The sequence below is a fragment of the Perognathus longimembris genome, chromosome 3 (genome assembly GCF_023159225.1).
Source record: "Perognathus longimembris pacificus isolate PPM17 chromosome 3, ASM2315922v1, whole genome shotgun sequence".
In the NCBI taxonomy this organism is placed as follows: Eukaryota; Metazoa; Chordata; class Mammalia; order Rodentia; family Heteromyidae; genus Perognathus; species Perognathus longimembris.
Genome location: NC_063163.1, coordinates 24,378,516 through 24,439,463, shown reverse-complemented (window position 1 = coordinate 24,439,463; position 60,948 = coordinate 24,378,516). Strand labels below are relative to the sequence as shown.

Genomic DNA, 60,948 nt, shown 5'->3' with positions numbered 1-60,948 from the left:
GGCTCAGAGGAGACCTTTAGAAAAGAAACTTGTTTAATGTTCTTGAACCACAGACCTAGTTTTTTAAATCATATTTGGCCAAAGCTGTCAAAAGATTTTCTTTTCTTTCTACTCTTTGGCCATCAAAGATGTTGATTTAGAGATATGATGAAATTTAAACATGTGTTGTTTCCATTTTAAATTTATGTATTTTCAGGAAAACGTAAAGTTGAATGTGATGCTCAGGTTTTCATCACTTACCATGTATTCATGAATTTATTTTGAAATTAAATACACATCAACCATATTTTTCAAGTTCTTCTGGCTCTCTCAGCCTTGTTTATAGCAGATTTTAAAAGTATGCTTTTATGTCTATGTCCTTTAAATCAATGTTAAGTATTTTATCATTGGATAGAGCTTTATTGAGCATTTACCTTGCTTGGAGGTGTAATTTGGGCATGCTATTAAACTTTGCATTTGAAAAGAAAGCTCTAGAATTGTTGGCAATTAGTTCCATGCCTTATAGTTAGAGAAGAGCTGACTTGAAACTCATATTCATCTCAAACCAAAGTCTGTACTCATTCACTGAATTAATGTTTTGGGGCTTGGGGGTTTGATTTGGTTTTGGGTTTTGCCTTTGATCATCTTTAAAATGTATTGACATTTTCAAAACAAACAACTTTGAGAAATGGACAGGGTTACATTAAAAATGCAAGATGGCTTTTCTATTACAACATTTTTGTTTTGTTTTGTTTTGTTTTTGTTACCAGTCCTGGGGCTTGAACTCAGAGCCTGAGCACTGTCCCTGGCTTCTTTTTGCTCAAGGCTAGCACTCTGCCACTTGAGCCACAGCACCACTTCTGGCTTTTTCTATATATGTGGTGCTAAGGATTCGAACCCAGGGCTTCATGTATATGAGACAAGCACTCTACCATTAGGCCATATTCCCAGCCCTTATTACAACAACATTTTTGATCCTGAAAAACCATATTTGGAATTTTTCTCTTTTAGGAAGTTGTTCTGACCTGGCTTATGGAATTGTGGCTCCTTTAATATAATTACCTATTAAAAACAATTAAAACACTACCACAACAAAATCAAGGAAGTTGTGCTTCTGCATCAGGAGTGTGGGGTTTGGAGTGGAAAACTAAGGTGTACCTACTAACTCTGGGCTCTGTGGGCAGCCATTCTGATGCTGGAAACAGCAAATTAGTCCTCAGCCATACCTGTTTACAGAGTCAACTCGCAAGTTTGCTCTGTTTGAAGATACTTCAAAAATAACAATTGTAAAAGAGATTACTGCTTTGATCTGAGGATCCAAATCTCCTTTGTTTGGCCATGAATAATTGGTCTTTGTAATGTTAATGCTTCTTTTAAGGAATATCAGATCTGTAAATGCACCTTAATTATAGGCAAGTTGCTTTGGAGGGAATTTGTAACAGCATTTTATGATTTTATGGAAAGTCCTTTTTTTTTTTTTTCATTTTCCTCTAAGTATAGTAGAAAGATTATTTTAGACCAAGTTGTAAAAAAAAAAAAAAAAAAGAAGCAGCTATAATTCTTGGTGTTTTCAATAATGTTCAAAAAGGTCAAATAAGTTATCTTATTGAAGACTAAGATTTCATTCTTTGTAATGTTTTATTTTTCCTATAGTCCACAGAACAGAAGGAATAGGCTTTGGGGAAATGACTTCCTAACCTGTTCACTGTAATGATGCTGGCAGCCCAGAAGCCTCCTTTCCTTGAACTTGACATTTAGAAGCTCTGTATTGGAATGCACTACTTAAAACAATAATGAATTTCCAAATCTTGTTTTTCAAGTTGCACCCAGCTAAAGAATCCCAGCGAGGGAAGGGGTGACATTGTCCAAAAAGAAATGTACTCCTTACCTGACTTATGTAACTGTAACCCCTCTGTGCATTATAATAACCATAAAGAAAAAAAAGTATCCCAATCAGACTATATAAGTATAGTGTGGAAAAAGAGGAATTCTGTCCTGTGTAATATTGTGCTCTTAGCGGAGGCTTTTACTGCTGCTGTAAAAGGAGATATATGTTAGGAGAGAATGTCAGATGTTGCAGAAGATGTGAGGAAATGAGATTGCTAAACTGCAGATAGGGTAATTTGGTTAGATATGAGGAGGAATTTCTCAACCACTGAGTGAAATCTCCTCAAAATGACCTTGAAAGTTGCATATTTGATGAAAGGGTTTGTGGCAAGGCCTAGATGCAAAGCCATGCCTTGGCTATGATGGAGAGGTTTAAACTCCTCTCTGGTGCTCTCAAGTCCCTGATGGGATTCTCTCCTCCCCCACTCAGAATTCCAATGGTCATCTTTCAGTCTTTCTCCCTGCTATTGGCAGCTCCTTTCCACACCTGAGAGGATTGGTTGTTGCTGTTGAATATTGTATTAACATTTAAAGTCAATATTCAAAAGTCTGATAGCACTTGCTATGCCAGCTGATGAGGGAGGTATCTCCAAAGCTGGACCATAGGCTGGGAATGTGGCCTAGAGTTAGAGTGCTTGTCTAATATGCATGAAGCCCTGGGTTGGATTCCTCAGTACCACATAAACAAAAAAAAAGCCAGAAGGTGCTGTGGCTCAAGTAGTGCTAGCCTTGAGCAAAAGAAGCTCTGAGTTCAAGCCCCAGACTGGCAAAAAAAAAGAAAAGAAAAGAAAAGAAAAAGCTGGACCATAGCTAGGTGTAGATGGCTCCCACCTATAACCTAGCTACTCAGGAGACTGAGGCCTGAGAATAATTGTTGGAAGCCAGCTGGGGCAGAAAAGTCCATGAGACTCTTATCTCCAAAAAACCACTTAGAAAAAAGCCAGAAGTGGCACTGTGGCTCAAGTGGTAGAGTGCTAGCCTTGAGGATAAAGAGGCTCAGGGACAGCTCCCAAGCCCTGAGTTCAAACCCCAGGAACTACCAGGAAAACAAAATAACCAAAGCTGAACCCAATTCATTGAGCACATTCACAGTTATTTCATGTTTTTCTTTGTTGTTTGGTTTATTGTTGTTCATTTTCTTTCCCAGTGATGGCAACAATTAGCTTTGGAGCATAGCATTCATCCTAAGCAGGAGCAGCAGGGATGTTTACCGGAAGCTAGAGTGAGTGCACTTCCCATTGTTCTCTGTACAGCTTCATTTAGCTGCCCTGCTGGGGTCATCCCACACAGCACCGCGTCAGACACCTCTGCCAGCTCAAGGAAGAAACAGGTAACACACCATTTCATACTTACTAAGATGGCACATTTTATTAACCTGTGTTTAAAAGAGAAAGCCCTCTGATGAGAGGAAGAGTGTTTTAAAGTAAGTTAATCTGTTCAACTCATCACAGAGAAAATAATAGAACTCCGTTGGACTGCTCGTGACAATTAATGAAATAGGAAGGTGGCTGTTGTAGAGGGCTCTTTTGCAGTAATGGAGAAAAGCAAATTATGAAATGGACAAGTTACTTACATTTGAAAATAAACTGCATCTCACACTGGGCAATTAGGTTACAGGCAATTTTGCATTACAACGTGAACATGCCATTAGTTTTAATTTTCCACAACAAAGATTTTAGGGTAATTTGCTTTCATTAAAATGGAATAGTTTCTGTTCTGCAACATTGTTATTCAACACCTCTCCTCACTGTTGAGGAGGCTGTGCCAGTACTGGGCTGAAACTCAGGGCCTGGGCTCAGTCTCATAGCTTTATCACTCAAGGCTGATGATGCGCTACCACTTGTGCCACAGCTCCACTTGTGGCTTTTTGCTGGTTAATTGGATAGAAAACTCCCAAGGACCTTCCTGCCTGGGCTGACTTGGAACCATGATTTTTTTTTTATCTCATTCTTGTGTATAGCTATAATAGATGTTAGCCACCAGCACCCCAGAAGATTGGTTTTGTTTTGTTTTTTTTTGGGGGGGAGAAGGTCATTTATTTTCCTTAACTTATGAGAGAAGTAGTCTTGACTTCTCCTAAGGACCTAAATATCATAGCAATAGTTTAGTGCACACAGCATGAACTAACACAGTGGATTACCATAAGGCAAACATATACTGGCCATAGCACAATACTGAGCACGCTGATAGACAACCTGCTTTGGACATGTCTTAGTGTTTTACAGTGCTATGTACTCAGTGTATTTCTCTACTGTAAAATATAATTCTCAACAGAAGAAGAACAATAATCCGTTACACATTAACCATCAAAGGTCATTTCTTGTACCAAATGCAAGTTGTATTGATCCAACAGTATTCGCCAGGAGAAATGTGTCTCATTACTGAATGAAGCTCCTGAAGGAAACTGCTGTCTAGAACAGTATCTGTGGTGAGGTATGCAAATCTGCCATGTGTTTAGGATGATTCAAATGTTTATCTTCATTTTCCATGCAATTTACTGCCTTTTCAGCCAATCAATCCCCAAAACCACATTCCTTTGTTAACACACACTAGAACAATGATTAATCAATCACCCAATGTTAGCTACAAGATAAGACAAATATTAAAAGAAAATGAATGACGTATTCACATGTGTTACAAAATTGTCTATAAACTAGTTTCCCAGCATGAGCTATGCCTTATTTTCAAACTTCAGTAACTTTTCTATGTAACCTTATCTTCTGGGTACTTCCTGTAAACTACATATATTATGCAATCGAGCTCATAAATATAGGTAGAAGTTAACTTGAAGGGCTCAAAGTGGAATTAACCACACACATGTAGTTAAAGCTTTATCACCATTTCTGTCATAAACCTCTCCCTTGATTTTAAGAGATTGACCAAGTCATCATAAAAATGTATTATTGCCTGTATCTTTGCGAAACATGAGTTCCTAAGAAATTACTTGTCTTCTGAAACATTTGAGACTTTGGCTTCAAGTCCCATAAGAAGGCTACATGCATGCTCCTTCATGTCAGATGGCCAGTGTGTTTGTATACTGAGTGCACAGAGTCCAGGTGGGTAGTAATTAATCCCTCCTATTGTCCTGAATTCTGAAAAACGTACACAGTCTCACTCCAATGTTGACATATTACTGGAGACCTACCCTCAAAACTTTTAAGTACTTCACCAAATAAACAAGAAAATACATAAAATAGGATACCTGTGAGAGAATAATATTTATCCTTAATCAAATAGTTACAAGACACAGAATAGAGATTTTTCTATAATATAATAAACTGAAAGTAATTAGAAAAATTGAAAGTTACTATATCGCCAAATTTGTCTTTTGAAACACTATATAGTGATTTTCTACGGATCTATTTTAAGGAGTATTTATCCATATTATTATTATTATTAATTATTTTTTTTTGCCAGTCCTGGGCCTGGCACTCAGGGCCTGAGCACTGTCCCTGGCTTCTTTTTGCTCAAGGCTAGCACTCTACCATGTGAGCCACAGAGCCACTTCTGGCCTTTTCTGTTTATGTGGTGCTGAGGAATTGAACTCAGGGCTTCATGCATGCTAGGCAAGCACTCACATTTCCAGCTCCCACAGTATTTTTTTAAAAAGTTAAGCCAGGTGCTGGTGGCTCACACCTGCAATCTTAGCTACTCAGGACACTGAGATCTGAGGACAGTGGTTCATAGCAGAAAAGTCCACAAGATATCGCCAGTTTACCAGCAAGGAGCCTGAAGTAGAGGTGTGACTCAAGTAGTAAAGTGGTAGAGCACTAGCCTTGAGCCAATAAGGTAAGCAAGAATATGATGCCCTGAATTCAAGCCCTAATACTGTCACACACACACACACACACACACACACACACACATACATACACACACACACAGAGAAAGAGGGAAGAGCGAGACATGGAGAGAGAGAGAGAAAGACAGAAAGAGCATGAGAGAAAGATGAGAAGGAGGGAGGGAGGAAGAGAAGGAGGGAAGGAGGGAGGGAGGGAGGAGGGAGGGGGGAAGGGGGAAGGGAGGGAGGGAGGGAGGAAGGAAGGAAGGAAGGAAGGAAGGAAGGAAGGAAGGAAGGAAGGAAGGAAGGAAGGAAGGAAGGAAGGGAACTTTACCTCTACCACTGTGAATTTGTATTTTTTGAATGGGAAGACTCACAGTCTCTCTTTCATGAACAATCAACCTTCCTAAAATGACATTATCTTACTTTTTGTGTTCTTTTTATGAAAACTTGTCATGTTGTGGAAGATTTCTCCACTTGAGTGAAAAAGTGTGAGGTCTGATACTTCCTGACCTTTCTCAGAAACCTCTCCCTCCTTTAAGTCCTGAGAAGTGGTGCTCTGCCTTCTGAGTTCTCCTAGTGTTTTATGCCTAATGAGCCCATACTTTTTCTTTTCTATCCTCCACTGTGCTCAGGAACACAGTTCAATTCAACTAGTAGGCATGATGCAAATGTTCATTGAATAGAGGATTTCTGTATCTTCTGAACTTGAAAGAGTGCTACCAGATTAATACTTTGATACTTTCAAACACATTTTCAGATTCCTAGTTTAGCTCTCTAGTAAAGAGAGCAAGCAAGCGAGAGAAGAGAGAGAGAGAGAGAGACCTAAGTTGGAAAAACACACCAAGGTTAGCACAGAGGCTCAGAGCTGGATTTTCATTCCTGTCAATGATGAAGCCATGAAATACATTTGGGGAGGGGTTTTCCTCTTTGCTGAAACTGGGTTTCCATCGCTGTGTTTTCAAAGGGCTGTGCTACACTTTGGATCTTGAATGTCTCCCAGAGGCCCTTGTTCCTAGCTCAGCACAGTACAAGAAGGTGGTAGAACCTTGAGCAGGTAGAGAGAGCAGTGGAAGGGGAAGTAAATTCATTGGGGTTATCCTTGATGGGGACTCTGAGGATTCGTCCCCTCTTCTTTCTGTTTTTGCTTCCATATTGCCAGGGGCTGAACAGTCATCCTCAGCCGGGTGTTCCGTTGCCATCTGCTGTGCTACTCTCAGAGAAACAAGGCCAGCAGCCACGGACTGAAACCTGCAAAACTCTGAGCCAAAGTAAATCTTCCCACGATTGTTGGTACCTGTGTTTGTGTGTCTAGATAGGGTCTTACTATGTAACCTAGGCTGGCCTTAAACCCTCCATCCTCTTGCTTCAGCCTCCCTAATTCTGCATTACAGGCAAGTACCTCCTCATCCACATAAACTTTCTTCCTTTCAAGTTGATTCTCTTAGATATTTTGTCCTAGTTATTAAACACTGCAATTGCGCTTAGCACATAGATAGCATTCGATCATTTGCAAGGTACTGAGGTGCTAGACACGTTAAAAGAAATATTGATAAATATGTGCTTCATGTGTCAGTTGAAGTCCTGATGGAGAGGGTGGGTTCTCAGAAAGAAGTTCTCTATTCTTTTTTTAAAATAGGAAATGTTTTGTTTTGTTTTGCCAGTCTCAGGGCCTGAGCACTATCCCTGGCTTCTTTTTGCTTAAGGCTAGCACTCTACCTCTTGAGCTACAGTGCCACTTCCGGCTTTTCCTATTTATGTGGTGATGAGGAATCAAACCCAGGGCTTCAAGCATGCTAGGCAAGCACTCTACTGCTAAGCCACATTCCTAGCCCCAGGAATTTTTTTTATTGTTTTGGTTTTGTTTTGTTTCTTTTGCTTTTGCGGGTCCTGGGCTTGAACTCGGGCCTGGACACATGTTCCTGAGCTTCTTTTGCTCAAGGCTAGTGCTCTACCTCATGAGCCACAGCTACACTTCCAGCTTTTTCTGTTTATGTGGTACTGAGGAATCAAACCCAGGGTTTTGTGCATGCTAGGCAAGCACTCTACCACTAAGCCACATTCCCAGCCCATGGAAATCTCTTAAATATCAAATATGTAGACTATTACCACCAAGTACCACCAGCACTCCCACTTGAATTTTTAAATTTCTAGTAACCAACTTTAGGAATTAACTTTTAAGGGCTGGGGATATAGCCTAGTGGCAAGAGTGCCTGCCTTGGATACATGAGGCCCTAGGTTCGATTCCCCAGCACCACATATACAGAAAACGGCCAGAAGCGGCGCTGTGGCTCAAGTGGCAGAGTGCTAGCCTTGAGCGGGAAGAAGCCAGGGACAGTGCTCAGGCCCTGAGTCCAAGGCCCAGGACTGGCAAAAAAAAAAGAAATTAACTTTTAAGCACCTTTGGATATCCCATCAAAAACTACATCATGCCAGATGCTAGTGGCTGAGATCCAAGGATCATGGTTCAAAGCCAGCCTGGGCTGAAAAGCCTGTGATAGTATCATCTCTAGTTAACCAGCAACATAGCAGTGGAGCTATGGCTCAAATGGTAGAGTGCTAGCCTTCAACAAAAGATCTAACAGACCATATGACCAGACTCTGAGTTTGAACTCGAGTACAGTCCCAGCATATAAAAACAAAAACAAAAAATCAGTCCTATTTCATGCTATCTTTTCTGTTGAGTATTTTAGATTTTAACACAAGTAACCTTTTTAAGATGCATACAAGAGGGCTGGGAATGTAGCTTAGTGGTAGAGTATTTGCCTAGCATTCATGAAGCCCTGAGTTCGATTCCTCAGTACCACATAAAAAGAAAAAGCCAGAAGTGGCTCTGTGGCTCAAGTAGTAGCACTCTAGCCTTGAGTGTAGAGAGGTTCAGAGCCCAGGCCCTGAGTTCAGTCCCCGGGACTGGAAAAAAAGAAAAAGAAAAAGAAAAGAAAAGATGCATATAAACTTTATCTAGCTTTGGGAGTCTAGGCATTTTGCCAAAACACTGACATGACAGAAGAACACAAAGTGGCCAAAGATGATCAAAATTACTCAGAGTAAAGACTATTGATAGGAAGTCTTGTTGACCACTTAGGAAAGGAATTCAAACATATTTATATTCAAAACATTCCCAAATGAAACCTTCCTGAGTTCTAACTTCCCTTTATTGTCTTTATTCTGAAGTGAATCCTGAAAAATTTGGTTAAGAACATTTACATATTTGCAACATGAGGTATAAGCAAGTTGTGGCTGTCCATGTTGGTTTCAAATGGAAAATCATTTCAGCGTCCAGTATAATGTATTTGCTATAGCTGTAAAAAGTTAATTGTTATGTTTTTATTAAAAATATTTACTCTAGGGGCTGGGGATATGGCCTAGTGGCAAGAGTGCTTGCCTCATATACATGAGGCCCTATGGTTCGATTCCCCAGCACCACATATACAGAAAACGGCCAGAAGTGGCGCTGTGGCTCAAGTGGCAGAGTGCTAGCCTTGAGCAAGAAGAAGCCAGGGACAGTGCTCAGGCCCTGAGTCCAAGCCCCAGGACTGGCCAAAAAAAATAAATAAAAAATAAAATATATATATACATACATACATACATACATACATACATATATATATATATATATATATATATATATATATATATATTTACTCTAGGCTGAGAATGTGGCTTAGTGGTAGAGCGCTTGCCTCTCACGCATAAAGGCCCGGGTTCCACTCCTTAGGACTACATGAACAGAAAAACCCAGAAGTACACTGTGGCTCAAGTGTAAGAGTGGTAGCTTTGAGCATAGAGAGGCTCAGGGACAGTGCCCAGACCCCCTAAGTTCAAATCCCAAGGCTGGCAATAAACAAATAAATAAATAAATAAAATATTCTAGCTGGGTGAGAAGGGGTGAGATTGTCTAAAAAGAAATGTACTTTTTACCTGACTTATGGACTTTGTACATCAACTTTACAATAATAATAAATATTTATTCCAGCCAGACAGTAGTGACTTACACTTGTAGTCCTAGCTAATTAAGAGACTGAGATTTGAAGATCTTGGCTCAAAGCTAAAGGAGGCAGGAAAGTCTGTGAGACTCTTATCTACAATTAACCATAAAAACCCAGAAGTAGAGCTGTGGCTCAAGTGGTAGACTGCTAGCCTTGAGCAAAAAGGCTCAAGGACAGTACCCAGGCCCAGAGTTCAAGCTCCAAGATTGGCCAAAAAAAAAAAAAATAGTGTTTTTCCCCCTCATGTCACTAATACTCTTTTAAACTATGGTTTAGGACAACAAAACAGGAACCATGGTATTATGGATTGAACCTAGGACCTTGTATATGCTAGGCAAACACCCTAACCATTGAGCTACAACTGCAGCCCCTCCACTCAGAGTATATATTATTGTTAAATACTTCCCTTTTGTACACCTAAATCAGTTCCACATGCATTTATCAATTTATATGTCCATTTCCTAGAAGGACAATTACCTATCAAGTTCAAGGTCATTTATATGTTTTGCCCTCTTCATTCTTGTCCACTTGTGCCCTGTAAATGTTGGACATGTTTATACACCCACCATAGTGGATGAGTTCAGGTGTGTGTCCTAGCACTATGTTTTACACATGTCATGTATACACTCCCTTGGTGCATTTACTGCTTGCCTATACTTCCCCCAGCCTAGCTGTGACTGCTTTTTCCCCCTGGTCCTGGGACACTAGGCCCGCACACTGTTCCAGAGGAAGCTTCTTTCCCTCAAGGCTAGCACTCCACCACTCAAGGCACTGCCAGCTTTTTCTGTGTCGAATTGGAGATAAGAGTCTCAAGGACTTTCCTGCCAGGGCTGGCTTCAAATTGTGATCCTTCTATCTCAGCCTCTGGAGAAGCTGGGATGACAGGGGTGAGCCCCTTTTATCAGAGCCTGGACTGCCGTTGCCTCACAACCCTCCTCATTGTGACGCTGATGAGGTGACTTCCCTAATGTTCTAAAAGATTGTTTGGTGTTACTGCTTCAGTTCATCATTTTTCTTTGCACTTTCCTGTTATCTTTAGAGACAGAATTCACATGCTGCACACTTGAAGCTACAGTAAAGCCTGGCATATAATTGATCCAAGGCATTTGTATTTATGTCATTTTTGTCTGTGTATTATACCAACAAGGTGGAAAAAGCAATCCCAGTTCTTCCGAAAGGTAAAACTCTATTTTTTTGTTTTTGGTATATTACTAGAGTTTTACAAGTAGGCTGAATTATGATACCTTTAGAAATAAGAGTATCATTAGAATGTTATAAAATATTTGATGAAAGATATATGAAATCCAAAATTAAAAGTAAGATGTCTTTCTTGAGAACAAGGGATAAGGCCAAGCTCCAGCTTTGGCTCACACCTGTCATCCTAGCTCCGGAGGCTGAGAATTGAGGATCAAGGTTCAAGGCCAGCCCAAGACTCTTATCTCCAATTGAGGTGTAGCTCAATTAGTAAATCTCTAGCCTTGAGCAAAAAAGCTCAGGGCCAGCACCTGTAGGTCTTGAATTCAACTCCTAGACAGGGCTTGCATGTACACACGCACGTGTGCACGTGCACACACACAAAATTAGGAATAGGAGCAAAAGTAGAAATTAAGTTACTTTCTTAAGATATTTCAATTTACATAAATTGAAGTATCTTAAATATTTTAATGACATTTTTAAAGTACATAGAGAAAAACATCTCTCTTAATCATTTGGATCAAAATGTTGAATTTTGACTAATCTTAATGGAAACTTTTTGGTGTTTTTTAAGGCAGGATCCTAGTACTGCGATCCAGGCTGGCCTTGATCTCACTGGTGTTTCAAGTCCGCCCTTAAACTAGTGAGCCTACAGCTTGTTTATGTAGCAATGGGATTACATAAGTCTGACACCAAGCCTACAGCAACTTCTGCTTTTTTTTTTTTTTTAAACTGGTCTTGAGTCTAGGCAGTGTTTCTGATATTCTTTTGCTCAAGGCCAGCTAGCACTCTACCACTTGTGCCACTTCTGGCTTTTTCTGAGTAGTTTTTCTGAGAAGTTGGAAATAAGAGTCTCAAGAACTTTGCTGCCCGAACTGGCTTTGAACCAGGAACCTCAGATCTCAACCTCCTGGGTAGCTAGGATTACAGGCATGAGCTACCGGCATCCAGCTAGCAACTCTGTTTATTGTGTATTTTCCTTAATTACTTTTGTTTTGGTGTTTGTTTTTTGATGTGTGGGCTCAAAAGGGTATTATTAATGGAAAATAAAAATTACAGATGTAAACTGTTTTAGAGGACAAAATTTCTTTGGTATGTTTTTACCAATTCAGATTCTAACAGGCTTTAGAACCAATGAATATAAAAGTCAGTTCTAATTGGATAATCTTCCTTAGGGAAGAAAGCAGAGCTGTATCAAAATTTATTTTTGCTGTTGCTTTATCTGTAGCTCAGTATCACTTAGTAATTTGATTCTGCTTATAGAAATGGAATATTCAGCGCCTGTTCTCTTGGTGGATGTGAATGAAATGTAGTTAGCCATGATGTTCTTGAGCTTTCCCTCAAATTGTCCCTGTTGTTTTTTTTTTGTTTGTTTGTTTTGTTTTGTTTTTGACAAACAACTAGATAGCTCATTTTTACCATGTCTTCGAATGAACATTGCCCTGGCGACAGCTTCATACTTTCCTCATCTCATCATTCAGAAGCTATTTATCTATTTTTTTCCACTGCCTCCTTCTAGCCCCCGCCCCGAAGGTTGAATGCTTGATCTGCCCCCACACATTCAGGCGTATTTATTCCCGTAAAGATAGTGATACTTAGAGTTTATTCTAAGCCTAAATCTGTGTTGCCCAGTGACTAAGGACTGAAGCATGCACTCTGCTTCTACGCTCACCCTCCTACCTAACTTGACTACTCGACATTTTTCTTTCTTTCCCTCAGAATCTCCTGTTCTGGCACAGTTCAGTTAGCACATCACTGCCAGCCCACTAATTGATTTCTAAAATCTGACATGTGTTTTTTTGTTTTCTCCCATCTTCCCTAATAGTACAGCACTACTAAGCAGGAAGGAATGCAAAGAACTAGAAAGTTCAAAGTCATTGAGGCTCTGTCCATTCACACAGTCTGGCCTGTGGCCAATTGCAGAACCTGGAACATTTGAAAAATATTTATCAAGTTTTAACCCTTTTGCTAAGTCTCTGGGACAGGCTTGCGGCTGTGGCATTTGTCTTCGTTGAATTTATTCTTTATGTGTTCAGAGCCACATATAACTGGCATTTCAAGAAAGGATTAATGTCCAACTTCCATACTGTTATCCACAGCTATTTTCTAGTTATTTTGTGATTTCAGAGAAACTATTACTTAAAAGTGGCAGCCCACTTTTTTCTGAATGTCAGAAATGTGATTTTAATAAATGCTACTGCATTTGATCAAAAGGGAAAAAAGGATATACTGAGTTTTTAAAAGTATAAATACATTCACTATGCCAACCCAATCATATTTAAGTTCATATATATATTTACTAAGAAAAGTGAATATGAAAATTTAACAAGACTATAGGAAAGTTACTTGAAGTTTATCAAATAGTAGTGTGGGGTTTTGTTTTGTTGCAATGGAAAGCATTTACAAGTGAAAGCATATTAAAGACTGGCGTGAAATTTAGAAATCATTCTAGTGAAATAAATGGTTCTTATTGCAGTAAAAACTTGGGTGGAAATTTCAGGCCACTGAACCTTTATTTTTTTTTAAAAAAAGGAAGTACAAAAGGAAGGTTCTAGATGGGTTTAAAATCAGAATGAAAGTACTGATAGTTACCAACTTCTACTAACTCTAAATTACTTAGCTTAACATTAAAACTATACATTCTTTAAAAAATTATACCATATATTCATATGATCAAGTTTGATCATATCAGCATTATGTAACTAATGATCAAATTTTTTAATTAGATACATTCGATGCGATAGTAATTGTATAGCTTGTTTTTACGTTATTTAATTACATTAAGTTTAATTCTAGGGGAAATCAGCACAGTTTTTTTTTTTTTAAGTGAAGGTGGGCAGAGTGAGATTGTTTGCTTAGAAACAAATTTGCAAAAACACCTATTAAATGAAAGTAGTCATCAGCCATTCTCTGACAGTAGCGATCACAGCTATAAAAATGAATCTTGTATTAACAGGAAAAGGAGAGAGACAAAACATCTAATGCATGGCTTAATTTTATGTTTTCTAAAATAAATATACCCAATGCATTCTATGCACACTAATTTATCTACACATCAAAAATGAGATCCATACATTTGATAGACTCTTTGAAGTCAACTTTTTCTGCTGAGAACTTTTTCAAAGCTGTTTTACCGTGCAGTGGTAAGTACTAGGCTGTTGTATATGTGCAATGGACTAAAGGTAACGTGTACTATCAACATATGTACATATGTAGTAATATTATAGGCATTTTTATTATAGCTTTTTGTTCCGGCTTCTCAGTAAGTCAGATAAAATCATGCACAAGAACATTAAGGATTAAGGGAAGTGTTTTCCTTTGGTGATTGCTGGGGAAACCTCACCCTCTCATTTATAACAACATAGTAAATGGACAGTAATAGATTTGGCTATTACTTTCCAACAAATTCAGATGCCCATTTTTCAGAGCTGCTAAGTGTATGTTTGCGGCTTCTTGGGCTGTCTTTTCGTAGGAAAAGGTGTTCAAAGTATTAGGTAAATGGACCACGTTCCAGTTCTGTAAATATTCAACTCAATTCTCTCCCCACCCCCTCAAACATACACGGCTAGCAAAAATAAGCCAAAGATGTAATGTCTATTTAAATACACGTTTGAGCTAGTTCTTCGTGCTTAAATTAGATCCTATGCTCTGGCTAGAATTAACATGGTTTAAATAATAATAATAAAAAACCCTCAAAATGAATATTCGTCGTCCCCCCCCCCCGCCCCCATTCCTTCACACACTACAGGAAGAAGTCGAAATGTATGTAGTTAGCTGAGAGGGGAAAAAATACCCGAGACTGGATGGTTAAGGAAAAATAAAACTTAACCACATACCAGATTTTCTAAATGGATGCCTTCCCTGCTAAAGATCCAAAGACACAAGAGGCTTTTAAAAATGTGTGTATCATAGTGTCCCTAGTTATTTGCTAAAATCCATTTTGTATATTTTAAAATATTCCTTAAGTCGTTAAAAGCTTTACCCTCCCCCCCACCCCCAACCCTTCAGCGCCTTCTGGGTTTCAGCTTTTGAGTTTCAAGTCCTTGCACAACACCTAAGACGTGCAATACTTTTCTCTCTATCCTCTCTCTCTGCTCCTGGCAGAGACCAGTTCGGAGAGATCTCTCTCCACGTCTCCACCCCCAGTTCCCCCTCTTCCTAGATTCCTCCCGCTCCTCTCCTTCCCTCCGCCCCCCGACTCCGCCAGCCCAATCTGTCAGAGAAGTTGTGTACAAACTGCGCGGCAGCCCTGCGCGCGAAGCTCGTGGCCCGAGGGGTGCGGTCGGCCTGGAGGAGGCGTGGCCAGAGGGTGACTCTCTCTCTCCTCATAGGCTGGCCTCTCCAGCCAAGACGGCCTCGGCGCATTCGGATTCGTGGATGAGCTGCCAGTCAGGCAGGAGGGCCCCGCCTCCCCGGAGTTGGGTGAAATAGAGGCGGGCGTCAAGTGTCAGTAGTCTCGGGGCAGGTACGCGCGTTCGCAGCTCGCAGGAGAAGATCGGCGGCGGCGAGAGCGGGCTCCGGAGAGCCTGAGAGCGCGGCGCGGTGGGGCGGGGCGGGAGAAAGTGGCCGTCTGGAGGACGTTGGCGGCTACTCGAGGCGGAGCGGAAGAGTTTTTGGCTTTTCGTGCGCGCCTTCGAGAACTGAGCTCGCTTTTGGCCGAGGGGGTTCTGCCCGGAGCCTCCCCTCCACCCCGCGGCCCCGCGCCGAGTTCGCCGTCCCGAGCCAGCGCGGGCTACGTGGAGAGCGTTCCCGATCCGCGCCCCGCGCCCGGAGCCGCCCCCCCGACTGCCCATGGCGACGCGGGTGCTGACTATGAGCGCCCGCCTGGGACCCGTGCCCCAGCCGCCGGCCCCGCAGGACGAGCCGGTGTTCGCGCAGCTCAAGCCGGTGTTGGGCGCCGCGAACCCGGCCCGCGACGCGGCGCTCTTCGCGGGCGAGGAATTGAAGCACCCGCACCACCACCACCCGCAGGCGCAGCCCGCGCCCCCGCAGCCGGCGCCGCCCGCCGCCGGCCCGCGACTGCCCGCCGAGGAGCTGGTCCAGGTAGGAAGCGCGGCTCCCCTCGCTCCCGCCTCCTTCCCGGGGCTCGGGCGTGTCCCGCCGCTGCGACGCGCGGGCGACAGGGGCCGCTCCAGGCTGGGACGAGCGTCGGGGCGCGCTGGGCGCCGGGGCTGGGGTGGGCCGCCCCGCCCAACCCTCCCTTCGGGGTCTGGGCTTCGCGGAAGAGAGCGGGGGGGTGGGGGGGTGGGGAGGACCCGATCGGGGATCAGAGTGTCCCGGCGGGTCCGCCTGGCCGGGGTGGGGTGGAGGAGTTCGCGGGGGTGCCCTGGCGCACCTGGGGCGTGCAGGAGGAAACCTGGCTCCCCACGCCCCAGTTTGGTTACATCACCCCCGTCCTCCCCAAAACGGGCCGCCCCTCCCCCCCCACACCACACCTCGGGGTCTCAGTTGTAGAAATGTGGAGGGGTTGCGGCGATGCGGGGCAGGGCGTTGCTTTGCTCTCAGTCCTCCGGGGCTCTCGCCCTCTTAGAAGCGATCGCGGGGGCCTCGCTTGGCGAAAGGGAGTTAGGAGAACTAAGGTGGTATTGGAGCTCTTGTTTTTTTCCTTGAAAAAAAAATAGGTAGAGGAGGGAGGAGAAAAAAAAAAAGGCCAGGGGTGTTGTTTTTCTTCGCGTGCGCGTAAATTTCCTCCCGAGCCGCGTTGAAAGCTGGCAGTTGGCTTTTACACTTGCCCAGCAGCCGAATTAGAGCAACCGCCTGTTTCTCTCGCCCACGCACGGGAGTCATATAGCCCAGAAAAAACTTCCCGGGACTTTTAGCCTGTCCCAAGGAAGGGGGGCAAGAAAAAGGAAAGAAATTGGAAACAGACCCACATGCAAACAGCTGGAAGAGCTAAAATCAGAAACCACTAACCGCCACGGGAGCACACTGCACCAAAAGGATTCTTTAATTCGGTTTATTTCCAGACGCTTCATGAAATAGCCCCTGGGTAGATTAGTGGGGTGTTTGTCCTCCCCCCCCCCTTCCCGGCCCAGCGCCTACTCCTAGCGGCGGGGGGGGGGGGGTCCGCCGCGCTTGGAGAGGACAGGCATTTGTCAGAGATGTTACTCACATGACTACGGCGTTGATCTTTATTTTTAAATCGTGTATATCCGGGAAATCCCGTCCTCATCCACCCCGAAGGAGTTGACGGTAAGGCCCGAGAATAAACGCTTGAAATTTTAGGAGCAAAATAGGACTGACTTAAACTCACTTGAGCGAGGAGCCCCTTGCTCCCGAGTTATGTGACCTATCCCATGTTAGTCGGGCTTTGTTTTTACCTTTTGAAGTTTCCTTTTCATCGTGGAAAAATGAAGATTATATCCTAGAAGAGAAGAATGTCTTAAGGATTGTGGCAACTTGTTACAAGCTAGAGGATCTTTAAAAAAATCATTGAAAGCTATATAGGTGGCTTGAATTTGGCAATGTTCTTAGGGGACACCAAGAAGGGAAGGGATGACCGAGCTTTTTACAGAGTAAGGGGGAATGTGGCAGTGGCCCACTGAAAAGGGCATGAGAAATGTTTTACTGATGACTGAGCAAGCAATAGGACAGCCTCTCTCCACCCACGGGCTTCCTAGCACCAGTCTACCAAGGGAGTGATTTTTCCCTTAGGTAATTAAAGATCTGTGGTAGATAGGTATATGAATAGGAACATTTCATTATCATATTAACCAATTACAGAATCCGCTGGTTAAAAAAAATCAACATTCAGGCCTAATGTTGAATGTGAAATTGTTTTGTTTTGGTGGGTACTATGGTTTGCCCAAAACATTGCATTTAAGTTTCCATTCAATGAGAAACAAGAGAAGGCCAGAAAAATAGGCAAAGGATGGTTTATATTAGATATTTTGGAAATACCTAGGCAAGCCAAGACCAAAAAAAAAAAAAGAAACAACAAAAAAATTTTGCAATTATTATTTCAAATGTTTGCCTAGCTTTATCTGTTCAAAATAAAGCATGTTAAATTTCACTTTGTGACATGAGCGGAATTGAGCTAGTTTGGCAAGACTTCCACACTGTACTTGAATTGCACACTGATGGGCTGGGCGCCCTGCTTGCACAGGGTAATACTTTATTATTGCGTCAGAAAGGGATATGTCTTCCTTTTCTTTTTTCCTGGTTTGTCTCTTTTTGTCTGAGGTTGATTTGTGGAGCGATTTTACTCAAGAATGTCATACAGACTTTCGTAAGGTTCTGGTGACCCAATAATTACACAATTGACAAAATACATGTAAACCTGATATGTTTGTAAGCAACACTTAGAGGCGCTTGCCTTAGAATTCGCTACAGGATCATTGGGGCACCTTCTGCGGAGCCCCACTTGTCCTTGGTGAGATCAGACAGACCAGGTGGATTATGCGTGTTTGTGTCTCTTTCTTTTCTAGACAAGATGTGAAATGGAGAAGTATCTGTCGCCTCAGCTTCCTCCAGTTCCAATAATTCCAGAGCATAAAAAATATAGACGAGACAGTGCCTCAGTGGTAGACCAGTTCTTCACTGACAGTGAAGGGTTACCTTACAGTATCAGCATGAACGTCTTCCTCCCAGACATCACTCACCTGAGAACTGGCCTCTACAAATCCCAGAGACCGTGCGTATCTCACATCAAGACAGAACCTGTTACCATTTTCAGCCACCAGAGTGAAACGACCGCCCCTCCTCCGGCCCCGACCCAGGCCCTCCCCGAGTTCACCAGTATATTCAGCTCACATCAGACCGCAGCTCCAGAGGTGAACAATATTTTCATCAAACAAGAACTTCCTACACCAGACATTCATCTATCTGTCCCTTCCCAGCAGGGCCACCTGTACCAGCTACTGAATACACCGGATCTAGACATGCCCAGTTCTACAAACCAGACAGCAGTAATGGACACCCTTAATGTTTCTATGTCAGCCGCCATGGCAGGTCTTAGCACACACACCTCTGCTGTTCCGCAGACTGCAGTGAAACAGTTCCAGGGCATGCCCCCATGCACATACACAATGCCAAGTCAGTTTCTTCCCCAACAGGCCACTTACTTTCCCCCATCACCACCCAGCTCAGAGCCTGGAAGTCCCGATAGACAAGCAGAGATGCTCCAGAATTTAACCCCACCTCCATCCTATGCTGCTACAATTGCTTCTAAACTGGCAATTCACAATCCAAATATCCCCGCCAACCTGCCAGTTAATTCACAAAACATCCAACCTGTCAGATACAACAGAAGGAGTAACCCGGATTTGGAGAAACGACGTATCCACTACTGTGATTTTCCTGGTAGGTGGCCTTGACTGGTGCAAGCATCAGTTTGAAATTGTGTTTGTGTGCGTGTCTATGTATTTGTTAACCTGGCCTTAAAATTGTTTATAGAAAGCTGTATTTGGCAGTTAAAAAGACTATGTACTTGAGAGTTGTTTCATCTCACCGTCCTTTCCTTCCGAGTCCTTTCCTTCCCTCCCTCCATTCCTTCCTTCCTTTCCTTTTCCCTCTGCCTTTTTCTTTCTTTATATTTTTGTTGTGGTAAGGGTTGAACTCAGAGCCTTAAACCTCCTGTTGTCCCATACCCCATTTCTGTTTTTACCCTGGTATGTAACCAGGTGGGGGGGGTAGGGGGGGAGTTGTAGATCATTCTAGGGGGAGAAAAAGGAAAAAGTTATCCTGGATTCCCCCCCCCCCAACAATTTTAATTTTACCTTAATAGTTTTTTTTAAGAAAATAAAAGCAATGAGGTGCTGAAGTGTTATAGGGTTCTAGTTGGTGGGTAGGACATGACTCTAAAGGATAAATGTAAGCATGGTTTCCATAGCATATTTTCATTCTTCAGTAAGATCTGACCCCAAATTATAAATTGATTGCCAGTAATGAACATATCCCAAGTTGCTAGCGTAAGCTGGTTTATGATTAATACCAGGTGTAATTTATCGACTGTGGTACATGATATGGCATGACGTGCTAAATAAAATACAGAAAATTATAGTCATCTCAGATAATGGTTTAGCACTGTCAACTCCACATCCATTAAAATTTAAACTAAAAACATATACTATAATAGCTCTTAAGTCATGAAAGTATACATTACTAGTAAAAGCACCTACTGAAATATAAACACAAATTTTCCATTTGTCCTTTGGCTCCATTACCTGTGTTCTTTCTTCCTACCAATGCGATATATAAAACAGTCCCTTTATTGTGCCTTTAATAAGGTAATGGGGGACGGCTCCTTAAGTCTTAAAACTGAATCTTCCAGTATTTCATCTAGCATGAGAGATTTCATCTATAAAGCCAGATTTTAAACACTGAATCATTAAATGTAAAGCTTTCAGAAGGATTTCCAGAAATGACAAGCTGTTCCTCCTCTGCTTTATTTCAGGTTGCACAAAAGTTTATACAAAGTCTTCTCATTTAAAAGCTCACCTGAGGACTCACACTGGTATGTAATTTTCTTGTTAATTCTCTGAGTTGTGTAAATAGTGTAAGTGGTATTCATCTTTTTAAAAGGCAGCACGTGTTTGATCTCTTCTTTCTTCTGTCAACTTATTTTTTAATGGCCTACCTTTCTCAGCAGGGGGGGAGGCCGCGAGGCCCTCAACCTTCAGTTCCATGAGAAAGCCTGGTTCCGGGAAGGCAAATGCTTCCCTCATAGCTTTGCCCTGTCAACCTCATGTAGAATCAATTACCCAAAACATAAACAACAATGTTTACTAAGAGGTTTTAACACTCTAATGGCAATGCTATTTTTGTCTTGAAAGAAAGAGGGAAAAAAAATTCTCCTAGGTAAATTACTTTGCTACAGTAAAGCCATTCTAACAAAAATACTTTTCCATTTAGCATGTACACAGCATAACTGCTTAAAAACATTTCTTGAAAATATTTGTACTTACCATGTTTGCTATGCTTCAGGAGAGGTAGGCCAGAAATTGCAAAGTATTAACAAATAGTGTTATGGTTTAAAAGTGATTCCACACCCTCTGATCGAATCTCTACTTGATGTGCTTGCGACTGTCCTTTTTATTCTGGCTTACATTTCACCCTTCTTTAAAACATGCTTTTAAGGTGACACTTTAATTTTATGACCATTTGTTTGGCTAAATTGATAGCCATCCTTTTGAGAGCCTTGAAATTCTAAAAGTTTATATCAGAACCCATTTTAAGATAAAATGTGTGCTACATAATATTAAAGGGCTTCACGTATATTTTGAAATATATACATAGTTACAATTGATTTTGCAAAAAACAATAACCTTAAAGGAAGGAATTTGTAATGCGATTGTGCTGCTTTCTTCAATAAATACAGCCTTACCTAAAGTTCAAAGAATAAGTTTGCTATTAAAGGCAGTGACCTAGCAAAATGTATTATTCCATCATTGCTATGGAAACCAAAGTATTCAACAGTTCCTTTGAATGGGTGGTTGGATTAGTGTGAGGACTTGGATCTCCCCAGGCTAGATGTTACTATGGAAATTGAGTTTTGATAAATGAAGTAGTTATCTCTAACTGCTACATTAAAAAGTAAAAGCCTTTGAACAAAGGTCAGTGCTGAGATAGGGCCCTGAGAGGAATATGGTTGCAGACATTCTGAATGCATGTCAGGAAGTATTGCTTGATACCCAACAATAAACATTACAAGTAGAGTCAACTACAATGGTAGATAGAGGGCCCTTTTGAGGATCTGCTTTTAAACAAAAGACCTCTCTGTGGCATTTATCTAAGAAATGAATGGATTGCTTTGGCCTGAGGTTTTTAGACAAATGGATTACATAAAAGAAGAGATCTTACTTGAGCAACCCCAGGTAGAAATTGTGTTTACAGTTAAGCAGCCACCAAAGAATTCTTTTCTTCATGTAAACTTTGAAAGTTATCAAGATCCAAATGACAATTGCCAGGAAAAGAATCCTAATATAACTATGAATTAAAACATTGCAAGTGGGTTTTTACTGAGTTAGATCCAGGGGACGTGGAAATAACTTAGAAACATTTGAACTATAGTTCTCTTTTGGAAGGCCTTGAAACGAGATAGGAAGGGTAGGGTTAAAGTCCGATAATAAAAGAAGAGCACAATTGCATATGAGGATGTAATCAAGTGCTTATTGCAGGGATGTAGTCAAGCCATATCTAAATAGCCTTTCAACCCCCATCGGGGTTTAGTGTTTTGAATGCTTGTACCTGAGATTCTGGAACTTGACCTGCTGGCAAAGAAATTTAATAGTGGGTTGTCTTAACAATGCTCCCACTAATAAAAGCTAACTAAAAAGAGGACCTAGGCCTACTTTGGGTCCCATGCATTGACATTTTTCACCTGATCATAAATATTGTGGCCTTCAACATCTAATGAGTAAGAGCATGTAATCCAGTTTAATAAAGTTTTGTTTGATAGTCTTTCAAATGCCTTGGGGAGGGTTGGTGCCAGACTCACTCATCTGGCTAAACCCGTTCTTGGGTAATCATAGAGCATTGAGGTTGTTTTCTCCTCATTTCTAGTTTCTAGACAATGCCTCTTAAAATTACCTGGCCTCTCTCATTGCATCCTCCTCGCCCCACCCGTTTGTCAGTGACTGTCCAGACCAGCAAAGGCTTGCTTTTGCTTTTTTTTCTTTGAAGGTGCAGGAAGATGAAACAGTTTTTTGTCTCTAATGTCGTTTTTTTCCTGCTCCCCTTCTTCCAACTTATACAGCTATTAGTAAGCTATCGAAGCAATACGGCAATGTTGATCTTTTTATTTGATGACACAAAAGGAAATATTCTGTATAAATGATGGTCATTTTGATGCTAGAATGGAAAGGGACCTAGCAATTTCTTTGGAAAATAATTGGAAGTGCCTTAAAATGTCACGTTAACATATGTTTTAAAAATGATCTTAGAAATTACAACCACGTATTTCTACATTCTGTTTAATTACTTATTCTGGCGTTTTTAGATTGGAAATGATTCTTTAACTTGGGTTGCAAATGGAACTTAAACAAATAGTCTCTCCAAATCAGAACATTTTCTTTTTAACTTGGGACAAAATAATTTTCAAAAAATTATTTTCTGAAGTCACAGATATCATAGAATTCAAGGTTTTTCAAGTTCATATATTTTGATTTTTTTTTGGAGGGGAAACTATACATAGATATGTAAAGATGTGTCTTCTTGCTGAGTGCCAGTGGCTCACACTTGTAATCCTAGCTGCTCAGGAGACTGAGGATCTGGTTCAAAGCCAGCCTTGAATGCAAAAGCTCAGATAGCACCCAAGTCCTGAGCTCAAGCCCCACAACTGATAAAAAGAAAAAGGTCTTTGTATGATCAAAAGACCTGAGACATGACATGATTTATCTTTATGGAGAAATTATATTCCATGTGTGGCCATATATACGTAAGCCAGCACATACTTACGGGTCTGTACTTCATTTTATATGTACATGGGTGAGCATGTACCTGTGGGTGCTTGTAGTAGTACACATATACCATATTGATGCTTCTGTTGGAAATAGTTATTATGTCTGCTTCCAAGCAACAGTGTCAGTAAGTCGTATATTTCAAAATCAAAATGTTTGTGCTTTTCAATAGCATTTAGTTGAACCTCTCCTTGGAATTCTTACTCCTTATGACATATGTAAGGGGCTATATTCATTCTGTCATTTAAAAATTGTTCCCAAGCACCTTTTTAAGTCAGTATGACTGATAAGCTATCTTCTGCAACTCTACCGTCTATATATATATTTTTTATTGTTGTTGAAGATCAAACTTAGAATCTGGGGCATGCTAAGAAGTACCTTACCATGAAGCTACATCCTTAGTCCCCTTTCCATAGTTTCACAGCAAAGGTTTAAGACGTTTACATCAGCTTTCTGAAACAGGGCAGAAAACTAGCAGTGAATAGAGAAAGGTCACCAGCATATTCGCTTGGCCCAAGTGGCCCCACATGGGCGCGTTCATGATTGTCCTGTACTGACCGCAGTTTACCAAGGGACACAGACTGTTTAAAGCGCTCTCCCACCAGAAAGGTAACAGGTACACAAAAATGGACTGAGAAAAGAACTGTTTAAGAAAGAATCACATTAAGTCATAGAAGGAATTTTAGCCAGAGCTTACTTGTTAAGGAGTGAGTCCCTGTCTTTTCCCTTACTTTATTTCCTAGCAACATTCGTAATGTTGCTATGCATACTTTTAAAATACAGAATCCCTCCTTGAAGTTTTCATTTTAATTAGAGGTTAGGTACTGAAACATCCTTGAGTCTAAATATTTCTGGCCTCCTCCTTTGCTCTCAACTCAGTTTGTCTGTTGACTGTTCTTAAGTATACATTTTGTTGTCAAAATATATTGTGGAAACTTAAGGGTACTTATTTTTTTCCTTATACTTGTCTACTGAAAGGTATAGTCAGAATATTCTGAGTATAGATACTCATTATTCTCCCCTTCTAACTATAAAATAGGAGTGAAAGCTTTTAAAGAGAACACTAGGAAGAATTTAATTTCAGGCCTTCATGGTTGGCGATCATGCAGTTAGGATCTAGAATAAAGTTTCATATTTAGCCTTAAGTGGTATTAACATTTTATTTTCACTAGCAACTTTGAAATGTATTTTCTATATTGACAAATTACAGGCTTTTTTTTCTTAAAAAAGCTTAAAGAGACCTGGTGTTTTAGACCTCAGGAAAGGTATTTATGAGCAGGAAAGCTTAAAAACAATTTTTTTAAATGACTCACTGGGAAGATTAAACTTTGCTTCTGGGACTTGTTGTTTCATCTGAAAAACATTTACATAGGAGCTTGATTAAACATTGTTTTGAGATGATAAAACTTATCAAAGGTTAAGAAGTATAATTTCTGCAAGCGTTTTTTTTTTTTTTTTGTTTTGTTTTGTCTTTTGAGAAGACTCTAGAGATGGAATAATTTGTTCTTAACCCTTTGGGTTTTAAACTAGTGGGAGAAGCTAGTTCCTATATAGATGAAGTAGAACTGCTGGGTGGACGCTACTATCAGCCGCAATGGTCTGAGGAATGGAGAGAGTAATGCTTTTTTCAAGTTTTATATTACCCAAGTATTTTATTTGGCAGACATTTTTAGAATTTAGAAGCTATTTACTTCACCAAGTAAACATCTTTTCTAGTGAAAGATTAGAAAGAAAGCAATGTCCTGCTTGGGTAAAAGAATTTTCATCACAGCACTCCTTTTGTCAGCCTGTATTATTTATATTCCAGGATCTCACAACTACGATTAAGGACAAGGTACTGTTTTAGAAGTGCATAGTAGGTTACTTACAAACATCTACTCAGAAGAATAAATATAGGATAAATATATTTTCTATTCTATAAATCTAGAATTCATGAATAGATTATAGTCTGAATGTAGAAATCTATAACTTTTTTTTTTTTTTTTTTTTTTTTTTTTTTTGGCCAGTCCTGGGCCTTGGACTCAGGGCCTGAGCACTGTCCCTGGCTTCTTCCCGCTCAAGGCTAGCACTCTGCCACTTGAGCCACAGCGCCGCTTCTGGCCGTTTTCTGTATATGTGGTGCTGGGGAATCGAACCTAGGGCCTCGTGTATCCGAGGCAGGCACTCTTGCCACTAGGCTATATCCCCAGCGAAATCTATAACTTATATAAATAATATAATAAAATGATCTTTCCTTTGGGCTCCTTTCTAAAATGGCTAACCCTCAGGAAGAGCAGTGCGACCCATTATATGGTCATCTTGTGAAGTAGAAAGGAAAGGAAAGGGTATCAATCTGGACTTAATCAGTGCGGGGTAAAATGGAAAGACGAAATGTTTCTTGTTAAAAAAGAAAAGGTAAAATATTCTGTTGAAAGTACTCTTTTTTCCTTTTTGGTATGTTGGCTTGGGATCTTATTACCAAGAAAGTGTATCAGTGTTGTGTTTTTGTCAGGCGACTCACGGATTGGTATTTCTTTTCATTAACCCTGTTAAGGTTCAGATTTGGGGAAGTTAGCCATGGATCTCAAAGGCAGTAGCATATACTTGTAACCCTATCTACTCTGGAGGCTGACTAGGAAGATTGAGGTTCAAAGCAAGCCTGGGCTTTGACAAATCTGGGAGACTTATTTTCAATTAACTAGCAGAAAGCCAAAGTGGAGGAGCAGCTCAAATGGTAGAGTGCCAGCTTTGAGTAGAAAGGTTGATAAAGAATCCAGTGCCCAGAGTTCAAGTCCCCAGTACTTACACAAAAGAAAAATGTAGTAGTTCTGGAATGTAGACTACGGGTGTACTCCTCCCTACAGTATGTTCCCTCAGTACCTCTATTTAGTTCAGCAGATCAGAGCTCCCCAGCTCCAAAGGAGACCACCTCCCTCCCCTCTCTGCGCCCCCCCCCCCCCACTGTCTTTTATCTGTTGTTCTGGCCTCAGAACTTCTGTGGTTTTCCTCAAGTCTGACATTCTTCCCTTAAGTATACACATTTATTAAGGTTAACCTGCGTGGTCCGAAGCAAAAGTCCCACATTCACCTCTCATTCCTTGTTTTCCTTTTTAAAACCTACCCTATGCTGAGATTGTTTCAGAGGCACTAGGAAAAGCAGAAGAAGTATGGGGTCAGTCAGTAAGATGGTCCCCGCCCGTGGGGAACCTGAAGCATAGTCAGGAAGACCAAGCACAACTATTTGAGGCTTCATACCGAGGCTTGAACCCAGGACCCTGTGAGTGTTAAGCACATGTTGTGCCTCAGCTTTATCTCACCAGCCTGGTTCAAAATACATAAGTGACCACGATACACACAAAGGAAATGTCAAAGGTTTTTCTCAGTTAGGAAAAATGAATTCGATTTTAATGAAAATGATAAATAGGATTGAGGTGACAAAGAAGGAAGTTTCTTAATATATCCCTTAACATTATTTTCCGCACAGTGGGTCCCTTGCTGACAGGGGTTCTATATATAGTAAATGTTAGACTGACTTTTAAGGTGAACATTTCCCTGTTTCCAGTGCATTGAGCTCTAGTAAAAATTGTTTTGAGTGGAAAATCACTGGCATGGATATGTAAAGATAGGAATTAATGAGGCAGAATCATCCTGCTTTATCGATTTTCTCATATCTAAATAATCTCCCATGTTTTCCTTCATGTTTTCTGTTTTTTTTTAAAATTACCAAATCCAATTAAGACTATCAGAGACTAAATTCCCTAAGTCTGTGATATGATGGGGAAATCTAACTTCTTTGAGGTCAGAGGTCAAGTCTTTTGTTTTGCAAGGCATTTAGAAGTTGACAGGTAGTTCTTTTTTTCTTCATCAAATGCCATTGATTTGATTGTATTCTATGGAGAAGGAAACTGATGCATAAATCAGTTATTAATATAAAAATTAAACTAATGTGATTGCTCTACGAGGAGTATTTTCTTCTGTGATTTCTTTTTTCCTTTTATGTTGTTAGACAAGCACTGTACTGAGCTACATTTTTTGTTGTCGTTAGAAGAATCGATGTAGAACATTCTAGGGAATGGTCTTGTTTTGAGTCTATTGAGCATGTTCAGCAGAGCAGAGAGACCTCCTATTCCATTGTGGTTGTTCAGAACTCTTTTTCTATCTGTTCATCAGAAAAAAAGATATTATTTTAGCCTCTTGCTAAGGATTTTTTGAATGCTTTACAAACTTTCTGCTAATGGATTGAAATTTCACCTAGACTAGGAAAAAGGGAACTTTCAAATAAGTATAGATGACTGGCAGATTACCAGCATGGCATCTAGTTTGGAGAAACACCTAAACTGTGGGTGTGCTTGGGTGTGACCTGGGCCTCACAGGGGTGGTCGGGTGGTAGTGTGTGTGTGTTACGGGCTGCCACGAGTCCATTAAAGCTATTTATTCCTTACCTTCTGAGTGGCTTTAGAATCTTAAGTAAAATTGAGCAATATGTATGTCTGTCTTTGACTCATTCAAAGAATGTATTAGTGTTTGTTCATGGGAGATTGAAGTGTGAGACACTGGAGAGACATGGCAGGCCAGGATTCTTAATGTAGAGCTCCTGGCTTGGCCTCTCACTCATCCCAGTCAGTGGCTAAGTATTAAATGAGACCAGCAGTCGCAACTGGGGACATGCTCAGTGGAGTGTTTTCCTTTCACCCCTGTTTCTGCTTTAATATTTTTATAAAATAGTAATTGCCATGGTCAATGTCCATAGTAAGGATGTTTAACTTGGCCTTTTTTTCCCCCAAAGGTTAGGGATTCATAGCAAACGATCCCTATGGTTTTAGCACAGACAAAGAATGCACACTTTAAGTTAAAGCAGAAGATTGTTTTCCATTGCTGAGCAAGTTTGTCACTTTTTCCCTCTTTGCCTTTTTGTAAAGTTTCACATTAACAGCATGAGAACTTAAAAATACAGTTGATGTTGAAAGAGCTTAACTAAATATTTTAAATTGGTGGTGTTGGAAAGAGATCCTGTAAAAATCCAATTAAACTTTTGAAAGCCCTATCCTGTTGAAATATAACTTGAAGGAAGTGAGTTTGGTTTCCCAGAAGTACTGTGCATAGTGTTTCTGGCTGAGGAAAAAAGGCTTCTACTCTGCTGTTTGGCCAGAAATTGGGTAGCAGCTTCCTCTACAGTGTTTTACTTGAACACTGTTGACAAACTTGAACAAATCCCATAGAAACGGCCCCAAGTGGGGAATAGTTGTCTTGCTTTTATGGTAAGACGTGGCCCCAGAAACCAGGGCTCCAGACACTGGTCGTATTCTTGGCTGAATAACCCATAGATGATTGCGAGCAAAACCCCAAATGTTTTAGGAACTTTAATGGCTACCGTATTTCAACCAATCAGTAAAGTAAATTGAAAAATAGTGGCGCAGTTTATTACTTCCTAGCCAATAAAAACAGTGAACAAAGAGAGTCTAGTGTCCCCTGTTTCTTAAATAAACTGCAATTCACTTCTCTTGCTATTTTAGTTATTAAATTCAAAAGACTTTAGGGGATCTTTAGGAAGCTCTTTCCCTTGCCTCAGACATCAGAAAGTCTCCCCTTCCCCATTAAATGAAAGTAAGGAATATCTTTTATTGCTTAATTTTCACAAGGAACAAACATTTCTGTGCAGAATTCTTCTGTATGGCTTACATTTATAAATGATCAGAATAGCTATATTTGCAACTGGAACTAAAACGTGTTAAATATATCCTAAATGAATTTAAGCAAAAAAGTACATTGTCTTTATTTTACTTCAAAGGTCAAGTGTATGAGTTTAACCTTCTACAGAATTTACAATAAGGAAGAATGAGTCCAGAACTGAGATCCATTTTATTTAGAGAGAAAGGGTCATGCTGTATAGCCTTAGGTTAGCCTCAAACTCCTGATCCTCTTCCAAGTGCTGGGATTATAGATTTGTACCACTACATGGAGCTGAGACATTTTCAAAATGCAGTGACAGGAACCAAAAAGGGGGATTGAAATTAGTAGTGTGCATTAGGTCTGTGCCGGAAGAGGGAGAGGAAGGGTGGCTGAGGGCACATATCACCAGAAGTGTGATGAAATCTTGAAATAATGGCACTCACTTCACAGGATCAATTCTAGCCTGCCGCCCTTCCCTTCCCTTCCTTTCCCTTCCTCACTCCCCCTCTCGTTTTCTCCTGCCCTGTAGGATTTTTGAGTTTTTGTGTTTATCTCGATAGTAAAAATTACACTGATCCCATCATGGGAATTCAGATAAGTGGACCATGTTGGTTCGTTTGGGTAATTCTACAGAAGTGTTGAGTATATCTGAGCAGTTCTTGCTTTTCAGAAGAATGTTTCAAGAAAGTCAGGGGACACTTGAACCCCTAGGATCCTTTAATATGCAAAGCAGCAACATAAGAGCTAGTAATGTTCAGTAAGTGAATTTCTGGGATTTATATAGGGAAATCGGTAATCTTATACAAGATTATTTCTAAAATAACAAATTAAGACCGGATTAATAAATACTAAATTGTTAAGTTCTGCAGCTAGGAAATTTGGGAGAACACTAAAAATGACACATTGTAGGTTTCATTCACAGTTGGAGCCTAAGCATTCTGGTGCCCTGTCTAGAATATAAGACCTGATTATGACTTATCATAATCTTTTGTGTGCAGCGTTTGTCCAAAAATAATTTGAGATGCATATATTGTTATGGTTGGGTCTGTGTAACCAGTGTGAATTTAGCATTACCAGACATGCAGTCTGGTGAGGGACTTTATTAAGTAAATACTAAATGCATTCAAAAAGAAAAGCTTTACAGCCAATCTGCTTTAAAACTCTTCTAGTTCTGTTTTCCTTCAGTCTGAAGGAACAGGGTAAGTGTATGTACCAATGTGAATGGAAGAGATTAGAATGGCTGACAATGAATTGTGTGGGGCCAGGTTGAGGCCCTGTGTGCTAATTCAGACCCAGGCAGGACAGGCAGAGCTGCTGTGGTACCTAGACATCTACCTGGAGGTGTGGTCCTCTTGGCCCAGTGGCCTATTACTCCTGTGGTAATTTGGGTTGATTTAAGTTGAAACCAGATATGTACAGTGATGGAGGCACGCACACACACACACACACACACACACACACACACACACACCCCGCCCCCACCACAATCTCCCAGACATAGAACACCCAGAGTGTTTTGCATGTGCTTCTACTGGCTGTTCCTCCAAGCCACCACAGGAGAATGGTTGTCTTTGTGTACCCCAAGGTTAAATAGCATCCTGTGAGCTGCCCTATTCCCTGGACGACAGGGGCAGGTGTGATCAATAATCGTTCCTTGATGGGGGCAGGTGTGATCAGTAATCATTCCTTTGGCCGTGAGAACACGGCTCACCTGTGGTACCAGTGCTGTGACATGATGCGATGTCTGGCTCCCGGCAGCCTCCTCATGAGCTTTGTTCCTCCTCGCAGGTGAGAAGCCCTACAAGTGCACCTGGGAAGGCTGTGACTGGAGGTTCGCCCGCTCGGACGAGCTGACCCGCCACTACCGCAAGCACACGGGCGCCAAGCCCTTCCAGTGCGCCGTGTGCAACCGCAGCTTCTCGCGCTCCGACCACCTGGCGCTGCACATGAAGCGCCACCAGAACTGAGCGCCCGCCCGCCCGCAGGCCGCCGGCCCAAGCCCACACTAACTATTCATATAAAAGAGAGAAAGAAAAACTGGAAATGTATATTTTGTATATTTGAGAAAACAGGGAATACAATGTATCAATACCAAAGTGTCTGGAATGCTGGCTGTGATGTCCATGGCTTTTCTCTTGAGCAGATCTCATCTCATGACAGGAAGCCACGCGTGAGCGTGGGGCCGGGTGGAGGGAGGCGCGTGGGGTGTTGGGAGCCGGGCACCCGCGTTCATTGTGACAGTGTTTTTAGTAAATCAGTTTCAGGCACCGGAAAAGGAGGGATTGGTGTGTCAAGATTTTACTTGACGTAGAGTAATTTTTCTCAATATTGGATAATTCCTTAGAGGTACGCAGTGTACCTGGCAATTCACAAATAGCCATTGAACAAATACTTTTCTTTTTATATGAGTTGCCTATATTTGCTATCGAAAATTTTGTAAATATGCAAATCAGCTTTATAGGTTTATTACAAGTTTTTTAAGGTTCTTTTGGGGGGGGCGGGGAGGGAGTCACACTTTAAAAAATAACCATGAATACACTTATGGATAGAATTTTGGGGGTCAGATGCCTCTCCAAATATTACCAAATTCATTTCTTTGGGGAAAGGAATAATCATTCAAATGAGTTTTAGAAAGGAGATTTCATGCACTGATTAATAGGATTATTTTAAATATGGAAGATGTTTTATATGAATGGTAAACTCGAGCTTCAAAATAGTTACAGTATACAAAAGTTAAACCTCATAATAAGCTAAATACAGTATCTTTTTTTCAGAAGGACATGTGCTTTTCACATAGACACATTGAATTTATGACGCAGTTTTCGTATCCTGAGATGCTTGTGCAGTACTGTTGGTAAATGACAATGTATGTGGAATTTGCATGTAATATACAGTGAGACACAGTAATTTTATCAGAATTACAGTGCAGTGTAATTAGCTGTTAATACTGACTCAGTGTCTGCCTTTAATATCAATGATAGGTTGAAAGCTTAAGAAAGCAAGCGCTATTCCATATATGCAATAGAAAATAGCAATGTGATGTCCATGCTGTTAACCAAAGGGCAGAATCATAAGCAAAATGCCAAAAGGGGTCTTAATTGAAATGAAATTTTAATTTTGTTTTTAAAATATTGTTTATCATTATTTATTTTGTGGTAATATAGTAAGTTTTTTTAGAAAACAATTTTCATAACTTGATAAATTATAGTTTTGTTTGTTAGAAATGTTGCTCTTAAAACATGTAAATAAACAACATGGTGTAAATAATTTTGTAAGAGGCTTCAAAAATGTTTATACGTGGAAACGTACCTACATCAAAAAGCGTAAAATCAGTTGCTGTTTTGCTTCTTTTTTCCCTCTTATTTTTGTATTGTGGTCATTTCCTATGCAAATAATGGAGCAAACAGCTGTATAGTTGTAGAATTTTTTTGACAGAATGAGATGTTTATATATTAACGACAATTTTTTTTGGAAAATAAAAAGTGCCTAAAAGATTTATGTTGTGCCTTTCTTTAATACCATAATGAAGAAAAATTCACAAATTCCAAAGCAACTCTGTGTTCATTGGGAACACATGACCTGCTCTATCCCAGCAGGTAAGAGGATGGGCTGGGCTGAAGGATCAGCCTGCGCTACAAGACCTTGTCAAACAACAAAGGCTTATGGCTTATTAAGGGGTTTCTTTTTTAAAAGAGCAGGCAGGAGGCATTTTTTTTCTCTCTTGGGGTTTGAACTCAAGGCCTCCCCTCTTCAAGGTGCACTGTACCACTTGAGCCATGCCGCTAGTTCTGAGAGTTGCCCGGGCTGGTTTTGAATTGCAGTCTTCAGTTCTCACTCACGAGTAGCTAGGATTATAGGCATGATTCAGGCGTAGTTTGTTTTGCCGGGCTTGGGGTCTCTGTGCTCAAGGGTAGTGCTCTACCACTTGAGCCACAGAGCACCACTTTCAGCTTTTTTGAGTAGTTCTATGGAGATAAGAATCTCACGAGGACTTTTCTGCCCAGGCTGGCTTTGAACCTCGAGCCTTATATCCCAGTCTCCTGAGAAGCTAGGATTACAGGAGTGGTGCTCAGTACAGGCATAGGTTTTTGAGCACTTAACTGTGAAGTATGCTTCATTAATACTTGAGCATCACCAGTTGAACAATACAGGGTAAACTTGAATGTGCTAGTTGGGACATTTTGTCTGAAAAAATAAGTTATTAAGGTGCCATTACAGAGCCATTATATTTCATAAGTCAGGTAATGGATACATTAATTTTTGGAACAAGGTCACCTTTTGCTGCCCCCAGGCTCCCCTTTACATCCATCCAGGAATTGGAGTTTTAAAAGTTGTCTATTTTTCTTTCACTACTGGGAGTCAAACCTAGAGCCTTGTGCATTGTAGGCAGGCATTCTACCCGTGGTAGAAGTTGAATTTATACAGTAACAATGCCTATGTCTTCATTTTCAATACCATTCATCAGTGGAACTGGGAGTTTTTAGAGGAATGGTGACGCTGGGTCTAGGGTGAGAAATAGACAAGATATATATACCTCAATGCCTGAAACTAAGTGATCGAAAATAGTCTACAATGCTGGGGCTACTAAACATTTCAAAGCATACATAGAATACCAGATAATTTCACTGTCTATTTAAAGCAACATAAGGTACCCAGGAGACAAATCGCATAACTTTTTCTTGTGCCAGGACAAGGACTGAACTGAACCTCCAGGCTTTGTGCTGTCATTTGGTCTTTCTGCTCAAGGCTGGTGCACTACCATTTGAACCACACTTCCACTTAAGGCCTTTTGCTACTCAAATGGAAGTAAGAGTTTATAGATTTTTCTGCCCAATCTGTCTTGAGACTGGGATCCTCAGGTCTCAGCTTCCTGAGCAGCTAGGATTATAGGTATGAGCCACTAACAACACCCACATTAAAATTTGTATAGATAACCCACCTCCACATTCTCTTCCTTAGGTGTGGTTTGCACACAGTGACTTGCTTGGGAAGAATCCTAGATGACTTAAAGGATGGGGGGGGGGAACCATTACAGTGGAGAACTCTGTCAACACTAACCTTAGCCAGATGATCAAGGGTCACATCAACAGTGATAAGTTGTGCTGATAATGAGTACTCTTCATAATGATGTGATGAGAATGGAACTTGTGGTCTTCCTCAGAATGCAACCTCCTTAATCATGAAAAACGAGAGATTGCAACTGACTAGAACTCAAACGGTCTGTGGCATAGAAACATAGAAGCTATTGCAGTCAAGGGAAGCTCGAGGAAATGTGACTAAAGGAAAACGGGCAGCTGGCAAGAAACATGCAGTGTAGTTCATTTATCATCTAAAAAGCTGTATGTGGAATTGTGGCTCAAATGGTATAGCCTTAGCTTTAAGTAAAAAAAGCTCGGGGACTGAGCACCCAGGCCCTGAGTTCAAGCCCCAGAACCCTTCCCCCCACCCCCGCCTAAAACAACCACTAGTCAACTCTCAGTAAATGCCTGGGACACAGATCCTGACGTTCACATAGCTAATGTGGAAATGGCAGTTATGTAATTTGCTTGTTTAGCTTTGATCGTTATTTGACTTCCCACTCTTTCAAGTCATTTCCAACAAGAATAATGCAGTTTGTTCCTTGTGGCATTCTCATCCATAGAATAAAACATGTTTCTAGAGATTGAAATGAAAATGTAAGCAAAACCATTTGGTGTAAACCAACTGAACAACTCATGGGGGAGAGGGGGAGGGGAGGGAGGGCGGAATGAGGGAGGAGGTAACAAACAGTACAAGAAATGTACCCAAGGCCTAACGTATGAAACTGTAATCTCTCTGTACATCACTTTGACAATAAATAAGAAAAAACAAAATAAAACTAGAAGCAATAGACAACAAAAAAGTGGAAAAAAAGAGTAAGGCGATAGGCTTCTTGAAACAATTAGAGTTGCCTGTCCAGATACCCAGTTAGTGGATCTGTCACTACTCAGTTGTGTGTGTGTGTGTGTGTGTGTGTGTGTGTGTGTGTGTGTGTTTGCCAGGCCTGGCACTTGAACTGAGGGCCTGGCTACTATCCCTGAGGCCCTATCCCTGAGCTGCTCTTTGCTCAGTGCTAGTGTTCTACCAATTGAGCCACAGCACCCCTTCCGGCCTTTTCTGTTTGTGTGGTGCTAAGGAATCGGACCCAGGGTTTCATGCATGTTAGGCAAGCACTCTACCACTGAGCCACAACCGTAGCCCACTACTCAGTTTTGATCTATGAACTAGGTTTTGGTGTGACTATAAGCTTTTGGTTAATTCTGTTCAATTTCCTAACACTTCAATACCATTTTAGTCCAGGATGCAAACCAGCTGTTTCTAATTCTCTTTTCTGTCTCTGATTATTCCCATCTTGCCTTTGTTTGTTGTGAGGCTTGAACTCAGGACCTAGACACGATCCTGAGCTCCTTTTGCTCAAGACTAGTACTTTACCACTTGAGCCACAGCTCCACTTGAAGGTTTTGAGTAGCGATAAGTCTCAATAGGCCTTTTTTTGCCCGGGCTAGCTTTGAACTGTGATCCTGAGATCCTTGCCTCCTGAGTAGCCACCAGTGCCCAGCTTGTGTTCCGCTTGTAGGCTGCCCTTTCTCAAACTCTCACCAGCTACCTGCTCCAACCCTTGTCTGTTAGGAGCTTAGTGCCGTCTTAGTTAGCTCCAGTCATTGGATCTTCTTTTGCATGTGAAAACGTGACATAAGCATAAGAATTATTTTTCCAATTTTTATTGGAAACCATGTATGTTTTTTTCTCAGATTGTCAATTCCTTGGAAGAAAACATTGCCACTTTGAAAAATATACTCCTTGTTAGATTGCCTTTGTATTGCTGCTCCTTTGTTGCTAAACATGAGCACTCTACTACTTGAGCCACAGCTTTACTTTCCGTTTTTGATGGTTACTTAGAAATGTTTTACTGACTTTTTTGTCCAAGCTGGCTTTGAACCACAACCATCAGATTTTAGCCTTCTGAGTAGCTAGAGTTTACAGACCTGAGCTACCCAGCTTGGCTTGTATTACTATTCTTAATTGGTTAAAGAGCATGCATTGGGGGGGGGGGGGGGGGCGGGGAGGGAGCTGTCTGGTAAGATGTAAATTGGGTCAAGCCATTACAGCAATTGAAAAATATCTAATGATTGCCAAATCTTCTCTCATGTTGTATTGTTATCGCCTTGGTGTTGGATTTTTGATAAGGTATGTGAATATGAGTCTGAGATTTTAATGTAAGCCAACATGTAACGCCCTGTATATTTTTAAACATTGTTATTTTTCAAGGAAAACAATTTTGGAAGATAGCTTTGCCTAACATACTTTTCAGAGCCATACATAATTTAATTACTGATCATTGTTGCATCTACTAAATGATTATCTGGGTTCAAACATATTCTGACTGCTTCTTTGTAAACAAGCTACAGCAATTAGACAAAACTTGAGCAATACACCGGGTTCCAATTGGCCAGAATGCAATTATGTGACTGGATTTCAAATAACTAAGGCTCTGAGTTTTTAACTATCTTGGATTAATTTTTACTCCCTTGATACCAAATTATCTTGTTTTGCTTCATTTAGTCATTTCATTCTTATACTGAAGCTTACATTAAGTGCATCACTTCATGGCATCCAATTAGATAATCCTTAGATAAGCAGGACCTGGCTTGCCTACATAAAAATGTTCTGCAAAATCTAGCCAGATTCCTGTTCCTATCTACAACTGAGCCCACCAGGCCTTTTTGGATTAACTTGTGGGCAGTAACACAACAAAGTAGGGCTTTATCCTCCATTACTAATCTAGTCTCTACTTTGAAGTTAACCAGAGTCCATCCTCTGTTACATTCCTCACTACAGTGTAAAACTAATCAAGGAAAACTTTTTTATCAACTACACAGGCTACAGTTATACAGGTGACAAAACCTGGAAATCATTTAAGTGTTTTAACAGTGACTACTAAGAAAAAAAAAAGCCTAAAAAAATCACAAAAACTAAGCATGATCAGAAAAGTTTATTCAATGAAAATCCAGAATTTTCATCTTTATAAGAAGCTCATCCAGACTTATAAGTAAACATTGCAGATTGTACAGATCTAATTTTTCCGCCCCCTAAAACCTGGCTAACATGGAAGGCATAGACCTGTAAAAGAGATGAGATGACAATAGAAACATACATATCCCCAAACATGTTGAAATTGGAAAGAGTGTTACTAGTAAGTTGAACAGAAGTGAAAATAGCCAACTCCTAAACTAGTAGCAGAGAAAGCCTGCAACTAACCTAATACCAAGATCTTAGAAAGTTACAGCATTAAGCAATTCTGGGACTGGAACTCACATAGAATTCCTTCTGCCATGTGAGTACACAGTAAAAAGGCATCATGTAGGAAGTGGGATGGAAGAGCCCTCAAACAACAGATTTGCCAGTACCTTGATTTCACACACTCAGCTTTGGGGACTATTCAGCATGTAGCTTTGATGAAGCAACTGGTCTCCCAAGTACTTTTTCCCAGCCAGCAAGATCATGCCCAGAACAAAATTGTATCTCTGTTGACAGATGGGAGGGAATGGTGGCAGTGTCCAGCTCTTTATCCAAAACATATAAAGAGCTCAAAAGATTAAACAACAAAAGAACAAATCCAGTTAATGAATGGGCAAATGAACTGGACAGTTCTCAAAAGAAGTATAAATGGCCAATAAATAACAAAGTGCTCAAAATCCTTAGCCACAAAGGAAATGTAAATCAAAATGATGTTGAGATCTCTTACTCTAGTCTGAATAGCAACTCAAGAACACAAACAAATGCTGGCAAGGATGGTGACAGGGAAAGGAACCCTCATACATTATTGATGAGAATGCAAATTAGTGCAGCTACTGTGGAAATCAGTATGGTGTTTCCTCAAGAAACTAAAACTAGAACTACCACATGATCCAGTTATACCACTCCTGGGTATATACCCAAAACATTTATGTTTTATTGAAACTTTATTCCCTATAGCCAAACTATAAAATCAGCCAGGTGCTCAGCAGCAGATGAATAGATAAATGAAATGTAGTTTGTATGTACATTTGATATTATACCATTCATTCATAAGGAAATGGAAAGAAAACCTTATATTAAGAGAAGTAAGTCAGACCCAGAGAAACAAAGGTTGCATGTTTTCTCTCATTTGTAGTAGTAGATAGAATGTGCCTATAGATCTATAAGGAGTAACACTGGGTAGTATGTAATCAGTTACAAATGAATTAAGTCTAATAGACTCTATAGCATAATTCTTTAGAAAGACTAAGTCAAAGCTCACTACAATAAGTACAAGGTAATTGGTACTTGCAAGATGGGTGAGAGAACCAAGAGGTCACAAGTAGACAAATGCTGAGGGGAAGGGAGGAGAATGCAGTCAAGAATTCATTGTCTATACCATGAAATTCAGAAAAATAAGGGAAGGAGTGGGTGGAAGTGGGTGAAGATAGTGGAGGAATGACATAGATCAAGATGCACTGGTATACGTAAACTTTCGTTAAGTGGAAAAAATTCAATACATATCCTAAAACTTAAGAAAAGTGAGGGCAGGGGTGAGTTGGGAGTGATGACAATGTTGAAAGGGGTGTCCTTAATCAAGATGTACTGTATTCATAAACTGCTTTGGGGACTCCTTTGCACAACTACTTAATGATAATAAAAATATTCAAGAAAAGGTAAAAGGTAAAAGGTTTTAAAGAGTAACAGGACAAATACAATCCGTTCATTGTATATATGTATGAGCATATCATAAACCCCTTTTGGTTGTTACTGATCATGGGGGTGAACTCAGGGTCTGGGCACTGTCCCTGAGCTTTTGTTCTCAAGATTAGCATTTTACTACTTGGAGCCACAGCACCACTTCTGGTTTTCTGATGGTTAACTGGAGATAAGAGCCTCCTGGGCTTTCTTGCCAGGGCTGGCTGGCTTTGACCTCAGCCTCCTGAATTGCTAAGATTAGGCGTGAGCCACTAGTGTCTGATTAAGAGTTTCTTGAAAGATTTGGGTATAGGAAAGGAAACCAAACCACAACATAAATCCACATACACAATTAATTCTAACAAAACTAAAAGGTTGTACAAGAAAGAATAAAATTGCTGTGTGTGATGGCGCACATCTCTGATCCCAGCTTTTGGGAGGTAAAGGCAGAAGGGTTGAGTGCTTGAGGCTAGCTTGGGCTACATGAGACCCTTGTCACAAAAGAAAAGACAGAGAGGAGAAAGGAAAATCATGTTTATTACATAGCTCACATCTAAATAGAGCAAAAATTATCATAATCAAGTCCTATCTGAAAGTACCATATAGGGAGAGTGAGATGATTGAAATGATACATGCATACTTGTGTATAAGGAGAGGAGTAGGAGGGGGAAGGAAATCTTTTATATTACAAATGGGAAAGCAGTAGATAATACACAAATAGAAAAACTGAGTAGATGGCCACACAAAGATGTAGAAATGTGGAGGTTAAATGCTCAAAATCAGCTAAAATAGTTGCATGTGGAAGGAAAGCTGGATGAATGTACTCTACCATTAATCTCCTAGACCTTGAGATTTTAAATAAAGACCATAGCTTTCAGTAAATGAAACGATTGACATAATTGGTGCCAGTGGTTTATGCCTGTAATTCTAGGTACACAGGAAGCTGAGAACCAGGATCAAGGCTTGAGGAAAAGCGTAAGCTGAAATATCCTTGAAACTCCAGCTCCAAAATAACTAATCAAAAACCAGGCTGGCGAAGTGTGCTTTACATGGTAGAGCATTAGCCCAGCAAACAAACCCAGCAAATGCCAGATCCTGAGTTCAAACCTTTAGGACAGCAAAAAAAAAAAAAAGCTGTTTCCTGCAGGTGCAAATCAGTGTTTGAATGCTTGTCTAGCAAGCATAAGGCTGTGGATTTGACCCCCTAGCACTGCAAAACAAAACAAACCTACAATAAATAATACTCAACATTCTAGGCGAGTATATTTGACCTGTCTGCCATTTTGTCCTGACCTTAGAATACATGTATTTTTTTTTTTTTTTTGCCAGTCCTGGGCCTTGGACTCAGGGCCTAAGCACTGTCCCTGGCTTCTTTTTGCTCAAGGCTAGCACTCTGCCACTTGAGTCACAGCACCACTTCTGGCCATTTTCCGTATATGTGGTGCTGGGGAATTGAACTTCAAGTATAGGAGGCAAGCGCTCTTGCCACTAGGCCATATCCGCAGCCCTTAGAATACATGTAGATGAGGCTCCAGTGGCAGTTCTGCAGATCAGTAGTCACATCTGTGCCACAAGGTTAGGACTTCATTATGTTCCAGAAAAGCTATTTTTTTTTCCCTTTGCCTCTCTTAAAAATATCCTTTAAAAAAATAGAAAAGAAAACAAACAAAAGCACTAGCTGTACCTCAATAATTTTCTCCCAAACAAAAAAGACCTAGTAAATTAACTGTTGAAAGTGTGACTGGTTATTCTTTGCATTTCAATTGCTCTTGGGGTTCAGATTCATTCAGGCTTATATTACTGCAGGTAAATTTCGGTAGTGTGAAAACTGGGTTGATTTAGCCAGAATGAGGAGAGAGTGGTCCTTTCTCTTTCTCACCTTCTCTAGGGTTTATCAGAGGTGGTGTAAAAGATGTAATAGGATTGCAGGGCCAATGACACTTGTCATCGCTGGAAAAGCCGGTGGGAACGGGATGTTGTCCCACTCTGTTTCCTGGAATCTTTTCTGAACACTATATGACTATAGACGGACATTTATTTGTTAGTTTGTTGTGGTGCTAGGGATCAAAACCAGGGATTTGCACATGCTAGACAAAGTGTTCTACTACTGAGTCACAAACCTAGCCCTAGACGGAGATTTTACTTTTTCCTTGGAGAAACACAGGGTATATGGAATGCTGTCTTGGTAGTTGTAAAAACATCCAACAAGTGCATGTATTATTACAAAATTGAAAATGTCAGTGAACTTCAGAGATCTTCCCTCTCTATAAGATTTACTTACCAGCTCATGAGCTATGTCTATGTGGAAGATGAAAGTTTCCTGCCTTGACAATGAGAATGCTTTGAAATGACTGGCAATCTATTGTCTTTACTAAAAGTGAAGCAAATGAAGACATTTTTGTTGTAGGCTCTGTGTCTGGTTTCCTTTTCAAACTGCTTGTAATTCTGGAATGGCATCAGATAAACTAGGTCTAAAACTAAAAATAATAAAAGTTTAGCCACTTACTGAGGGGGGTAATAAGAACAATTTGAACTGAATATTGTGATTTGTTAGAAATAAAGTACTCAGATCTTCTAGAGATTTTTTTTGGTCAGTAGTGGGGCTTGACTCTGGGCTTGGGCACTGTCCCTGAGCTCCTCAGCTCAAGGCTAGCACTTTCACTTGAGATTTTTTAATCTCTACCACTCTTATCCTTGTTGAAAATTAGAGACATTTTACCAATGTTACTTTTTCCCCCTGCTAATTACTTAGATTTTGACCATTGCAAGGGTTGAGGTAGTTCTTGTCTATCAAAGGCCATTTATATTTTTATAATATCATTTATGGACCATATAAACATGGTTGATGGTGGTGGGAAGCTTAATAAGAAGTATATGAGAAGAGCATGTATGTCCTGTCCTCTTTCATGGGTGTCAGATGGCCCTTGGGTGGGACATTCCTCACCCTTGGGAACAAAAGCAATAGGGCTTCTAACATAGTTGCAACACATCTGATAGCCATAGGAAAAAGCAAACGTGACAGTGGCAAGTTTTCCACATTTTAGTAAGTAGTGCAACTTCTTGTAGCCTAGGTGGATATCGTGTTCTTGGAGCCACAGGTTGCTACAGTTTGGATAAGGTTTGACTCTGTCCACCAAAGGAAACTTCATGTGTTGGAACCTTAGTGTCCAGTGTGAAGAAGTAAGAGAGGGCAGAACCTTTTCAGAGGGGCAGGGCCTAGTGGGAGGGAGTTGGGCACTGAGGAATTGGCCCTTGGAAGTGATTAATGCTGGTCCCTCTCCCATTTCCTCTCCCTCACCTCCTTTCTTCTTCCTTATCTTCTCCATTCCCTTTCTTTTCCTTCTCTCCCACCCTCTTTCCTTCCTTTCTTGTAAGATTTTTTTCATTAGCATACATTAGTTGTATAAGCAGGGTAGAATGTTCAAAGTATCCCATCAACTTCACCCCGTCTTCCATTTGCCCTTCTCCCCTTTTCTTGAAACATTTCAGCTGATTTCACTGGTTTAATGTTGATTTCTAGAAATGAGTAGATAGTTACACAAAGGGCAAAACTTAGTCTTACCATGAGATTTCTTCCACATAGATTTCCACCATTGTAATGCCGCCTTCATAAGAGTTGCACCAGAATCAAAACCAGAGCGTTTGGATCTCTAGAACTATGAATTTAAGAAACTGTTTTTTTTTTTAAAAAAAAAACAACAAATTTCCCAGCCTTAGGTACTTCGTTATAGCAATGGGAAATGAAATAATATAATGGAGGGGAAAAACCCCTCAAAAAACCAACAACCAGAAAACCATACAAACAGTATATGCAAGCTCCTGAACCACACACATATATGCACACACACACACACACACACACGTTTGTTTTCATAACTATATCTGGACAAGTACTTTATGAAGTATAGTCAATATTACCATGACAGCAGACAACAGTTCAATCAAAGGTAACACAATAAACAGTGCCCTGGAGAAGGAAGAGTTGTTGAAATGACAGAAATGGGCTATGTGTGGAGAAATAGAGGTCAGAAGTGTAGGTGATTTCTGTCACCTGTGTCACTTTGATAATCACAGCCAATGGATTTGAACTGTTTTAAAGACATAACTAGCATAACATAACTGTGTAGGGTACTGTCCTTGGCCCTTTCAGTAGTTTTATAATGTGCTTATGATAATGCTAATTTTATAGAGGAAGAAACAGAGCTCAGGAAGATCACGTGACTTGGTGTTCCTCAAAGAATGGTAGTTAGCAAAAGGCAGGTGTTCAGATTTCAACTTCTCGACTCTCTCCACAATAGCACACTTGGTTCACAGGTCAAGAGACACCCTGGAATCCTAGGAGGAATTAAGGAAACTGGACAGGAAGGCAGGCTTTAGTTCATCTAGAAGGCCTCCCAGGGTGGTTGTCTTTGGGACAAGCCAGGATACAGTAGTCAGCCAGCCTGGCCTGCTAAGAGGAACAGTTAGGTCCTGATAAGAACCTGGTTAAGTGGATTCATCCACTTGCAAAGGGAAGTGCTACTCCTTCCCTGTCCCTTCTAGGAACAGTTGGTAAACATGGCTGCCATGCCTTGGAACAGACTCCAGACCTTGGAAGGGCACAAGCAAGAGCTGTGTCCACTGACTTGAACAACCTTCAACTAAGTCAAATGTGACAGCCACTGTAGGAGCTGAAAGACAAGTCCATTCCTGACCCTCATACCTATGCAAAGGCACTGGTAAAGGGAAAGAGAGTCATGTGCCCAGGCTTTTGATCTTTACCTGCCACAGGCCTTTCCTCCCTCTCCACGAGCCTTTTTGGAAGACAGGAAGTGGTGATGTCACCTGTGTTTGTCAGCACTCTTTGGTTCTGAGTTATCTGGATTGTTGGCATATTTTCCCCTAGGATTTCCAAGTGGATGATTGACTCTCCTCAGAGCTTTGTGAGGAGCAAATCTCAGTGAAAGGCCAGAGATTTCCCTTTGGAGTATAATGCAGGGTCCTTATATGTGCTTATAGCATTTTCTAATTCTTGTTAACAATCTTCTGTACTGACCAATTCCATGTTGGACACGATAGTGCACTCCTATATCCTCAGTGCTTGGGAGATTAAAGCCAGGAAGCTTCTAAGTTTGAGATCAACTTGGGCTACATAATGAGAACTTGTCTCAAAAAGAAAAAGAATGTATTTCTATATTTCTCTATATTTATTCATAGCCAATATCATCTTGTACCTTGAAAATAATAACTTCTTAATATCATTCAGATAGGTCATTTTAAATTTGAGTAGGTGCACAAAAATTGGTATAAAAATAAGCATTAAGTTACCTTTGCCGCCCTTCCTGTGCTACTTATAGGAACAGAATTCTGGAAAAGCAAAGTACAAGGGAAGAAACTTGCACAGCTAAGGTTGAAACTGAAAGGAGACCCAAAAATGCCACTGAACCCAGAGAAGAAACTGAACTCAGCAGAGCTCATGAGAGCTCACACATTTCACCCCCTAATCTTGAATAACAGACAACATCAAAAGGCAGCTGTGCTCTTCTCAGAATAAAACAGCTGAGCTAAACAACCAAAACCAAACAGCTGTACTGCCTTTGGACTTAGTGTTACATTAAAATTAGATGTTTTCTTTCTCTAGTCTTCCTCTGCCTCAAAAAAACAATTGAAGAGTTTTAGTTCATCCATAAATGTTATGATCAAATCATCGGCACACAGTAAAATGTTAGTTGTTCGGGAAAATCTGAGAGATAGCATTGCATTTATAAGTACAGACCCCTACAGATTTCATTATTCAGTGCTACTTAATTATTTAGAATTTGCCTGTGCAGTGAACCATGTTTATCGTCTAAAACTGGAAGATAAGTCACAAATTTTCTAATATTTTTTAAAATATAAAAAAAATCCTTTGAATCCCAGCTATTTAAATTTTTTTCCCAGTGTTGGGGATTTAGCGGGTCTTCATACATCCCAACTCCTCTACCCCTGAGCTACATCCCCAGCCTTAATATATTTTATTTTGAGACAAGGTCTCACTTATTGCCCAGGCTAGCCTGGAATTTGGGATCTTCCTGTCTCCTCCTCCTGGGATTAGAGTGTTGTTCTTTCTTTATAGAGAAGTTAATGACTAAACTGGGCTGAGGACAAATGCCTGTAATTCCAAGAATTTAGGTAGAGGTCAGAGGATTGAGTTAGAAGCTAGTCTGGCCATCTTACCTTGTCAAAATAAAATAAATGATACAATAATAAGAGGAAAGAAAGTAAAAGTTACATTATATGGTCACCTTACAGACTGAATAAAGAAAAAGGAAGATATGCAGGCTGGGTGTGTGGTTCAGGTGGTAGAGCACCCACCTAGCAAGCATAGGACGCTGAATTTATAACATTCCTTTGGTCATGTCATATATTTTAGCTATCAACCTGGTATTCTGTGCTAGGTACCACTAGAAAGAAATCATTTAGTGTCTAGGTAAAGTCTAATGTATTATCAACTGCAGTGTGTATAACGCTCACTGACTTGGGATGATTATCAATTGAGGATAAACACACATTTATATAACATCTGCTTATCAAGTGGGGAGTCCTGAGTGAAAACCTCAGTATCACAAAAAAATAATATACATACATATATGTATATATACACACACATATATATATGTGTACATCAAGGTGATTTTTTAATCTATTCCTTCTAGTAATAAAGGTAAAAAGATTGGATTGGCTTTGTACTTCATTTTATTTTTTGTGAAATATTTAATTTTCATTGAAAATGTTTGTATGATTTGATTTCTTTCCTTCCTTCCTTCCTTCCTTCCTTCCTTCCTTCCTTCCTTCCCTTCCTTCCCTTCCCCTTTCCTTCCTTCCTCCCTCCCTCCCTCCCTTCCCTCCCTCCCCTCCTTCCCTCCCTCCCTCCCTCCCTCCCTCCCTCCCTTCCCTTCCCTTCCCTTCCTTCCTTCCTTCCTTCCTTCCTTCCTTCCTTCCTTCCTTCCTTCCTTCCTTCCTTCCTTCCTTCCTTCCTTCCTTCCTTCCTTCCTTTCCTTCCTTTCTGTCTTGGGGCTTGAACTCAGGGCCTGGACACTATACCCGAGACTTTTTGCTCAAGGCTAGCTCTCTACCATGCAAACCACAGGTCCTTTGTGGTTTTTTTTCTGGTTAATTATGTGTAAGAATCTTATGGACATTCCTGCCCAGACTAACTTTAAACCACAATCTCAGACCTCAGCTTCCTGAGTAGCTAGGGTTACAGGTATGAGCCACTAGCACCTGGCACAATTTCTTACTTTATACTTCTTCAAAAGTATCAGTCTGCAGTAGATTACTGGAGAAGTGGTCTTGATTTGAGAAATTATGATCTCAAATGTTTCTCCTCTTTCCAGCTCTAGACATTCTCACAACCCAAAGATGCTCATGTAGAGTGGGAAAAAATAGGTTAAAGCTCTTTTGTGGAGCCATGTTCATTCTATCAAGAATCATATTTAACATCATGAGAAAATTATGACTATAGCAGTTTCCCAAGACTTTTTGTCACATATACTATACACATTGCACTGTTTTCTCTCAGTCTGTGACCGTTATTTTTCATATTTCTAACATTTTTCCAAGAGTGAAATTTTTAAATTCTAGGATTGGAGTTTGGAAGTTATACGTGGTCTTAACATGACTAGCTGCCCTTACTGAGAAGCCAGATCCCGAATGAATGGTGAGAGCCCACCAGAGGGTTCAGTAGGCAATCCCTGTGAAGTCTTCCCTTGCCACTGCTGACCAGAGACAGACAGAGCTTCTTACCGAACAGGCAGAGTTTCTTCCTGAAGAGGAAAACAATCCCATCATCCTCAAGGCCAGAGCCTCATCTGCAGTCCTCATCAGCTCCCAAGAAACCCCTGAGAGGAGCCGGGGCGGTGAGAGATTTCATCTGCTTACAGCAATGGTTCAGAAAATCACAGTTCCTACCCTTTGCACTTGCTTTATACATCTGAACGTGACTGTTAAACAAGCTACTATTTTCCTGTGACAAAGGTTCCTTAATGAACTTCCCTTGGTGGCTAGCTTAAGCAACAGAAATTTATTAGCTCATGGTACTAAGGGATTGATAAGCAGCACTTGTTTCATCCAAGGCTTTTCTCCTTGGTTTATCAATTACCATCTTTGAGTTCACAGTGGGGGTAGGGGGGTGTTCCTTGTGCCTGAGTCCTAACCTCTGGGCTGCCTTGTGAGACACCTCCACCCACATCTCAGAAAGAAAAAAATCAGGATATTCACTGAATATCGGAGTACAGCCTCATTCTGAGGTAGCAGGTTGGATTTAGGATTTTATTTTATTATTATTTTTGTTGATTGTTTTAATTGGGCTTGAACTCAAGGCCCTGAGCGTTTTCACTCAAAGCTACCACTTTGAGCCACAGCTCCACTTCTAGTTTTCTGGTTATTAATTAGGGGAAGAAAGTTTCCCAGACTTCCCTTCCCCGGGCTGGCTTTGAACCATAATCGTCAGCTCTCAGCTTCTGGAGTAGCTAGGATTACAAGCATGAGCCACCTGTGCCCAGCTCAGGGTTTAGGATCTTAATGCATGTATTTTGAGAAACACAATTCAGGTCAGGTGGACATTAACAGCCAGGAGAATGAAAGGCTAACCACTCCCTCAGAAGGACTGCAGTTCTAATCCATACACCAACAAGTCATTAAAGCGAGGAGACTTGCTGAAAGTGAGCCATCCATGCAATTTTAGTAAACAAGCAACTCATAATAATGTAGAAGAGCAGTCTTTTGCTCTGTCTTTGTTCACTTGAAGCTATCCTCATTCTTCCCAGAGAGTCTATGAGAACTTTTCCAGTATCAACAATCCACCATTGTCTGTATCAGTGTTTCTCTGATACGTTCTCAGCTATGTAATAGCATTCTGGGCCTCTACCCACTAGAGGCTACCATGTCGAGGACAGTTTGAGAACTTGTTCTATGTGGTACTTTTGTAATTTCCAAAAGTACCCCAGCCACTGAAACACAATGACACAATGGGTATGCTGGCTGGCGTTCCTGTCTCCTCTAGTGCAGAAATGGCCCCACTGTATTCTAGAGTCTACTTTCCCTGTCTTGTTCCTATAGTGATGAACTGGCCATGCTTGCTTGCCTGGAGAATCTTCAAGACTTCTTCCATTGGGATCAGCTGCTTACATTCACTAGTTAAGGAAAGTTGGTAAGAATGATTAATGCTAACGTATGAAAAGTTGATGAGAATTAGTCGGTTACATTTTTAGATTGTGTTTGTGCGTCGAAAGGGGACTTCTTTTCAGAAAACCCAAAATGATGAAGGTATATAAGAAGAAATACTCGTCAAGTGTTGATTCTTCTCTGGAGTGGTTCCAATTGTGTGGAGTCTACTTCACCAGAAAGAGTCTGCCTCATCTGTGAACTGCTAGACATGGAAGAAGGTAAGCCACGGGGTACTGGACTTAAAATAGAGACTAGAACAGTAGGAAATTCGGGAGGATTCCAAGATGGCTGTGTCAGGCCCTTAACTAGTGCTTAGTCCTTGGTAAGGGTTCGGTACTGTTGTTGGCTGTTGATTTTTATTCCGTGAACACATGGGTTTGGGCTTTGAACAAAGCCATCTGCAAGTTGATGTGGCTGAGGTAAGGTAGATCACTTCTGAATACACAGTGAAATGAATGTAGTTGTATTTTGTCAGCTAGCATTTACAAGAGTCTGTCTCTTCAGCTGCTTCCTGAACACACCTAGTCAGCTTCTGTGCTAGATGTCGTTGTGTTTGTATGTGCATGCGCGTGTGCGAGACCTGGACTTGAACTCAGGGCCTGTGCGCTGTCCCTGAACTTCTTTTTGCTCAAGGCTAGCACTTTACTACTTGAACCACAGTTCTACTTCCAGCTTTTTTGGTGGTTAATTGGTGATAATAGTCTTACAGACTTTCTTGCCCAGGCTGACTTCAAACTTCGATCCTCAGATCTCAGCCATGTAAGTAGCTAGCATAACCTAAGTTACACGGATAAGCCACCAGCACCTGGCATAGATGTCTTGTATTTATTATTTCATGTGTCTTTCCAAAGGATCTTGCAATCGGTCTTATTCATCCCAGTTTATGGATGGAAAGTAACACTCAGTGGGCAAGTAGCTCCTATGGTGGTGGGAGATTTCCACCAGCCTTGCTCTCTCTCGGTGAGTTTATACTGGTAGAAGGTAAGGGCACATGCTTCCAGAAGAATCTACTGCCAAGGTCAATATGCTGCATGCCCAAGGTGCCATCCATCCTGATAAAATGTTACAGAGATTAGAGGAGAGAGCAATTCCCCTTAGGGGATTTCAAAGAAAACTCTTTTGAAGGTGTCATTTGGCCGTGTGGAATCAATTGGTCCTGGTTGAAATGTTCCTGAATAAATGAATGTGAGTAAAGCCACATGAGAGGAAATTATGGTTTTAAAATGAGAGAAAAGAGAGGGTTTAGATGGACTACCAAGAAAACTTTGAGATACAGCTTGAACTGTACCTTGAACTTACTCCCCTCTAGGTTGCCTTCTGTCCCTTTCTGCTGATTTGGATCCCAACATATTACTCCCATTCCTGGAGAAAACCTTGCTAAATCTGATCCTGCTACATCCTGTGCAAGGATTTTCTCAATGTCTCCTCATGGAGGTTGGGCCTTATTTGAGTTATCTCCAATCTGCAACTTTTGCAGGACTAAAAATGTACCACTGAAGGCTGGGAGTGTGGCTGAGCAGTAGAGTGCTTGCCTAGCATGCACGAAGCCTTGGGTTTGATTCCTCAGCACCACATACGCAGAAAAAAAAATATGTGTCACTGAAATTTGGCTACAAGTGGAAAATTCCACATTATGAACTTATGTTTCATTAAGTTCCTACAAATATTGCATAAGGGATCATTTTCAGACTATGTGCATGATGTTTATATATACAAAATGTTTTATTTTTAGATTTGGGTCTACTCCTCAAGATAATCTTAGGACAGTGTATACCAAATATCCCCAAATCTGAAACCACAATCTTGAAACTCTTCTAATCTCAAACAGTTTGGATAAGAGATACTCAAGCTGTGTGATAAACATCTAAACTTTAGTATGTTTAGGGTGTGACTCCTATGTACTGCCCATTACACCCTTTTATATTTTCCTTCTTACAACCCTATAGTACCAAACTCCCAACTTCTTATATTCTTTCTCACAGCCCTGAACATCACACCTAAGGGATTTTCCTTCTCTTTTCTTGTCTGTCTGGAAAAGTCCAATTTATTCTTTAGTTTAAGCTTCAAAATTGCTTTCCTAGAAGAGTTCCTAAATATCTTCCACCCCTCAGCCCCAGCTCCATATATATATGCAATATTGTTTGCACAATCAAAACTTTTTTTCTTCTTATGAGTATAGTACTTGGATTATTTTTTTCCCCAATTTTTACCTTCTCTTCCTTCTTCTTTTGCCCTTTTGCAAAACAGAGTCAGTAGGCTGGCCTTGAGCTCAAGATCCTTCTGCCTCAGTCTCCTGAGTGTGGGATTATGGGTATGTTCCACTATTCTTGGCAGTTTTTTTTTTTTTTTTAACCATCTTGAGGACAAATGCTGTGGCTTAATTTTCTCCCTATATTTTCAGGGTTCAATTTTCTGTGGCAAGAGGCCACAGAATTTCTGTTGAATGAGTGAGTGGATACATGCCTGCATTAAAAAAATATAAGAACTGCACTGGGCAGGGGGTATTGAAGCTAGATCTTTGGAGATTTTGCTGCAAGTGTATGGAAATCAATTCTTTTTATTCTGTGCTAGTGAGCCAGTGGACATTTATGAACAAGGGAAATTAATCTTGGGCTCATATCTAAAGCTTTTTACAAGGATCTATGTTAGGCAGCCTAGGAAACTATTAGAAGAACATGGGAGAAGATACTAAGGACCTGAGCTGGGCTACTGTAGTATCAGAAAAGCATTTCATTTTGCCCCTTGAATCAATAAACATGTACTAGAGAATGGGTCACGTTTTCACTATCAACATTTTTCCCCTTTTGTAATCCCAGTTAAAACTTAGAAATTCCTAGGTGCACCATTCTTTATGGTCTTCCATACAATGTGTTGATTGCCTTCACAAGTGTTCATTGATCCTGTGTGGTATCAGGGGTTTGGACTGAGCTGTGCCCCTTGATGGCAGATCTCACCTGCACAGAGAACTTTGAATCCTTAATGCCTTGAATAGGGTTTGACATGTTGAAAAGGCTCTTCTAGTTTCGTCCAGCTTGATTTAATGGCTGTACCATCATTACTCCATGCCTTCTTATCCTCTTCATTTCAACATACTCAGCTTTTATTTCAGATGTTCACTTTTTCTTTTTGTCAGTAGTAGGATTTAAACTCAGGGCCTTGGCTCTGTCCCTGAGCTATTTTGCTCAAGGTAGAGCTCTACCACTTTGAGCCACAGCTCCATTCTGGCTTTCTGGTGGTTAATTGGAGGTAAGAATCTCATGGACTTTCCTGCTTGGGCTGGCTTTGAATTGTGATCCTCAGATCTCAGTAGCTAGGATTACAGGTGTGAGCCACCAGCAACTAGCTGGATGTTCATGCTTTGATGGTGCCATTTCTCCAGCTTGGGTAGGCCTCTTTATTTCACCAAATAATATTGTATATTCTTTCTAGATTTTCCTAGCTGAGTTTAACTCCCTGCCTTCTCACCATTGTCTCTGACCACCTAAGAAAGCCATTTCCCTGTAGTAGCCAAGAGTCAAAGTTATGCAATTGCTCCAAATGTGTTTATTGGTAGGAAAGATCATGGCTCTTCAAATGAATCGTGGCATAGGTCCCTGTGGCATGGAGGGGAGGGGGGACTAGTGAAACAGCTGCATTTCTGGCTCTCCCCCAGCCTCACTGACTCAGAATTTGGCGGTTGGAGGGGGGGGGGAGGTGGAATGGGGATCCAAGAAGGGAAGTGGAGTTTTTTCATTTATCTGTCCTTGGAAGGGTAAGGGGGGGGGGCAGGGGGAGAGGGATGACACAGAAACGGGGGGACAAAGGATGAATAAATGCAGCAGTGCTACTCACTAGACACTTTTTGAAAATGAACTATGCAACTTGTGGCTGGGGCTGGGAGGAGGACACTGTCAGAGAGCGAGGAAAGCGATGACATTGTCCAAAAAGAAGTATACTCATTACCTAACTTATGTAACTGTGGCCACTCTGTACATCACCTTTATAATAACAATTAAAAACATAAATTAAAAAAAAAGGAACAGCCTAGTAAGAGTCTGAGTTGGTTTTTTTTTTTTTTTTTTTTTAACAAAATTGCCTGATACTCAGATAAGTAGCCAAAACCCTTGATGTATATCCCCTAGAGAGGGAGTGAAAGGGTTAAGAAGAAGGCAAGGTCAAATTCTGGTGGAGATTAGTCTGGCTCTTCTCTTCACTTGTTATCTATGCAATTTTACCCTTATATCTAGAGCCTTTATAGGTTAACACACGGACTGACTCTAGAATCCTATGCTAAAATTCGTATCAAAGGCAGGAATTTCCATGCAAACAAACAAACACATCTGAATTATTTTATCTTACAATCCTGGAATTGCTAAGAATCTTAGAAGTACTTTCCTGAGACTTGGAAAAATTTGATTAACCTCAGATATCCAAGGACAGGCAATGACATCGGATTAAGCATTGCGCAGGAGCCATGGGGTCAGGCTATCCCAGAGGCGTTCTGTCCCCAGCATTGCTGCTCATCAGCCAGATAGGGGGAAGAAAAAGGGGGGGGGGAGCTGAAGGCTGGAAGATGTGGGGGGCTATAGATAGGAAAATGAAGAGCAATCCCATTGTGTATGGGGGGCCAGAGTGGGGAGAAGAGAAACTCCTAGGATATTCAAACGAAAGGAGTTCATTTACTCCCTAAACATTTGGGCCGTGCCCTGCGTGCCTGTTATGATTCTGCCCACAGTCCTGCTCTCAAAGAGCTCTCAATCCATGGGACAGATCGACACATCTGTACTTTATAATGGACAGTTATAAATCTAACATGCTGAGTGCTGGTGGCTCATATCTTAATCCTAGCTACCCAGAAGGTGGAGATCTATGCGTGGTCAGGAAAGGTTGTGAGACTCTTGTCTCCCACAGACTACTCAGAAAATGCCACAAGTAATACTGTGATTCAAGTGGTAGAGTGCTAGCCTTGAGCAAAAGAAGCTCGGGGACAGCGCCCAGGCTCTGAGTTCAAGCCTCAGGACCAGCACACGCGTGCATGCGTGTGTGCACACACATACAATATGCCAGGTGCTGGTGGTTCACACTTGTAATCCTAGCTGATACTCAAGAGGCTGAGATCTGAGGATCATCGTTCAATGGCAACCTAGGCAGGAAAATCCACGAGATTCTTTAATCTCCATCCAACTGCAAGAAAACCAAAAGTAGAGCTGTGGCTGAATGTGGTAAGAGTGCTATCCTGAGCAAAAGAGCTCAGGGACAACACCCAGGCCCTGAGTTCAAGCCCTTGACTGCAAAATAAGTAAACAAACAAACAACTAAATAAACAAACTCTTTTTAAAAAAATTTTATTGTCAAACTGATGTACAGAGAGGTTACAGTTTCATATGTTAGGCATTGGGTACATTTCTTGTACTGCTTGTTACCTCCTCCTCATTCTGCCCTCCCCCCTCCTAATAAACTCTTTCAACATGTTGAAGTGCTCCTGCCCCAGACAGACATTGTCAATCTGCAAAAATCAACGGCTTTGTGAAGCTGGGACCTTTTTTGTGTGTGTATGCTGGTCCTGGGGCTTGAACTAAAGTCCTGGGCACTGTCCTAGAGCTTTCTGGCTCAAGGCTAATGTTCTACCAATCAAGTCACATTCCCAATTTTGTTTTTTGGTGGTTCATTGGAGATTTAGTTATTAATAACTATAGTTTAGGCTTCTCTACTGAGATTACTGCCTCCTTTTCATTTCTGTTCCCAGTGCAAGTGAAGCATTCAAAATATATTCATTACTGGGCGCTGATGGCTTACTCCTTTTATCTCAGGAGGCTGAGATCTGAAGATCGTGGTTCAAAGTCAGCCTGGGGAAAAAGGTAGATCCCTAGCTCAAGTGGTAGAGCATCAGCCTTGAGCAAGAAAGCAATGTGTGAAAATTTTGAGGCTTTGAGTTTAAGCCCGTGTGTGTGTGTGTGTGTGTGTGTGTGTGTGTGTGTGTGTGTGTGTGTGTGTGTTTGTCTGTGAAAATATTTTCTGGACAGATTTTCTCCAGGAAATTCAAAACTAAAATTCAAAATATTCATAGTTCAAGCTCAACACTTAGATTTTAGGAGGATATGTTTATGACTCAGAATTCCCTCCAAGTAGTCATTCAGTCTCAGGAGCTAAATAATGGCCTCCATTCTTCCCCTCCTTACCCCAATTCAGGAATGAGTCACCTGGCTTGGGCAGGGTAGCTGGTTGCTATGGGCAGACCAGTGATCTTGGACTCTTTTGCATGCAGAAGATAGCAATGTGACTGTACAGAGTGAAAATTCAATTGCAGGTGTATTTGCAAATTGGATTTTGAGGGGGAAGTTTAAGCAAATCCTTTTGAAAGTGAATCCCTCCAAGGGAGGAATAATAAAGAAATGTGAAGAAAGGTGACAATCAAAAACCCATTAATATATCTAGTTTCCAGAGAAAAACCTGGCTGTCTAATGACATTTATGCTTTCATAGCTAGGCATTTAACCGTCATTTGGTGTCAGTTGCTTCCTTTATAAATGCCATGTGACAAATCTGTTTCCTATGTATCAGAGAGAGAGAGAGAGAGAGAGAGAGAGAGAGAGAGAGAGAGAGAGAGAGAGCTTACTCTCAACCATTCTGAGAGGTCTTAGATGTTTGAAGGAGCTGATGGCTCAAAATATGTGGCCAAGACTAAAGCCACCAGCTTTTTATTTTTTTTTTTTTTGTGTGTTTTTTTTTTTTGCCAGTCCTGGGGCTTGAACCTCAGGGCCTAAGCACTGTCCCTGGCTTCTTTTTGCTCAAGGTTAGCACTCTACCACTTTAGCCAGAGTACCACTTCTGGCCTTTTCTGTTTATGTGGTGCTGAGGAATTGAACCCAGGGCTTCATGCACTTCAAGCACTCTACCACTAAGCCACATTCCAAGCCCAACACCACCATTTTTAAAAGCTGGAGTTATGTCGGTAAAATAAAGGAAGAAATTTTCTCACCAGATTCATGGCTGATACTTTCATTTCCCATTTATCTTTGCCTCTCTGATTTTTGCTTTTGTTAATGACTCTACTTCCCAACACCTCACTCTTTGACTTTCACTATTACATTTTGTTCTCAACTCTGTTTACTGCCAGCACCGTCCTCTGGGATACCCAAGAGAAGGGAGCAGTGAGATGTCAGAGCAATAGGAACCTACTTTTCACACTTCAGGAAGATTATGAAAACATGGTCGGCTTTGTTGTGTGTATTGGTGCTGGGGCTTGAATTCAGGACCTTCCAGGCTTGTTATTATTTTTCCTGCTCAAGGCTGGCGCTCTACTATTTGAGCCACACTTCTGCTTCTTGCTTTTTGCTGGCTAATTGGAGGAGAAGAGTCTCAAGGACTTTTCTGGCTTCAGTACACAAGGCCTTGGATCTCAGCCTCCTCAACAGCCAGGCTTAAAGGTGTGAGCATTGTCTTGTTACTCTTCAGCTCTAGAGTTGTCTTCGGTCATATGGACAGACCACAGTGAATGCTGGCTTCATATTCGCCTGCCTTTTCCCCCTATATGGTAAATAATGTAGTTCAAATTGGGCAAACATGAAATTTCCCAGTTTTATATTGATTTCATTGATGGATTGCTTTTTGCAATGTGGTCTCACAAGTCAGCCCAACCTGGCCTTGAACTTACAGTCGTCCTATCTTAGCCTCCTAAGTGCTGGGATTATATGCTTGTGTCATGCCCATCCCTAAATTTGTAAAATAATTTGTTTGAATGTACTTATAAAGAGAGATGGTATTTTATTTAACCTCTGTTGAAGTCTAAGACTCATAGTAACTGTGGCTGTTAAAAATAGATGCCATGTGGAGATAGATCTTCTGGAAAGCACAACTTGCTGTTTGCCAAACTTAGATAGACTCCGAGGTTTCTGACTGAGAGCACACACAGACCCCTCCTATGTAAATACGTACATTCTAAATTTACCTGAGCGCTTGAAACTGCTCTTAACATCACATGACAAGGTGAACATTTGTTAATCAGGAAAATTACAATCTATTCATACTTATTGTTTGATTATTTCTTTGCTGACCTCTGAGGTCCCATTGTCGATAGAATTAGTTATAGTGACTTATATTTATTTTAGCAACCAGCTATTATGAATGCAAACTTTTCTTATCACCAGATGATTGATAGGCACATTAAGAAGTTGTTCAACAGGTTGCTTAGTTTGAAGAAATGCTTAAATCCCAATAGGTAACCTTTTTTTAATCAGCAAAGAATGGGAATTAGCTCAGATAAGCCCATGGCAACAAAAATTTTTATTTTCAAAGTGGACTGTTGTCATTTCTTTCCACTTGATTCTGCTTACAGAAGTAGATTTTTATCACTTTTCTTTTATAGATGAAGTACATTTTGGTTGGTTGAAGAATGTTGGTGGAGAAGGTGAGCTGAGAGGAATATAGACCAGGTGCTGAAGGTGAAAATATCTGTGATCTGACTCACCTGGAATTTTATTTTTGTTTCTCTTCTGTCTTGTTTTGCTTTTGCATCAGGCCTCCAATTTAAAAGTCTTTCAGGCACAAAGCACCAGGCCCACAAATGACTAACATTTTTTTCCCCCCTGATGATATATTGTTTTTGTTTTTTGTTTTTAGTGGCCATATTAGCACAATGTAGAAATTGCCAGTGACTCTGTGGCAGGTGAGTGACAGGCTGAGAATCCTTATTTTTATTGAATGTAGTTGTTCGTCTATAGTCACCCAACTTCACAATCAGATCATCTGTTCTTTCTTTTAGGACTGAAACTGGGACTCAAACTCAGTACCTGACACTTAAGCTCATTGTCTAATGCTCCAATCCTTTTCTTAGGGTTGATTATTTCTTTCTTCTTTTTTAAAATTTCTATAGTTTTTATAGTATCTCTTCCTGGGCACAATCACAGAATGATGTCTAAATCTGGACATGATTAGGAAGTAAAATAATAATGAGTATAAGTTTTCTAATCAAAAGGAAGCCAAATACTGGGACTAGAATATTCTGTTACATAATGCCTTCCACAAGGGGTCTGCTGGTGCCTTTCCATGGACCTCCATTTCTCGGAGTAGTGTGTGTGTGTGGGGGGGGGGGTGTATGTACTGGGTACTAGGACTTGAACTCAGGGCCTCAAGCTTTTGCTTGGCTTTCTCTGCTCAAATCTAGTACTTCATCACTTGAGCCAATGCTCTATTTCTGGCTTTTATGTAGTTACTTTGAAGTAAGTTTCATGGATCTTTCTATCCATGCTGGCTTTGATGGTGAATCCTCAGATCTCAGCCTCCTGAGTAGCTAAGATTACAGGTATGCATCACCAGTGCCTGGCCTGAGAGGGAGTAATTATAAATAGAAGTGTGTCATTTTATACATGTTTTATGAGCACAAAGACCAAGAAACACAATTCTCAGTAGGGAGGTTTTGAAATACTCAAGACGTGTGTCCATGGCTGGCCTCAAGTCCCCGCACTTGACTCTGGGCTCTGCCATGTACCTCCTGGGCCCTTCATCTGTACAATATTTATGGATGAGGTAAATAGAGGCAAAATGGCAGCGTCTAATTATTAATCAAGTCACAGACTCCTATTTCTCTCCCCCTCCTCTACCTGTTTCCTTGGTGATAGTTCTTTGTCAATTTTTTGAACTACATGAATATTAAACTCTGACTTTGAATCAGGAAGAATGTGAAGTATCTGAAGGGTAATATTTATATCTTCCATGTGACATTTGCATCACATGGATAAACGTTTAAAATGTTCTTAAGAACACGGAAAAATCAGGAAGCAGAGTTCAAAAATAAAGAAACTTGTTCGACTAGTTTCTGTTTAAAACTTGGTGGATTATACCCTCTTTGTTTTAAAGCATTAGAACAGCAATGATTAAATATCAGATTCCTTCCAGTCCCTAGTTCCCGTTGGAAAGTTTGGATGAAAGCATTATGTTTATTAAACTCTTCTTCCCACACATCTTTCCTTCAAGATGTTGTTTTTCCCACTACTGCTGCTGTTTTATTATATGACAGTTATTGAAAGGTTAGAAGTGGTTGACTTTCCCAAGCTTTTATTTTTACATAAATCAACTTTAAAAAACCAAAACAACACCCTAAGAAGCCATGTGGTCTGTCACAGTGGGCGTCTCTCCGGTGATTTGGGTTTTATTTCTGACTCTGACATATAACTTTGGGTAAGTCAGCCAGTCACATGTGCCTCAGTTTCCCTGGCTGTTGTAATGGGTTTGGTAATCTTTTCCACCTACTTCACAGGGTGGCACTTTTTTTCTTTATAAGGATTAATTAGTAAATGTTTGTAAACCATTCACAATTCCTTTGATAAAATACAAAGCATTATGATTTATGACTACAATAATAATAGTGTCTTGGACTTGTAAGTTTCCTTTCATCCAAAGATCTCCAAACACTTTACCCCCAGGGATTTTAACTTTTACTGAGGATGGCTGTCTTGGAGGTTGACTCTCTTTGAAGACACCATGGTATCAGGCAGTCTGGGTGTTCATTGGAGTCATTAACGCGAATGCAGTATTTCTTAGAGCATTTGCATAAACTTGAAGAGGTAGAGTTCTCAAAAGAGCAAGGAGAAACTGTGCTGGGTTCTTTCCGTATCCCTCATCACTGTCAATAAACAAGTCAATTTTAAACAACAATTTACAGGATTTAGAATTAGGGCTATCTTATGTTTTCATCTGAGCAAACATGCCCGAGAAGATGTAGAATTTGGCATATCAATGTTTTCCAACCCCCTCAATGTATTCACTGAGAATGATTTAAAGCTTGGAATTTTCAGACAACAGGTACTGAGTGAGTTGCTTGAAAAGTCTTTTAGGTAATATGCTTCATTCACATACTAGTGGCTAGATTAACTTTGAGTTAATTCCCAAAGAAGTTAATTCCACAAGTGTCTGTCTAGTGATTAAGAAGAAAAGGGTAGCATGCAGTCCCTGCCTTCAAGTTGTTTATAACCTACTTGAGAAGATGAATCTCAGGTATGGGAAACAATTAGTGAAGCCTGGGAGAGACTGGGAGTCTAATTAAAAGCTAAATTGTGAACAGATCACAGGACATTGAAAGAAGAAATGATTATCATGGGCCAGCACAGTTCAGAAGAACCTCATCAAATAAGTCAATCTAACCCCAGGGCTATGGCTCACGCTTGTAATCCTAACTATTCACAAGGCTGAGCTGATACCTGAGGATTAGAGTTCAAAGCCAGCCAAAGCAGACAATTCTGAGAAACTCTTATCTCCAATTAACCACCAAAAGCCAGAAGTGGAAGTATGGCTCTGGTTGGTAGAGCACTAACCTTCAGTTAAAAATTTAAGCAAGCACCAGGTGCTGGTGGTTCATGCTTGTAATCCTAGCTACCCAGGAGGCTGAGATATGAGGAGAATCACAGTTTGAAGCCAGCCTAGGCAGGAATGTCTTAGATTCTTACCTCCAATTAACCACCAGAAAACTGGAAATAGAGCTGTGATTCAAAGTGGTAGAGTACTACTAGCCTTGAGCAAAAAAGCTCAGGGATAGTGTTCAGGCTCTGAGTTCACGCTCATGACTAACTACAAAAAGTATGCTAAGCAAGAGCACGTGGCCAGGCAGTGCTGGTGGCTTATGCCTAGGAGCTGAGCTACTCAGTAGGCTAAGATGTGAGGATTGCAATTCAAAGCCAGCCCTGGCGGGAAGTGCCCTTGAGAGTCTTCTCTCCAATTAACACCTTAACAACCAGAAGTGGAGCTGTGGTTCAAAGTGGTAGAGTGCTAGCCTTCAGTGAAAAGTTTCAGGGACAGTTCCTAGGCCCTAAGGTCAATATTCCCCAGACCCCCAAAAGAAAAAGAGCATGTGGACTAAGACCAAACCCCAATACCAGCACACATACAAAGTAAATCTAAAAGACTGGGCTTTCTACAGAACTGACATGTGTAGGAGATGGTGTGCCTGTGTTATGAGACAGGTAAAGGAGCTATCCTTCTCAGGTAATGGCTATTTGTTGTCTAGGCCAGGATGGAGGAGCCAGGGAGGAGTTCCCACAATAGGAGACTTTCTTAGGTAGGCAAAGGAATTTGGAATTTATTTAATTCATTGAAATATTGTTATTAAACCTTAAGGAGCCAGGAACTGAGGAAAGCCATACTTTGGAATCGTCTTTGGCAACTGTATGCAGAAAGCAGTGGAGCTGGGATGTGATGGAAGCCAAGAGGCTGGCTGGAATCAGACACAGTAATTTAGTGGGGGTGGGGGGTGGGGGGTGGAGTTTTATCTAGAAAGCTTGTGGTGGGTATTGAGAACACAGCAAAACATAGAGGTTTTTAAAGATAACTTAATGACATGGTGGAAGGCATCTCATTAAACATTTTTTTTCTTAGTTTTTATTTTTTGTTGGTTGTGGGCCTTGAACTTTGGGCCTGGGCACTGTTCCTGAGCTCTTTAGCTCAAGGTTAGCGCTCTACCACTTGAGCCACAGTGCCACTTCCTGTTTTCTGGTAGTTACTTGGAGGTAAGAGCCTCATAGACTTTCCTGCCCAAGCTGGCTTTGAACCACAATCCTCAGACCTCAGCCTCCTGAGTAGCTAGAATTAAGTCATGAGCCACCAGCACCTGGTAGCATCTCATTTTTATGGTGACCCAAGTGATGCCAATATTAACTCCTATGAGCCCTGATTTCCTACTGTGGATACTGGCTCAAAATGACAGAAATGGTATGTTAGGAATGTGATCTGATCATAGTACAAATCCTCAGCTACTATAGATTTGATTCTTGGTAGAGCATGGTGGTTCATACCTATAATCTTAGCCCTCTACAGGCTGAGGCATGAGTATGAGTTCCAGGCCAGCTTAGACTACATAGCAAGGTCCTGTCAAGATCTGATCCATCAATCTACCCATCCTAACTCTGTCTCTGTCTTTCTGTATAGCCCAGGCTGGCCAGAAACGTGTCATCTTCCTGCCTAAGCCTCCCAAATACTGAGATTATAGACATACATCACTATGCTGTACTAGATCTGGGATTAATATGGGAGATGTGGACATTTTGATGAAAGAATAACCATCCTGTCTAGCTAGGCCCATATAGATCACCAAAGTCACTTCCCCCAATTTTATCCTGTAAGATGAACTCATAGAACCAGTATCATGCCAGTAAAACCACTCTTTCTACTCACTACTCTGTTAAAACAACTGCATTTAGAGAACT

The 60,948-nt window shown here is 40.8% G+C and overlaps 1 protein-coding gene and 1 long non-coding RNA gene across 3 annotated transcripts; one reads left to right on the top strand and one right to left on the bottom strand.

Annotated features, from left to right (window-relative positions):
- Positions 1-15,275: 15,275 nt before the first annotated feature.
- Positions 15,276-32,373, top strand: Klf5 (Kruppel like factor 5). Of its 2 annotated transcripts, none has more exons than XM_048341249.1 (4): positions 15,276-15,873; positions 18,258-19,131; positions 20,225-20,284; positions 30,666-32,373. In XM_048341249.1, the coding sequence occupies exons 1-4, from the start codon at positions 15,622-15,624 to the stop codon at positions 30,842-30,844; spliced, it is 1,365 nt and encodes a 454-aa protein (XP_048197206.1). In that variant the 5' UTR covers positions 15,276-15,621; the 3' UTR covers positions 30,845-32,373. The 2 variants fall into 2 exon arrangements, with proteins under 2 accessions (XP_048197206.1, XP_048197207.1); XM_048341250.1 differs by lacking the exon at positions 15,276-15,873 and adding an exon at positions 16,372-17,022.
- LOC125348211 lies at positions 19,120-33,834 on the bottom strand. Its single transcript, XR_007210327.1, has 3 exons — positions 33,823-33,834; positions 27,167-27,178; positions 19,120-19,250 (listed from the first exon to the last, which is right to left on the bottom strand). It is a non-coding gene; the product is annotated as an uncharacterized LOC125348211 (long non-coding RNA).
- Positions 33,835-60,948: the final 27,114 nt, after the last annotated feature.

Bases quoted from the DNA above. Each gene is read 5' to 3' on its own strand.
- Klf5 (XM_048341249.1), top strand. From the start codon at position 15,622: ATGGCGACGCGGGTGCTGACTATGAGCGCCCGCCTGGGACCCGTGCCC. The intron at 15,874-18,257 runs GTAGGAAGCGCG...TTTCTTTTCTAG, and splicing joins CCGCCGAGGAGCTGGTCCAG to ACAAGATGTGAAATGGAGAA. The intron at 19,132-20,224 runs GTAGGTGGCCTT...GCTTTATTTCAG, and splicing joins CCACTACTGTGATTTTCCTG to GTTGCACAAAAGTTTATACA.